Genomic DNA, 72,089 nt, shown 5'->3' on the forward strand with positions numbered 1-72,089 from the left:
AATAGAAAGTGAAAACTAATTGCTTTAAAATTGGAATATGCAAATAATCAAGTACGAAAAACAAAGTTCCCAACAACGGCGCCAAAAACTTGTTAACTCGTTGGTAAGTGTATCAAATTTTTCACAAGTAGTAAAGTACTCAGAAGTTCGAGTGTCGAATCCACAGGGACTTTGTTTGTACTTAGATTAATGCAAATCCAGATTAAAAGTAATAGATAAAGAATTTAAAATAAAGATAAAGAAATATAGCAGATAAGATAAATATTTAAAGATAAAAATAGAAGATAAAAAATAAGATAAGAAAAGTAAAAGATTAAGATAAAGAGATAAATTCAAGATGTGATAATGTTGGGACCTAACCTGCCTTGTTACCTAGGATGTATGATTTTATAATTTTTCTTTATCAATTCAGGTGAATTTATCCTACCCACACCTGTTAGAATACTTACCCCTGATGTCTCACGATGACAAGTCTATTTTACCTATCTATCTCTCAAATGTCTTTGCAAAGAATCAATAGATAAAATGCATGAAGTTCTAATTCTAGATGTTTGCTTTGATACATGAACATAATGCAATCACTCTATGTCTAGCAATGATTTTATTAAGATACCCTTTCCTTTTAGTTCTATTAGAAATTACCCTCTCTCGAGCGACTAATTCCCAAAATAAATGCATGCAAAACCTTCCTTGTTTTTCTATTATGGATTACCCTCTCTCTCGAGCACCTAATCCCTAAAGATGATGCAATGATGAATAATGCATGAAATTAAAAGTAAGAAAGGATAATAGGAAAGAAAACACCTATTAGCATTGATAAATATGAAATGTACAATACATCTTTTAACTTTTTAGGTCTGTCAGACCCTAATTAAGGATTTAGCCTCTCATAGTCATAAGAGACTTTTACACTTTAGGGGGTTGAGGTGGATAGAAAAAAGTGATAATAAGAAAAGAGGGTTTCCCCTAAGGGATAAACCTAGTGTGTGGGTTGTGAAACTCCTTCTTTCTGTTTGATTTGACTCTGTTCTTATAGCTGTTAGAGTGAACTTAGGCCTGATACTGAAAATCTTTCTTATTCATATTTTTGATATTTTCTTGATCTTTTTCTCTTTTAATCCATCATTTTCATATCTGCAAGTCATAAATAATAAAAATATCAATTCTTATCATTTAAGTAAAAAATAACTACTAAATAAATATTTTTAAAGATATTTTCGATATATTCTTATTATAAAAAATATCTCATATTTAGCAGTTATCAACTATATTGACAAGGCCCTATCAATTCCTTCATGTAAGGTCTAATTCTCTGGACCAAAACCTTGGATATGACTTTTAGCAAAACATTGCACAAGCTAATAGGGCAAAAATCCTTCAAAGTAGTGGGATTATCCACTTTAGGGATGGAAACAACTTGGGTCTATGCAAGACCTGGATTGATGTCCCTAGTAGCAAACACTTAAGCCACCAAATCTGAGACTTCATTCCCTTTCGTATCTCAATAAATTAGGTAAAAGATAGGCTGAAACTCATTTGGGCCTGGTGCTTTATAAGCTCCCATGGAAATATAGCCTTCTTCACCTCAATAATATTGGTTGAAGAAGAACTTCAAATAAATTTTGTCCAATGTTAAGGATATTCAAAAGAATTAAACTGGGTGGATCACAATGGCTTTTATTTTGGAAGAGGTCTTTAAAAAAAGTCTAGGCCTCCCTTTTCAAAGTCTCCTCATCAAAACACCATATGCCATCAATCATAAGAAAAGTCACTTTGTTCCTCCATCGGTGAATAATAGTCTGAGTGTGGAAAATTTTGGTATTTTTGTTGCCAAATTTTACCCATTTTTTCTCTTGACTGTTGGAACCACATCATTTCCTCCAGAGCCAACATCGTATCATATTGCTCTTGAAGCCTCTTCTCTAGTTGGACCATACAAGTGTTCAAGCTGTTGGTGAACCCCTTAGATATGTGCTTCTAGTTGCCTCTTGCGCTTGAATATATTCCCAAAAGCATCATTATTGAATTTAATGGATTCATCTTTCACAGCTCCCAGTTTATGGAAAATAAAACCTGGACAAGTTGACCATGTATTAGCAACAAGGTCTTTGTAGAGGGGGTGAGAAGTCTATGTCGCTTGGAAGTGGAAAGCCTTGTCGTGAGATTTGTAACAACTAATTAACTAAGATTACTTTATTGGAATTAAGAAAGTTGGCTGATGCTGTAAAAAAATGGTTGATTAAATTAATAATAATATTAAATTTGTGAATAATTTATGTTTTTTTGAAATTATTCTTAAAATTAGACTTATTATCTCTTTTTTTTAACTTGTTACATAATTAGTGTATTAGTCCTCTTCGATTTTTACAAGAGTGAAACTGAATTTGTGTTATTAATTTATAAAAATTATTTACTGACTACAAAAATTATAAAGTAGTAATCAAGAATATTTTTGTTAAAAATAATGAATAGGAAATAATTTGATAAAAGTATTATAAAAAGGATATGTAAATTACTAAAAAAAAAGTATCAAATACTAGGACCGAAGTGGTATTATAGAGGGCAGAGGACCAAAGAATAAAAGTGTTAAAGTTTCTTCTTCAACGTTGATTTGGTCAAATTACTTTAACAAGTAATAAGAAGTTTTCTTCTTCTTCTAATTTTCCCTTTTATTTTATTTTTTCCCCAAATTTTCACATTTGCTTATCAGAACTTTATCAGACTTTGGTAACCACCAAACAATTAACGAGACCATTGCTGGAAAACAAAGTATAAAACTCGATGCACAGCTGAACAAAAAGGAAGAGAAAAAAGGCGATTCCTTTTTCGTGCTAAATATGAGAAATAAAAATGAAATTCTCCTATTAGAAGAATAGGTGAAAGATAACCGGTGTAAGGAAGGAATAAAGTGCCCTTTCCACTAACATCTAACAAATATTCCCGTTTTGATGCTCATGTTTAGAGCTTTAAAGGAGGTTGATTAATGGATGCTATCCTTGTTTAAGGTCGTAGCATCTAAGGGTCTATCATTGAGACCAAGTCACATGGATACCCATGATCCACTATTTTCTCAAAAGGATGACATAAAACGGGTGATGTGGTGTGTGGTCTTGAGTTAACTTTGTAACAACAAATAAGTGCCCGCAAATTGAGGATCAAATGCGTGGCGGTGGATACCTAGAATTGTGTCACCAAACTTGAGATCTTATCTTATCATCACATGAATTTGGTTCATTATTTCAATTTTTCTTGCATTTTAGGATAGGAAGGAGACGATCATTTTAAGCTAAATATTTTCTATAAGGTTATGATTGAATTGATAGCAATGACAGTGTGAAAAAAATAGAAAATAATGTTGGTACATTGTGAGTGTAAAAAGATTTTAGACAGACAATCAATCATAGTGGTTTAATTAAATACATTAAAAAATAATTTTAAAAAAGTAAACAAATCAATATTCTGTTACATTAAAAAAAGTAACCCTCTCTACTCTACTCGACTCACGCAGCTTTTGCCTTTGGAGTTGTCACCTCCTTGGCTCCTTGGAGTTTCGCTTCATGAACTAGTAGTGGAGATCAAGTCAACAACGAGCTAAAGAAGATCCAAAAGATTACTCCTCTCATTATTCCTTCTCCCGGCAACGACAACATCTAGAGGCAACATGAGAGATTGAAAAGTAGAAAAAATTGTGTGCAAGTAAAAAAAAAAAATGAAAAAAAAGAGGAAGAAAGAAAACACTGGGAGGGAAATTTTTTTCATGACACTTGTGTACTAACTCAAGAATAAAATAATTAAAGTTTAAATTTTAAATCCACCAACAAAAATAAAATTTGTATTTTAGTTTTTATAAAGTAAAAACTGCCACAGTTATTATTAGAAAAAAAATATAAACTGTATTAAAAAGAAAGACCTAATATATATTTTTCTTATCTAAAGTAAAAATATGTTTATTAAAATTTGTTTTAAGTCCCACTTATCCTCTGTCTCCTTACTTATTGTTTGGAGGGATTTGATTTTGGACTGACTTATTATTATTAGGAGGGGTTTGATTTTCTAAGGAAATATATTGATATACCTTCATTCTCCTTCCTCTTGGTCTCTAGTCTAAATTCTCTTTTATATGTTATTTTTCTTCCGGCTACCTTTCTTTTATTTAACCTTTCTCATTCCTCTATTCATTGTAAATTACTCCACGAAAGAAAAAATTTAGACTATAATGACAGAGTTGAAGACAGTGAGAATTATATGACAATCTAATATTGTAAAATGAAATATATCAATGTAGGCTGTCTTGATTGTTAATCTTATGTCGTAAGAGCTTATGGGGAGGGTCATTCAGTTAGACAAACGAAATCTGATCAAATTTACGTGTGTATATGTTCATAGGGATGAATCAATTGATTCACATCATATGCCGCCAAGAACAATTTTCCTTTAGGAAATATTCGGCCTATATCTTTCCATAATATACTATCAATCATTATCATTTATCACACGTTTAGTATATTATTTTTACACCATTATAACATCTATTTTAATAATAAAAATAAATAATTTTTAATAATTATTAGGACAATTGGGTGAGAAATTTTTAAAACTAATTATTTTATCTTTTGTTTTAAACTATTGGACCTATAAATGGATCAAGTGTAGGATCCTATTAACAAGTAGAAATATTCATTTGAAATGGGCTTAAAGCCTAAGTTTTTTCCTTTTTGGTTAGGGAACTACTATTCCCACTATCAACCCTTCCTATTGACACCACAACCTTAAGGTACCTTCTAGGCGTGCTTGCATTATATTGGGGTGAATATAGTGATGTGCTTGCTCTTGGGACCATTATTTATCCACGTTATAAGATGTCATTTTGAAGTTTTGTTATACAAATTTGGTCTTAGTGAAATATCTTGCCAAACAAAATTGAAAGTGTCAAAACACAATTCTCTCTTTCATGAGTATGTCAAGAATTCTAAGAAAGAGGGCAACAAGAATCTCAAGCTCATCCTTCCTTGGCTAAAGGAAAGTTAACATCACTAGTTGCATTTGTTGATGTAAGTCTATTTTTTTTTCCAAACCTAATTACTCATTTATTTCATTACTTGTGTTATTTCTTTAATATTTAATTTTGCATTTTGTGTAACTAATGTAGGAGTTCATCCAATTTGAGAAAGATAACATATCACAAGATGGTACCTCTCAATTGGATATTTATTTGGAAGAACAAAAATTATATTTGGTATATCATCCGAATCTTGATATTTTGAATTATTGGAAGGAGAAACAAGTTAGATTTCCAAAACTTTCATTATTGGCACGTGACATTTTAAGTATTCAAATAACAATTGATGCATTCAAACAAACTTTTAGAATGAATTCTTGTATCCTCAATAAATACTAAAGTTACCTCTTTCAAATAATGTGTAATTTTTGATATGTACTAAAAACTGGTTACTAGGATTTGAGGTGCAAGACAAATACTACATTTTTAATGTATATTTATTCTTATTTTATTTTTTATGATGATTTGTAGATAAAGTGGACAAACCTTCAAAATGGAGGAACTAACTACACCAAGGATGGGGCAAACATTGTCAACAAAGAGGATTGACTATCTGATGTTGTGTTATTTGAAAATTCAATAAACTATCTATTTGTATTTTATTACTTGTATTTAGACTTGTTTGGATTTAGACTTTACACTTCACATAATTTAGATTTGAGTACTTACCTATTTGTATTATATTTATGTATATTTAAAATTTACACTAGAGACTTGTTTGGATTAAAACTTGACACTATCTATTAATATTGTATTTATTTGCACTTAAAATGATTTTTGTAGATAATTCACAATTGTTTGTAAGATGAAGATAATTTTTAAGATTTTTAATTTTTCTGTGAGGATGCCAACTTACCCACAAAGTCCATCGCCTATGTAGGACGGATACCAGCAAACAAAAAAAATCCATTTAAAATGCGAGTTTTGCGATAGGGACTTACCCGCATGTGGCTTTACCAATAGCAATACTCTTTTGGTTTATTGATTTCGACTTGGAGCCCCATTTTCAGAACCCGCCCAAATTTTCTTTCTGTTTTCGTTTTCCCTGCAAGAATATATCGATCCGCATCGCGTTATGTAATTCAATCGCAGCCATCAATTATAACTAAATCAACGGCCACGACGATATTCCCTATAAGGCCATAATTTTTCAGCCACGTCACTGATCCGCGCACTACCACACCTTCAAACGAATCCCACACGTCCATTCCCCAAAAAAATTAACGCTCAACATTCCTCATTCACCTCTCACCCTTCGCGCACAAACCCCAATTTAAAAAGCTCACACTATATAAGACGCCTTCCAACAATTCTCGAAAACAAATAGAGAAAACACAAAAAGTTCTGTTCTTTTTCCCACCCAATTCAGTTTTCTCAAATGGCTCGTACGAAGCAAACGGCTCGCAAGTCCACCGGCGGCAAGGCGCCACGTAAGCAGCTGGCCACCAAGGCGGCTCGTAAGTCTGCTCCGGCTACCGGCGGCGTGAAGAAGCCGCACAGATTCCGTCCGGGAACCGTAGCGCTCCGCGAGATCCGGAAGTACCAGAAGAGCACGGAACTTCTGATCCGGAAGCTCCCGTTCCAGCGATTGGTCCGCGAGATCGCGCAGGACTTCAAGACCGACCTTCGATTTCAGAGCTCCGCCGTCTCCGCCCTCCAGGAAGCCGCCGAGGCCTACTTGGTTGGTCTCTTCGAAGACACCAATCTCTGCGCTATTCACGCCAAGCGTGTCACTATCATGCCCAAGGATATTCAACTCGCTAGGCGTATTAGGGGCGAGCGCGCTTAAATCTAATTATTGATTCTCTGTATAGACGATTTCAATTTCAAGCGTTCTTAGTTAGAACTTTTGATTTGGTTTTCTTGTTGTTGATGATTCTGTAATGCTGCTGTGATGTTAACGCTTTATTAATGAAATTATCACTTTTTGTCTTCAATTGTTTTTCTCTTCAATTTTAAAATAATGTGGAGTTGTAAATGCACAATCTGCCTTCTCGATTTGCTTCTTATTCATTATGATCTTGATCATGTTTGTAGTTAATGTCTGGTTTTTACTCTTATGCTTGATTTTCTAGGTGATTTTGAGTTAAATAATGAGATGTCTCTATTAGTTTACTATAACCATGTTTTTCTGAATACAAGTGATGATGTGTAAGAATGGTTCTTATTAGGTGACTAAGTTTTTGTAAATTAAATTATAGTGCCTGTGTGTTATACAGTCACCTGGAAACATTCCCTATCAAGGCATTTGAATGTGATTCCGTTTTGCTTCTACATCACTTTGAAGATTGGATATTTGAAATGAAATTTTTTTAGAACTCGGAATGTTTTAATGTTAAGCTTGATAAGCATAGTAATAAGCTTACCTACAAGGTTACATTTTCGGAATTGTTTTTTCATATTAATAATGGTGAATGTGCCAATGTGGATCGCCAACACAATGTGACCTTGCAGGCTGTAGCTTCTCTGTCAAGGGAAGTTAATAAAAACTTGGATTTCACTCAACTGTTTTTTATTACATTAAGAAACCCTATAGTCTATAAACTAATAATCCTTTCTTTGGATGAACGATCCTAAATTTCTTTTAAGTGCAATTTTCACTCAAGTCGGTTTCCTCTACTTCCCTTGCAGCCACACCCAACATCTTTCCTTTGAATGGTTTATTGTTGTTTGAAGCGGGTAATGCTGCAAAATCTTTCATGGGTTGCTTTCCTGTTAAGTCAATGTCATAAATTGGGGTTCCATCAGGGTGTAGCAAGCCCCAGTGTCTCTCTGTTCCAGGACCAGGCTTTTGGTTTTCATCAAACAGTGAGAAGATGAATGTTGGAATTGCAACCCCGGGTCTAGCCGGGGTTCCAATTGGTGGTTTTGTTGTCATTCTTTGAATGAGGTTGCGGTTGTATGTGGCTGCATTGATTGTGTTTGCTCCAAGTTCTTCCCTGTCACCGGAATTAGGCCAACCGGTTTCAGATATCACGAGGTTGATGTCAGGGTACCCGAGTTTTGCCATGGCGAAGATGAGTGAGTCAAGCATTTGGTCCAACAAGTTGGTATAAACCAAGCCACTGCCAGGGTCTCTTGTTCTGCTGGAATTTCCCCTGAATAGAGCAAATTCAAGGCTGATATTGTAGGAGTTCATTGACCAAGGGAAATAGGGATATACATCAATGAAGAAAAAGGACTTGGTTTGGTCCAAGAACTTCAGCATTGGCACCATCACGCTGTCTCTTATGTCTGATCTGAACGCGCTGCTGGATGGTGGGAATGTTGATTGTAACACATCCATGGCTAATGGGGTACCAATTTTGATGTCTCTGATGTTCTGAGCTCTGAGGGATCTCTCGATGCTACGCATCGCCGGGACAAGATCGCGCCACATTTGGTGGCCTTGCTCTGAATTGTAGCTCAGCACTTCGTTTCCCATGAGTAGGTAGCGGATCATGGTGTTGGGGTAGTAGGGTAGGACATTGTTCCTCACCCATTCATCAGCTATGCTTTGGTTTGCAGCAATGCCTGAGATCTCATTGTTTGGGATCATGATGGAAACTTTGAGCTTGGTATTTGATAAAAGCCTCAAAATCTCTGGGTTGGCATCATATATTTTCACACGACCAGCTTTCATTGTTGTTAGCAACTCAATGGACCGATGTGGAGAGGGTAGATTGTTCCCAAGTTGGCCATAGTTCACACCAATGTTGCTTGATGCTTTTGATCCTGTAGAATTGCATGAAAATTGTTGTCATGTCATGTTTGTAAAATAAGATTCAATTCTGTAGCAGAAAAGGAGTGTGTTATTTCGAACTTACTTGATAGCAAAAGTAAAAAGATCAGAAATATAGCCACAGTACTCATTTCTGATTTCTCCAACTTTTATGCAATTGGACCGGTTGCCTCACAATGTTGCAATGGTTAAGGAATAGAATGAGGTAAAGAGAACATTAGCAGCATCAATTTATACAAGTGAAATGAAGGCTAATAGCAAGAAATCAAATACCTGTGCAGAAGGATCTTTTTGAGTGCACATATTTTATTGTTCACAGGAAGCAGCTAAATATGAAAAGAATTATCAAAGGTGTTCAACACACATGAACAATTAAATTAGTGGTAAAAGGAAAAGGATGTGTTTTGTTTGCTTCGTGCTTTGGCCTTTTTTCTAACCAATTTTTTATCATAAGAAACTTAGTTACATTGGTCACAAACTTTATAACAACAACTATAATGCACAATTGATTAGATGAGTTATTTAATTTCGTGGGTTTTACAATTTCACTTAACTGTAAGTACTTTATACAAAAATTTATTCAAATGTTAATATTATTAAAATGAGTGTTTAACTTAATTTTGTGAATTTTATAATGTTTAAAAAATATTTTGTTTATGATATACCCTTGTTAAACACCTGTACTTGTATTAGTAATGTTATATCATGTGTTATAGTGAAAACAAGTTAAATAACTAATAAGTATCTCATTCTCATCAAAGATGTTCTAATAGAAAAGAAATCACTAGCTTTATGAAAATCATGGTTATGTCACGTATCTCTTGTGATATGGGACAAATCATAGCAACTATTTTATTGTTCTATTGTTCCCTTCTCATGACTTTTCTCGTTTGATGTCTATTGTTATACCCAATTGAGTGGAACGAATTAAGCAGTAAATTGTTTGACTTGAGAAAAACACATTTCAAGTTGGTCGCATCTGTCTTGGATAAATTATTTGGGGTGTAACAGGCAACATCAATATGATTCTATTCGTAGGTATATGGGTAGTGTACGGTATCCGAAATGAAATACGGTGATTTAAAGAAAAATTATGGTTAAATAATTGATATAAACTAATCGGTGTATTTTTAACCGATTCTTTTCTACCCAAAACAATCTCATTATCAGTTTTCTTTTAGCATATAATGCTGATTTTTCTTCTTCTTTCATTTGAACGGCCAAGATTAATTTTATCAAGTATTCTTTTTTGTTTTAATTTTTCTGTCAAACTTTTATATTCTTTTAGCATACAATGTTTTAATTGATCAAAATTCTATTTTTAAATTATTATTTTTAAATGTAATATTTCTTTTCTTAGACACCCGTATAACACATTATATTGGGAGATACGACTAGTATTATGAATACGAGTTTAGTGCAAATCTCTAAACTCATACGCAAAAAGTATAGACGTGGACTTGATCGCGATTTTGTTACCTTGTTTAAGAAGAATTTTTTAAAACTACTGTAATAATTAGGCAATCTCTAGATATATACACTATCTTCCCTAATACATAAAAAAGAAGAGAGATATACACTATCCGATTTCGGAAAGTCGTAGGTGGCCATTCATGCAAGGTGTACTACAAGAGAAGGACAACGACAATCAACATATGCTACCATGGTTACACCCCAAAGTCAATATATATATATATATATATATATATATAGAGAGAGAGAGAGAGAGAGAGAGAGAGAGAGAGAGAGAGAGAGAGAGAGAGAGAGAGAGAGAGAGAGAGAGAGAGAGAGAGAGAGAGAGAGAGAGAGAGAGAGAGAGAGAGAGAGAGAGAGAGAGAGAGAGAGAGCAGCTTTTAGATAAAAATAAAAGGTCTAGATTTAATTATTAATTAAATGAGGTGAAGAAAAATATCATTTATGAGAGAGCCAAAATTAAATATACGTATAATTTTTCTCACACATAATTTAATCAACAATTAAATTTTGATCTTTTATTTTGATTTAAAGACGTTATTTAATCCTCTCATTTCTTATAATAAAATACTCCTCTTTCCCTATATATATATATATCCCTTTGTGTAAATTTCTAATTAAAAGAGAACCACACATTTAGTGGACAAATTATTTTTGAATGATGTGTATTACATTTGTGGAATCTTTATCATCTTTTATAGTGTGGACCTACAATAAGATAAAAAGAAAGATGCATGTGTTGGTGTATCAATTATTTTCCTTAATTATTATCGCCTTTATAATCTTAATTTAACTACATGAGAATCACAAAGGGATAAGCTTCAAGCGTAACAAAGAATTCAATCAATCAATCAATATAAGACACTCCCCTCCTTGAGATACACTTCAATACTAAAACCTTCTTGACACTAATAATGCCAACATGAGTATTGGTTATTATGTTGATTTAACAATTATATGTTTAATAATTTTAATATTTGAGTCAATAGTTCTATTCAACTAAACACTTTAAAGATAAATGACTCGATATTGTTTTGTGAATACCTTACTAAGAAAAAATAAAATTAAATAAGTTGTATATTATATATTGTATAACAAAAAAGGACATTTGCAAGTGAAAATTATAAATTTGAGTCATTAGTCATCACAATACCTCACTTTGATAAAAAAAAATGAAAAAAAGTTGCATTACATCATAGTATCAAATCAAATAAAGACAAATTGGGCAAGCCAATGCACGTGTTGGTCTATCAATTACACCTTATTAAAATAACTATTATCACCAAAAACAAGCCCTTGGTTGCTTGGTCAGTAATTTGTTCTCCGAAAAAAGAAGGAGATTTAAGCCTTTTTAATCTGAAGGACTGGAACCTTGCGCTTCTTTCCCGTATCCTGTGGGACTTTCATTGTAAGAAAGATTCTCTATGGGTTCGGTGGGTTCACCATTATTATTTCAGAGGGAGCGGTGTATGGAATTACAATATTTTTTCATCAGATTCAATTTTGATAAAGAAAATCATTCAAATAAGGAACTTTATTATCTCCAAAGAGCTAAATACGGAAGAGGCCAAAAAGAGGATTCAATCTTGGAGCACCAATGAACAATTGTTTGTTGGCAAAGTCTATGAAAACATTAGAGGTGTCAAGCCTACTATTAGTTGGTGTTCTATTATATGGAACCTAGCAATCCCCCCTAAGATGTCTTTCATTCTATGGCTTGCTAAAAGGAACCGGCTGCTTACTCTTGACAAAACTGCTTTTTTGAACAAGGGTTCCCTGTGCCCTTTATGTTCAAATGAGACTGAATCAAATGCTCATTTGTTCTTTTTTTGCAGAAAATCTCTCCAAGTTTGGGTTCACATTCGTGATTTGACTCATTTTCGCAGGTGTTTCACTTCTTTGCAGCGCATTACTGACTCTTTAATTAGGGGCAGATCCACATCAGGTGTTCAAGGAAAATTTCGTTGTCTGACTACAACAATTACAGTCTACTGCATCTGACTGTCTAGGAACAAGCTGATTTTTTAAGATTATCAATTTTCTGTAATAGAGGTTATTAACAAGATTAAGTTTCTTATATATAGACAAGCGCACCTGTTACATTTGTTTTAACATCTTGATATAAGTCTTCTTGTATTAGAGAAGTTTTTTATTTTTCCCATTTATTGTATCATTTTGGGTTTAATATAATTTACATTTTTTCCAAAAAAAATAACTATTATCACAACATAAAACAATTGGCATGCTAATAGGCAGATATATATTGTAGTTTAGGAGGAATGAAATTTATCTGTAAAGTCTGTTCTTACAAGTGACACACATACGAGATTATATTCCATTGGAATTGTGAGGCCTGGTCTCTCCTCCATGCCAACTTTTGCCTCATTTCCCTTCAATATTTGTCCTTGTGAACCCACCACTTGCAAATCAAAGCACTGAATAAGAGATGGGAATAGGAGATGCAAGAAGTGTTGTCATTCCTGAAGTAGCCAAATTGACTCCAGGGCACATATTCTCCTCCCAGACCCAAATGGGAGAAGTTGAAAATGTTGTCCCCTAATAAGATCAAGAGACCCTGCTTCCCCTTCAGCCCTTGTTGCTAATTTTAAAAATTTAAAATTGATTTTGGAACTATATTTGATTATGAGTTGAAGTAACTTTGAGTAATTTTTATATTAGATCAAAAAATTTGAATTGAATTTTATTTCTAATTTGATTTTATAAAACATTCAAACATAAATTACTTATTTTCAAAATCAAATTTAACTAAAACATACAGTACCACAAGATTTACATTATTATATCACTTAGACACCCTTGATATCATCATACTTCTTTAATTACACAGCTCATAGAAATTGATCTAACATTATTCATTTTCTTTTTATTCTCTCTCTTTCTCTTCCTTTTTTTTTTTCATTTTGGAACCCCTTCACTTTCACAAAGTGTTTGATAGCAATGAAATAAAGGATAAAAAAAAAGGGAAAAGGAGGAGGAAATACAAAAGAGATAAAAATATGGGTGGTCTGAAAGAGTAAGATAGGAGAGGAGAAAAAAAGATGTGTGAGTAGAATAATAGATTTATAAACGTGATACTAGTCCTCAGAAAGATCTTACCTCTTTTGAACATTTCTTTATTTTAAATATTTTCTAACTAATTTTTTTTATCTCTTTCAAAGAGTCAAAAAGTATTTAGATGTCTAAATTTTTTCCCTATTCCAAATTTTGGAAAATATTTTGACTGACCAACACCAAAATTTCTTGCCTACCAGATATTTTCCTTTGAATAGAAAATCCACCCCAACTCACTCAGTTGCCACCGAATTTCTCATTGGAAATTTTATCACACATTGTTGTTGTAGTCAATTAAACACGAATTATTGGCCTATATATTGCCTAAGAATAAGATAACGCAAACATTTAGGAATAATATCTATTTTTTTATTGGGGTACATACAGTCCATACTTCATCAACACGGAGTTGGACAAGAGGAAGAATATCTTTCTATTATTTTTGAGATTTTTTAATTGACTATTTAGATAAAATATTTTAATTTGATGGAGATTATCAATAAGAATGCAAAATAATATATTAATTTTTATGATAATTATTTTAAAAATCATATTAATAATTAATTATAATCAAACAATAAAATACATGATTATTAAACTCTTAGAATAAAATACAAAAATACGAATTCATCTTATTTTACTATTTATTTGAACAAACATGATTAAATGCATTAGTGAAACTGTTTTATGAGCGTTGGGATAGGTAGCACTTGGGATGGGTGTGACACTACTGTGACTCGGTGGAATGCATATGGTGAGTGTTGAATATTTTATCATGAGTCAATATTTAATTTTTACATCTCTAATTTTATATTTTTAATGATTTCCTCGCATACAAGAAAATATGTATATTTCTTTCTAGTGGTGACTGATGGGAATTTGACTTGACTAATTCCATTAAAATATTTTGATTTAGAATTACATACTCTTTTAAATAATTTTTATTATTGATTAAAATTTCTTGGGAATGTTTTATTTATATAATGAGTTTTTTAATTTTATATTTTAAAAAAATTCTAATTAATAATAGTGTATGTTAATTAAAATTTAAATTCATTCATAATAGACATGATTATTTCAAATAATTAAAATTCTAATTAAAAAAATACAAATGAATTAAAATTTAAATTCATTCATAATTATTTCAAATATCTTTTATGATTATTTATAATTTTGTCATCATATTTTTTTAGTCATAAAAATTAAACACAGTACCACAAGATTTACTAATAGGCATGCTTCTTGAGTCGTGAGTCTAAAGTCAACAACACATAATTGGTTGACCAAGTCTAAAGTTATGAAGTTAGACCAAAGCAGCTTGAAATTACTCACAAAATCTAATTCGGTTGATTTGATTGAGAAAAAAATATATGAATTATTATATTTTTATAATAATTTTATTCTTAGGAATAAAAAAAAATCTTAAAACTTGGAAGCTACATATCATATCACACTGGACACTGCCCAGAATTTATCATATTTGAAAATTTATCACACATTGCTGTTGCAGTCAATTAAACAAGAATTATTGGCCTATTTCCCATTGGGTAAGAATAATATTTATATTATTTATTTATTAGGATACAGTCCAAACATCTACCAGAGGAGGGTGGACTGGACTGGTTTTCATGTCGGTTGGTACACCACAGCCATTTGGCTTTCCAAGGTCCATGGACGCTGGAAAACCTACACAACGTGAATGACAATGTCTTGAATGGATACACACCTAACATGCATGAACAAAAAGTAAGAAAAAGAAAATTAAATCAACTCATCCAGTTATAAGCTTTTTAATATTTCCATGAAAAGCAAATATCCACGTCTTACTATATGACTTGTAAATCAAATAGAATATAAAATGTGACCTTTTTGAAAAAATAGCTATATTAAAAAAAATATTTTTCAATATTAACATATTCCCAAATTTAATGTTCAAGAAATAACTACCCAATAGTCAAAATGAACAAGCCCCACATCACTTTTTATTTTTTATTTTTTGGATATTGTGAATAGTCTTTGTGAACCGGCTAAGCGGCAGTTTGCTTATATTAACTGTCTCTTAATAAAAATTGTGCCGGTAGGATGTGTTAATTTATTTATATGTATTTTGTGGTAATTAATGCAACGATAACAAAGCAAAAGAAGCAAACAAAATGCTAAAAACCTACGTAGGGAAGTAAGCGGCATACTATATGTGTTTTTTAAACTTTAAATAAAAGTGGCCTGCAAAAGTAACATTTTTTATTTTTATTATCGTATGTGTGTCTCACTTGCAAATGTCCGTGGTACTAATCATTATTAGGGACCAGCCACAGGCTGTCGTTTTCCTATCATATTGGCATATCATTTTTAAACAAAGAGTGGTTAAAATTCGTAAAAATATATTCTAACATATTCAAATAAACAAGGTATAAATATGTTGCAAGTATTTTAATGTAAAATAATATTTTTAGTATTTTTTTTCACTTAATTAGTCGCTACTTTTCTTTTTACAACGAACATATATGTAATGCGTGATTGCCTAGGGGATTTTATACGGCGGACGTTGTTCTAAACATTTTTTTTTAACTGATACGTTGTTCTAAACACTTTTTTTTTACTGATACGTTGTTCTAAACACTTTTTTTTTACTGATACGTTGTTCTAAACACTTTTTTTTTACTGATACGTTGTTCTAAACTTTCCACGTCTAAATCTAAATTTACGTAAAGCTATATGGAGTGGCTTCCATATGAGGAATGGAGTATCGCATCACAGAATTCAATCCAAGCATACTAGTAAATTAAAAGTTTTGAAAAAAAATCAATAAATTTTCATTACGTATAGTTTAAATATAACGTAGTAGAGTTCATACTGAAATGTTGTCAATTGTGAGAGGATCACATCACACTCGGTAAACTATTTTCATTTCTGTAATTCCTTAAAACATTGTTTTGAAACCTTGGAATTAAAATTGAACTTTCCGAGCAATTAGGATAACTGCATAAGCTTATTTTTCATTCCTTTGGGTTTTGAGAGGGAAACCGAATATTTTCCCCACTTGGTAACAATATAAGCTTGGGAATTAAATTCAATCTTAATACTCTTTTTATATCATTTTATTTTTCATTTTGGTTTTATTTTTCCTGTCATTTTACAAGATCAATAAATTAAAGTATTAAATATTTTTCTATTATACTCTTAATTATTTATTGTTAAGTGGGAAAAAAGGTATGAGTTTGAGATAATTGAATCAATATAAAAGACAAAAGAAATATTGAAAATATCATATAATATTTTTTAATATAAAGTCTAATTATTTTTATTTATATTGTATCGAAGCTTTAAACATAAAAGAACAGATTAGGAAAATGCTTTAACAAGATGAAACCGTAGTACACAACGATTACAACAGCTTCTAATAATAAATTAAGGATAAACTTCAATGAGAGATTTGAATCCACATATGGGAATAATTTTGTAGTTGCTGAATCCTGCCTCGTAAATTAGTTTCTCCCACTCTTTCTTTTCTCTTTCTTTTCCATTAAACATAGTCAACATCACTAAATCATAGTCTAGCTTCAATTCAGTCATTTCGCGATCATCACCTACTTCATCAATTGCTATGTCTATAATTATAACCTTTCCTTCTTTCCCTTTCCCTGAAATAGCTTCTTTGCAGTTCTTCAATATCTTCACAGAGAGTTCATCGTTCCAATCATGCAGAACCCACTGCAACACAATTGAGAATTCCAACTCTAAGTAATATATTCACACAAAAATTAAATTAATATCCATCTTAATTTATTTTTACTTTTATACAAGGCTAATTTTCTTTTCGTTCAAATGGGTATGAATTGTAATCACAGTATAGGTTTTGCACCATCCTTAACACCGTAATTAAAGTTTTTTTGGTTCTTCAGTCGGATTTCCAATTATCTTCACAAGAATATATTCTTTAAAAATCAAATATAGATCCTCTCCTTACAAACTTAGAGTGTAACTACACACATTGTTGACAACAAACTTTTTTTAAAACCATGTTTATATCCTAATTCCTAGACTAGAAAAAATGGAAAAATTAATTAAATCAAATTATACCTTGAGTAAAACTGCATCGGCAGAGGGGATGGACTTGAACATATCTCCACCAACAAAGTTCAAATTTTCGTTTCCAGTTAAATTAGCCACAACCTGTGGTTGGTCAAACACAGTGCATTTCAAGTGAGGGAAGGTTTCACTGATGAGTCTTGTGACAACACCAGTTCCACCACCCACATCGACGAGGGAACCCAATCCCTCGAACACATGCTTGCATTCCTCGAGTGCAAGTTTGAACACCTTAGAATCTGCAGCCATGGCATCTTGAAACATACCCAGCGTGTCAGATTCAGTGGTTTTGTTGAGAAAGTCCCAGAAACTCTCCCCAGTTGCACTCTCATACAGTGTCAGTTCCTTATCCTCACTGAACCATTTCTTGGAGGAATGCCACATGTCAAGGGAGCTCGAATGAAGAGCTCCCTTCACAATAGGCGCCAAACATATTGACTTGTTTCTTATTAGAAGCTTCGAAGGAGGAGTAAGAGCATACGCTATTTCTTCTCCTCCTTCTACACCGTTCTTTGACGGCAATATTGTTTTTGCAAAGAACCCATTGTGCGTTAAAAGGCGGAGAAAGCGTTGGAGGACACTCACTTTTGAAGGGTGCAATTTGAGAGCTGAGGATAACTCGGAAATAGTCATGGGTTTTCCGTGGCTATGGATTACGTCTGCTATGCCTAATTCCATAGCAGACTTAAGAGCCATGGAACTCACAAAGTTGTATACGTGTTTGTACAAATGAATTTGAGCATGATGCAGTTCACTCTCTTCAGTGCTGTTGCCACAGAAAACCATTTTTTTTTTCTCTTGTTTTTTCTTTTGAACTAAATAGTTGAGTGAGTGGTTTTCGAAGGATATATGGATGTGTGTAAAGTGTGAAGTGGTGTTGGGGTTTTATAGGTTTCAATTCATGTGCAGTACAGAAGCTATAAGGAAAATAAATAAATAAATAAACTAAAAGTTTCTAAGAGCATGCATGGCCTTAGTACTTGGGCAGGGTAGGTGAGACAATTGGGGTAGGTCTGGCTGGGTGAGCGTGCTTGCACTCTTTCACCATCTGTCAACATTTGATTTTTACACCACTGATTGATTTTGTAAAACTATACATCTTTGAACTTTCTAGTAATGAAAGGTGGGGAGAGTGGTGTGTCTCATTGGAATTGACCATCAAAATATTCCGTTTTTGGTTGTGTGGAATTAGTCAATTAGTGAACCTTTTTTTGTTATTGGATGCAAATCAAACTAACAAGATTAATCAAGTTTAGGTTAGGTCAGTCAAGTTTGAAAAGCTTAAATGTTTTTTTTAGAATTGCAAATAGTAAATAAATGTAAAAAATATATAAATAAAAATATTACATTATTAAGTTGAGTTATTAGGTTTGTGAGTTTAAAAATTAAGAAATCTTACTTAAACCAAAATCATTTTTGTTTGAACGAGTCAAATCACGTTTAATGCAAATAACTCAACTTAAAATTCAAAATAATATATTTGAATTCTATCAGATTTGATTGGATTCACAAGCAATCGAAACCTCTAAAGACCCGTACATCTTGAAGAGGGTAAAATGAATGAGAAAATAATATGAAAACAAAGAAAAATACTACTTTCCATCATAACTTTTCAATGTATATATAATTTTGTCGTCATTCTTCTCCTCATACAAATTTATATAACGTTATTTGTTTTCTCTTTCTTTTTTCATAAACTTAATCACTTCCAGAATCTGTTTGGTAGTAATAAAATAAAAAATAAATGGGAAATCTGGGTTAATTATTTGGTAGAAGGGAAATAGGGAAAAGAAAAAAACAAAAAAAAAAGTGAGAGCTACATATTTTTATTTCTTCACAAAAAAACTATGCAGAAATAAACAGTGCATGCACTGTGTATTTGGCCTCTAATAGTGATTTTTAGCATTTTCTGATTGTAAAAAAAAAAGAAAATAAAAGTTATATTAAATTTTTTACAAAATCATTTAATCACAACCTACATTTGTATTAAGTTTATTTACTTTTTTAAATAATTATCTTAAAACAATTCAAACGATGATTTGTGATCAAGTAAGAGTGTAAAATTTAGTACATAGACATTAAACTATTAAAAATATTAGAAACAAATATTAAAAAAAAGTTCCTTTTAAAAAAAGAATATTATCTATAAAAGAATATATTTTTTTCTCTTTCTGAATTTGTAATTTTAATAAATTTTAACCAATTAAAGAAAATGTGTTCCTAACAAATATTAGGTCCCTGAATTTCTATTGTTTTTTTAATTTGATGTCGATGATTATATTAAAAGTTTTACAGAATCATTCAATCATAATCTACATCTATATTAAGTTTATTTACTTTTTCTAAATAATTATCTCAAAACAATTGAAACAATAATTTTTAATTAAATAACAGTGTAAAATTTAATACATAGACATTAAATTATTAAAAATATTAGAAACAAATATTAAAAAAAGTTCCTTTTAAAAAAAGAATATTATCTATAAAAAGAATATATTTTTTTCTTTCCTATTTCTTTTGTACTTCTCGAAAAAAAAAACACCGTAGAAAACATTCTATTTCTGACTATTTCCATATACTTTTTTCTTTCTTCCCAATTTTTATTAATTTTATTTCTTTCTCTCCTACTAAAAATCGTAATGGTAAATTTAAAGTGCAAGTTAGTGTACCACATGCTTCTTGCACCTTCTAAATATACATTTAGATTAAATTAATTAATTTGTAGGTCACACATTATATTTAATTTTTTCTCTCTCTGAATTTGTAATTTTAATAAATTTTAACCAATTAAAGAAAATATATTCCTAACAAATACTCTTCTCTTTTTAATTAGGTCCCTGAATTTCTATTGTTTTTTTAATTTGATGCCGATGGTTAAATCCATTAACAATACAGAGCCCGTTAAAAAATAAAAAAATAATATTCAAGGATGCAATTGAAAAAATAATTGATGGACCTAATTGAATTTTTTTTTAAAAAAACTTGAAGGACATACTAAATGATTGAGATTCATGGTTCTCTTCTCAAAGCCTATGTAGATTACTTCTAACAACCACTGGTAGATATGATGTGCTCCTAAGTCTTGAGTCAATGAGTCAACTCCAGAGCATCTCGGCCGCCGCATGCTTTTCTTTGAATAGAATTTCCAGTTTCCACCACAACTCACTCTTTTGAAATTTTATCACGCATTGCTGTTGTAGTCAATCAAACATGAATTTGTGGCCTAGCTAATAGGTTCCAAAGATTGGTTTCATAATATTTGACTATAAGAATATCTTGTTTTTAGGATCAAACCAAAGTAATGGAATACTTGAAATACTATTCTTGTATTTTTTATAATTAAATATAAAGAATTGTAATTAAAATATAAAAATAAAAAAGTATATAATATTTTTTAAAAGCAAAGAGTATAGAATATTAAAATAAACTTAGTATATAATATATTTTTTCTTTGATTACAGTGTCGTATTTTAAAAGTTGTAAAATTATTTTTTTTACTAACAGATATTAATTATTAATTATTTATTAACAGAAAAATGGAAATTACATTTTTTTTCTCTTCCTTTTCTGTCTACCACGTACATCTCACTCAACTGGCACAGAGTTTTATGAATAACATTTATTTATTTGTTTTACGTAGATTCGCCGATGCTTATAATTGTCATCATATAGAGGAAGTTGGATTGGCAGTGGCGCATGGCACACCACGTTCACATATCTTTCGCTTTCAAGTTTCAGCGGTCCATGGATCCCCGAAAACGTACATAACGTGAATAGAGGCAAAATCGAAACTTCATTCTTTCTAGAGGTGTGAAAACGGGTTAGCCTAACACACATGGGCTGACCTACAAAAGGTTGAATTAAAAATGGGTTAGACCAGTTCGGCTTACTTTTGTTATAAGAATGCTTATCATCTCACATGCCAATCTACAAAGATTTGAATAGCGTTCTTGACCGTCCTTCCAATAACTCAAAATATCCAACTTAGGAAAAAACTTTGACTCGAACGGTGTCTCAGTCAAATAAAAATCTAATTCAGACTTGTCATTGACATTAACATTTTTGGCTCACATAATTGATATATTCCGATGACAATATAAAAGAAAAATTAAATTAAATAAATTGAATCATAAAATAATTAAATAATTAAACAAAAGAAAAAACTAGCATTATATGCATCATCCATCTCTTGATTTTCTTTTATACTGAAATACCACGTTCACATATCTTTCGCTTTCAAGTTTCAGCAGTCCATGGATCCCCGAAAACGTACATAACGTGAATAGAGGCAAATCCGAAACTCCATTCTTCTTTTTCCTTTTAATTTTTAATAATTAAAAATAAAAACAAAAATCAATCATGGGTGAATAATAAAGGCATAAAGAGAACATTTAAATTATGAGAAAATATTAGAAAGTAGAATAGTTTTATATTTTTAATAAATATTATAAAAATGTAATTATTTAACATTTAATTTTTTCAAGTGTGTTGTTGGACTGTATAATTAATTTGAAGGCACGCACGCACCATCATATTTCCTGGGAAAAAATCTGACGCCCTTCGCATCCAATTGTAATTTGAAGCGAGAAGATTAGATGGAGACAAGGAAGAAAAGGCAAACTTCTAATGGATACCATTAAAAAACTCAAGTTTGTTATCTCTATCTTCTCTAGACAAATTTTAAAGCCAACATAGAAAAAAGGTTTACAAAAATTAGAAGAAAAATATTCTGATATGGAGAAAGAGACAATGAAAATAGAGCGAGCAACGGTAACTATCTTAGTTTGCTTTTGGTGAATGATGTGTGATTATTTTTTCTTATTTTTTAATCTTTTTTATCACTATTTTAATTATTAATTAGTCTTAATTGTCAAATTAATTATGCAGTTTTATCATTTGTGTGTACTTGACTAATTTTGTGTTTTTAGTTTGATTTCATGAAAATTATAAGCAATTGGGCTTGGATCAAGAATTGGACTGAACCGGCTTAGACATGAAGATAACAGACAATTTTATTTTATCAAATCTTATTTTATCCAGATTTTATTTCATCTAGGACTTGAGAGACCTAAAATAAATTTAAGGATGAGACATTTTATTTACTCATAAAATAGTTTAGTAAAATTATCATTATTTTATTTAAAATTAATTTTTTTTCGGACTTTTCAGAATTAGAATGGAATCAGAAGAGAATAAAGAGAATAGAAATAAAAGAAAAACTTTTGGATTTCTTTAACTATTAACTATTAAATCTCTTTTTTCTAAATAAAGTTATGATATTGATGAAGAGTTATTGTTCATTAATTGTTACTTATGGTACTAATAAAAAGATTAACAGTTACTTATAATATTTTAATTAAAATATATTTTCAAATATAATTTTACAATAAATTTTTTGAGGTATATTAGTACTAAAAAAAAAGTTAGGACCTCTTTTTTGGGAGGTCTAAAACCCTTGCTTGAGCCTTAAACCGACCCTGGAGCAACATATGATTGTCTGTCTCACTATCATTCAAGGTTATGTAAGCAAAATCTATTAAAAAACAAAGAAAGTGGAAGAGAAATTAACAACACGCATTTGAGATAGGTTTGAAGACCCACTTTAGTAAATAGAACTTAAAGAAAAAAAAAATCCACAATTGCAATATTTAAGAGACCAATCAAATAATATATTTGTTTAGACATACGTAATTAATTGTTCTTGATTGAATTATTTCTTTGGTTTGATTAATATTTTGCATATAACAAAAAGTTGAAATAAAGACAAAAGTAATTGTTTTTTAAAATTAAATCAAATTAAAGATTTTTGTAAATGTATGAATACATGATTTTGATGATGCCAAAGAAGAATCAAGCAAGGTTGCTTCAAAGGACAAACATTGTTTCAAGATTAATACAAGGTTGTTTCAACAAACAAAGCATTGCTTCAGGAAGATCAAGCCCTGCCTGGTAATCGATTACCAGACGACAATTATGAAAAACAACTTTTAAAAAGGGTTTTGAATTTAAATTTTTAATCATGTAATCGATTACCAGATGTTTGTAATCAATTACCAGCAACGACACTTCAGAAAACACATTAAAAAGTCATGACCTTTCAAAATATAACTGTGTAATTGATCACCAGAAACCTGTGATCGATTACCAGTGAATAATTTAAGAAAAAAGTTTTTTGAAAAGACAGATCTCTTCAAACCATTTTGAAAAGGCACGAAGGGCCTATATATATGTGTGTCTGATTTAAAAAAGCAAGAGAGATATTCCAAGAGAACTTCATTGTCAAATGCTTCTAAACAACTTTTGGGCAAACACTTGCAAACCTATTGAGAGTTCATCTAGAAACTTCATATTGTATTATCCACCCTAAAGGAGAGAAATCTTTATGTTCTTCTCAGAAAGTCAATTGTAATCAAGAGACTGGTTGTCTCTTGAATTGTGAGTTTCCTGAACAGAAGGGAAAGGGATTCCTTGGGTGTTCAGAAGTTGTAAAAAGAATTTTTAAAAGATAGTGGAAAATTTCAAGTGGGTTGCTTGTGAACTGGACTGGACGTAGGCACGGGAAGTGGCCGAGGAACCAGTATAAATAAAGTTTGCAATTCTCTCTTCCCTTATGTCATTTATGTTATTGCAATCAATTTTGTCTTGCATGTTTAAAGAACATTATTAAATTGATTGCTTTCTTCTGCATTTTGAATCTATCATTTAGGAGGGGGTTAAAAGTTTGTTAGTGGGAATTGTAAGACTTAATTCACCCTCGTGTCTTAAGTTATTGAGGCCACTTGTCCAACAAGTGGTATCAGAGCAGGTTTCTTATCTAAAGTTTAAAAACTTCAAGAATAAATATGGTTTCATCTAACTTTCCATTTCGAGAGAAATTCTATTAATAGGCCTTTTGTTTTCAATGGCGAGGGTTATCACTATTGAAAAACTCGAATGCAGATTTTTATAGAAGCAATAGATTTAAATATATGGGAAGTCATTGAAATTGGTCCCTTCATTCCTAAAATGGTAGTGGGAAATGCAACTATAGAAAAAAGTAGAGGAGAATAAGATGATGATTTCAGATTTTGTGAAGAGATTCGATAAGTTTCTGAGAAACAAAAGAAATCAAAGGAAATCCAATGAAGAAATCAAAGGAAATTCAATAGTTATGTTCTTCCCTGAAGCCACGCGTACGATTTCTTTTCATATTATTTATTTACAAAAATAAATTAAGACAAACAAAGCAATGGGACCATGGTGATATTTACATATCATAGAGCTGTGATGGAGCCCGTGATCTGCCAAACAATATGGTTTTGGGACTGATTTAGTAGCTTGGTAAATTACAAAGTTGTTTTTGTTGTTTTTAAATTAGTGCAGCTTGCTTGTATTTTTGTATAGGCTTCATTTGGGCACCAATCTTTGTACTGCAATAGCAATTTTCAATAACTTATTTTGGAGGATAGAAAGTTTTACAAAATTAAAATTATTTGAATCTTATCTAGAATCCAACCACGATACAGGACAGATGGAATGAATTACTCATCTTATAAATTGAAAATGAAATATTGAAATTGGGATAAATGATGTGGCAACTCAAAATTAATATAAGGATTGATAGTTTATAGTAGATGATGTGATTCAAAAAAAAAAAAGATTGCCTTAGGTAGCAAACGAAGACAAATGGGAGATGATACAATGTGCATGGAAGGGCTTATATACTTCATAAAAAGTAGATGAATGAGACCTTATTGAAATGATGATTATCAACACACAAAAAGTAAATATTACATATGATGATGATGACGATGATCTTAATTAAGAAAGGAGTTTAGATGCAACGCCGATCCTTGCAAGTGGAACACAGACAAGACTATGTGCCCTTGGAACAGTGAGGCCGGCTCTCTCTTCCATGCTAACTTTGGCGTCACCACCCTTCAATATCTGTCCTTGTGGACCCAGCACTTGCAAGTCGAAGCACTGAATAAGAGATGCAAGAAGTGTTGCCATTCCCGAAGTAGCCAGATTGACTCCAGGGCACATTCTCCTCCCAGACCCAAATGGGAGAAGTTGAAAATGTTGTCCCCTAAGATCAAGAGGCCCTGCTTCCCCTTCAGCCCCTGTCTCTAGGAACCTCTCAGGACGGAACTCCGATGGTCTGTCCCAGTATTTGGGGTCTCTTCCTACTTGCCATACATTGAAGAGAATCAATGCTCCCTCTGGGATCACATATCCATTAATCTCACACTCTTCTGTGCACTTTCTTTTGACCACTGGGAGTGGCGGGTGCATGCGGAATGTCTCCTTCACGATTGCTCTAATGTAAGGAAGGTTTTGAGTGTCAACTTCGTCCACAAGTCTGTCCTTTCCCACAACACTGTAGACCTCCTCACGAGCCTTTTCCAACACCTTAGGATTGTTGATGAGTTCTGCCAATGCCCACTCTGTTGCCACCGCTGTGGAGTCTGTTCCTGCCGAGAAAAAGTCCTGCACATACACAATATCGATTAAGAATGCGTACCGTTAATTAATTGCCACCACATGAATATATAAATGTCAATTCTCGATCTCTTGTTAACAAAATACTGCATATTTCGATCAATGAATGAAGCAGGAAACTCACGACAACAAGACCCTTGATGTGGTCCTTGGTGATTTTGATCTCCATGGTCTCATCCTCAGCGAATTCAAGCAAAGTGTCAAGGAAAACCCCGCTGACCTCACCCTCAACAACCTCTCCGTTCTTTCTCCTCCTCACGATCTCACGGCGCTTCTTGATGACCCTTTCAACGACAGGGTCGAACTTGTTCAAGATGTCGTCGATCCTCTTCTCATACTTTCCAACCTTGAGATGCTTCAATGGCCAGATGAAGTCAGTGAGGCTGTATTCGCCAAAGATCTTAAGAACCTCGCGAGCGATGTCTCTGATCTCCTCAGCCTCGCCGAGCATCATCATGGAGATGGTGCTGTTGGTCCATTTCAGAAGCTCCTCGGTCAAGTCAAGGGGCTTCTGTGCCTCTGCGCCTTGGGCCATAACCCTAAGGAACTTGCGGATCTGTTGGGTCCTCAAAGGCCTCAACTTGTTTACAGTGGTGGCGTTGAGAAGGTCGTTCATGATGAGCTTCCTCACGAACTTCCAGTAAGGTCCGAAGGGAACCATGGCCACTGAGCTATCATAGGTGAGGCGTCTTATGGCTGAGGTTTGGAACCTTGTGTTGAAGGAAGTTGCCTCGTGCGTTTGGAGGAAGAGCTTGAACAATTCTGGTGTGGAGGCAACAACGGTTGGCATGGAGCCAAAGTAGAGAGAGAATAAGGGACCATGTTTTTTGGAGAGGTCGATGAGTGCGTAGTGGAGAAGTTTGTCTTTTAAGAGATGAAGGTGTCCTATGAAGGGAAGACGAGGCTTTGGGCTTGGTGGGTTTGGGAGATGGCGAAGTGCTTTTGATTTTGCAGTGGGTGTGGGACGCAAGTGCAGAAACAGAGCCAAAACCAATAAACCAAGTGCAAGTTCAAGCAACATCGTGTTCTCGTCCTTGGTTTGTTTGATCTTTGCTTTTGTGAGGCTAATTTTCCAAGCTCTTGGCCTGAGGAAACAACCTTCTAAGATTCCAATTTATAAGCATCTACTCCACCATACTCTACTTATGGGGAATTTTGTTGTTGTATTCAATTCAATTCTTGTGGGCCTACCACCCTTTTTATCATGTTAAAATTGTTATTCTTCCTATTAAAGAGGACATTAAGGAACAAGAAAATATATTAAGAGTGACAAATGAATCAATAATTAAATGCAGATGTTTCCATATTTTACTTAACAAAATGGTCCAAAACTCAAAAAGTACTGTAGTTGTTTGTTTTTTCAGTCAAAAAAATAAATAAAAGATTTTAAGATGGCGATTGTTTTCAACTTGTCTTCTTCACCTACTAGGTACACTTCTTTGGTACATGTACTATACTCTGGTCTAAGATCGGCTGCGCCTTTTCTTTTTTTCGATTTTCAATTTGGAATGCTACTCGTTCGTGACCCAGCCTCGGTCAAATAAATGAAATGTTGTCGCGTCTTGATCGCTGCCATCATATTTTTTTATTATTATGATTTAGTATCATCATAATTAGAATTTTCATCAAATATTTTTATAAGTTTTAATTCTTTAGATTCATTATGAGATTGGTTTTTCATCAGAATTTAATCCTACTTAAAATTATGGTTTTAGAATTTTCATCAAATATTTTTATTCTTTAAATTTACTATGAGATTATTCGGCCAACTATATTCGAAAATATAATGAATAACGGAAAATCTATGTATCATCTATTACGTTTCTTTTATTTGCAATTGAGCTCAATAGGCGGGCGCCTCAGTCAAAGAAATGTGTTGACAACTAGCATGTCATAATATGATTGACACCTAATTTTATCTCTTACCAGGTAGTTAAGAATTTAATTTTATCTTGTAAAAAATGATTTAGGTTTTCAATATATTTTAGGTCTAAATTTAATTAAATTTAGACTTGCATCAGCAAAAAAATTAGAGTCAAATATATTTTAGGTTTTCAATAAAAAAAATTGTAATTGGTGACTGATATATTACAAATTTTGTTTTGGTTCTCTTTGCCTGTTAAAATAATGACGTTAATGTCAGTATAAAAGTTTAAAACGCGCTTTGTAGCGGGTAAAAAATTATTAGTATTAATTAAAAAAATAAATTATAATTTCCGACGGTTTTTAAAAATTAATTAAAAAACATATATTTGGGTTTTGTCTTTTCCTTCGATTGTCACTGCATCTGGGCAACTTCTTACTAGTACCACCTTTAACAAACGCTGCTATTGGCATTTTTTGAAAATAAAGGCATTGATATCCACCTACTCTCAACTCAAGCATTACTTGGCCAGTTATTACACTTTTTTTATTATTCGGTCATTATACATTTAAATTTGACAACTTTCACATTCAAAAGTTAAAATTATTTTAGTGGGGTTGGTTCGAAATTCAAACACCTGACAATAATTGGTGTGAATTGGGGAATTTTATTTTGAGAATTGCAAATGTTCCCCTTTGTACAAAAATAATGTGTAAGTGGTTTAATTCATGTAAAATATTTTTATATAGATGTATTTAATGAAATTAATTTAACTTATTACCGCATTATATTAATATAATTCGATAAAAAAAATTAAATCTTATTTAACATCTATGTAAAATTATTTAATTGATTATATATGTATATATATGGATAAACTTTTTTGATTATAAGATGAATTTCTTTAAAAAAAATATCTCTTTTATCTAAATGATGATACCTCATTTAATAAATTCTTTTAACATCTTTTTATTTATTAATGTAAATAATAATACAATATAATGCTATTTCAATTTTTTATATAATATAAACTTTTAAGTGATTGTGAGGATTATAAACAAGGATGAATTTATCGTTAATCAATAAAGACTTTCATACAGTGATGGAATTATTACAAATATTAATAATTTTTTATATATATTTTTAGTTTATTTCATTGAATAATTTCTTAAAAAAATAGTAGGAGAATTTAGAATATCCAAATGATAACCCAAAATAAGAAAGTAGACAGCACCAAGCGAAGTAGATGGGAGAAAGCCCCCGACCTACCCTCCATCTTATATTAATAATTTCCTAACATTGTCAAGATATGAGTTCCGGAACCGGCTGCTCTGCGAAATGATAATGACAAATTCTTTTTCTATACTTTTCTATATAGAATGTTAAAAACCTCGGTTGACTAAACTGCTGTGTTCAACTTTGAACGTCCACGTGCTCCTTCTAAGAGTAGTGGCATTACTACTACTTATTAAAAATAGAATAATAATCCTGTAAAGAATCTTTATTTCAAAATAATATTTACCCGATGAAATTATTAAATATTTAGGGGTGTATTGGATTAAGATTTCAAAGGATTTTAAAAGACTTTTTTTATGATTAAAAAGTCTTGTGATATTCAATCAAGACTTTTATAAAATATAAACAAATCTTGTGGTATTCAATTAAGACAATAAAGATTTTTTTTTCAGGGCAACAAAATCTGTTGGTATTCAATTGAGATTTCTTACCACTTTTAAAATGTCTTTTGGTATTCAAAAGTAAATAGATTTTGATGGATTCTTTTGTGGAATGGATTTTGAGAGACTTTTTAGTTAGAAATACACATAAAATACTCCTCCAACAATCTCACCCAAACCCTTGAGACTTTTCATAATCTTCCAAAGATTTTTTCTTCTCCTGCCGAACAAGACACAAACCACTACCAGGTTCATTCTCTTACAACTTTTCAATCAATTTTACCTATTTTTTTAATGGCAATCGATAGTCAATATTGTTCATACTATATGTATATTACGCAAATCAAAAGAAAAGGGTGCTGTATATGCTTCAAGATTTCGTATTCATATTGTTTTCAACGTCCAGGCAATAAATATGCATCAAAAGAATGGCAATTGATATGCATCAAGATTTCATATTGCTTTTTTTTTAGTACTGTATATGCAAATCAAAATAAAAAACTTTTTTTTTCTGTTTCTTCAACTTGTTTTTTTACAACGTCCATTATTATTATTATTATTTTCTTGTGTTATTATTAAAATGTTAATTATTAATGTGTTATTATTATTTTTTTGACAGCGTGTTATTATTATTATTATTGTGTTAATAATTTTTTAATTGTTATTGTGTTATTATTATTGTTATTTTGTTAATAGTTTTTTTTTAAATGATTTTATGATATATGAGTATTATTTTTATGGAAAATGCTAACATGTGCCCTTAAGACACTTGTTAGTGTATTATGTATAGAAATTTTGTATTGAAAGTTGTGCAATTTACTTTTTTAAAAGTCAAAAATTGTTGTTTTTAAGACATAGTTACTATTGGAAGTATCCTTAACATGTGCCCTAAGTGCGCATGTTAGCATGACCCTTATTTTATTATTAGGTAGTTTTTTTATTGGTTTTTCTATTGAATTGTATATTATTCGGGATATAGTCACTATACTTTTGACAATTAGGAAACAATAACTATTTTTGTCAAATAACTAGTTTCTTATATATATGGAAAGATTACTTAAAGGTGAGCTAAGTTCATAATCTTTTAAATATATTAATAGTTATAAATTTAGTAAATTATGATATTTGTAGTATATTAACAATGATTTTTTTTTTTTAGTCCCACCCAAGTCACAGCAAACTTCGAGGAAAAAGTATGGTTGATTATGAGTATTTGAAGATCGTTGTTGGGGGTGGAGTTTCTAGCGGGAATAATTCTATATCAGTCGATCCAGATGATACTGATGCAACAACTTTTGAGCCAGAAAATAGAACTGTTGGGATAGAAGAATTTTCATATGATCCTAATAGTGATACATTCATAACACCAAATAACTATGAACAAGCATATCAGCCTCCATCACCAAACCAACCAAGTCCACCATCCCACCCCCCTTTAGATTCAGAGGTTCCCATAGAAAAACAAAACTGTCACAAGCGAAGGAGATCCGAGTATGGAGGGAGTTCAAGCGCTGTTGGGATCAACAATCAAGGCAACGTTTTGGAAAATCTTTCTGTTGGCATTGGGACTATTGCTGTGAATTTTGAAAAAATATCCAACATGATGGAGAAAAGAGAAAAAGATAGAGATAGAGATAGAGAGCTCGAGGGTATTATTTGGGATGTTATAAAAGAAATTCCAAATTTGGATGACATAACGTGTTTCAAGACAGCTGAATTGTTAAATACTAAAGCAAAAAAGGATTTTTTCTTGAAGATGTCACCGGAAGAACGCTCATCTTGGATAAACTTTAAGTTAGGGAATAATTAATATTTTGATCATCTATTATTAACATATTATTTTAAACATCGTGAGTTTGTTGAACTATATCTTTTGGGTCTCTATTTTGGTTGAAGTATTTGGTTTGTTTTTTGGTCGAACTATTATGGTTGTATTTTGGTTGAAATATTTGGTTTGTTTTTTGGTCGAACATATGTGATGGCAATTTATGCTTTAATAGATATATTAAATCAGTTTTTGAATATGATGCGTGGTGAACATATTGAACGTCCATTAACTCGACGACAAATTACTAGTCGGGGATATGACTATATACACAAAGCATTAAACGATGATCCTGCAATCTTTCGACAAGTATATAGGATGTATCCTGATGTATTTCGAAAGTTGTGCACGATTATAAGAGAAAAAACACCTTTGGAGGATACAAGATTTATTTGTGTTGAAGAAATGCTTGCATCATTCCTACAGATTGTCGGCCAGAACACTCGATATTGTGTAATCCGCAATACATTTGGCCGATCACAATTTGCTACAAGTGAAAATTTTCACAAGATTTTGAAAGCTCTGAACTCATTAGCACCTGATTTAATGGTTAGACCAGGCTCAACTGTGCCTGCAAAAATAAGGGAAAGCACAAGGTTTTATCCTTATTTTAAGGTATGTGATCATTATCTAATTATAACAAAATTATAATTATAATTGTGATTATTATAATAATATTTATGATTATTGATACACACACTTTAGGATTGCATTGGAGCTATTGATGGTACACATATTCCCGCATCAATAAAAGGACGAGATGTAAGCAGTTATCGTGATCGTCATGGAAATATATCACAAAATGTATTAGCTGCTTGTAACTTTGATTTGGAATTCATGTACGTTCTTAGCGGGTGGGAGGGTTCAGCACATGATTCCAAGGTGTTAAGTGATGCTTTGGCAAGGAAGAATGGACTTAAAGTGCCCCAAGGTAAGTATTATCTGGTGGATTGTGGATTTCCTAATCGACGCAAATTTTTAGCCCCATATCGAGGTGTACGATATCATCTACAAGATTTTGCAGGTCACGGTAATGACCCTGAAAATGAAAAGGAATTATTTAATCTTCGGCATGCATCCTTAAGGAATGTGATTGAGAGGATATTTGGTATTTTTAAACCGCGGTTCACAATTTTTAAGTCAGCACCTCCATTTCTATTTAAAACACAAGCAGAGCTTGTGTTGGCATGTGCAGCACTTCATAATTTTCTTCGCAAAGAATGTCGTTCTGATGAATTTCCAGTGGAACCTACTGACGAGTCTTCATCTTCATCTTCAGTGTTACCAAATTACGAAGACAATGATCATGAACCCATTGTTCAAACACAAGAGCAGGAACGAGAAGATGCTAATATATGGAGGACTAATATAGGTTCAGATATGTGGAGAAATGCTAATAATTTAGGCGAACATGAAGTGAGAATCACTTTGTTATTATTTTTTTAGACAATAATGACTTTGTTATTAAAAGGTTTAAAATTTCTATCGTTTTTATTTTCTTTATTCAAACATTATAATTTATTTATCATCTTTTTCATTCACTTTTGTAACTTCCGTTATTTTTTTGTTTAAAATGTATTAATCTTTCAAAATCTTAAAAATCCATAAAGTACTTTGAAATCTTAAAAATCTGTGTTAGAAATCCATTAAAATATTGGGTTAAGAATCTTGATTGTAAAAAGTCTTTTAAAAAAAATCTTTTAAAATCCCACAAAATCAATACAATCCCACATAATCTTTTAAAATCTTCAAGATTGTTTTTGTCAAAATATTCTCTCAAAATCCCAATCCAATACAGTATGTTTTTAGATTATGTGTTTTATTTTTTATCATCTATGTAACCAAAAAACATTTGTTGTTATCTAAAATAATACTGCAATATAATATAATACTTATACATGGATGTCATTACTCAAAAAAAAAAAAAATCTTAAAAGATCTGCACATCCAACAAATGACCGTAAACACACGCCGTTTGAAGTTTGATTCAAACATTATATATATATTTTATAACCGTGACAGTGAGGTTTGAGTTTAGGGCTTTATATAAAATATTCATACTTCAATTTTGTGAGTTGATTAAAAACATAATATCATTCAAAAATTAAACGTATAACTTTTTAAATATTCATATGTACTCGAGATTAAGTGTGTTCGGATGAATGTTTATAAATTATTTTTAAATTAAGTTGATTCCGTAAAATTTAAAATTGATTGTAGTTACAAATAATTTTGTAATAAAGTGATATGTGTTTAGATTGTAATAAAATTTAGTATAAGATTTTTTATTCAATGCAACAATGAACTTCAACTCTAAATTAATTTTAAACTCACGATCACTTTCGTACCGTGGGTCTAAGTATTAAAACATTTATTTTAAATCTCATTAACTAATATTTTAAGATATCCAAGTACAAAAAAAATGATTGTGAGTTTAAAAAACAAGTATGATTCCCCACCATTGACCAAAGATTCAATGACATCAGCATTCAAGCTAATATTGAGTAAAATATATGCCTTTGAAATGAAAAATATATAACTTTAATTTTTTCATAAAATGAAAATTTTATCAATTTAATCAATAAATCAAAAGTTCTCATAAAATCAATATATTTATAAAAAAATATTTTTTTTAATCTTATTCTTTAAGTATTTTTAAATTAAATAAATCTATATTTTATAATTAAGTAAATTTAAGTCTTAAATATGTTTTAAGGCATATATGATAGATGAACAAATTTTTTACAAGATCTCATAATTTTTTTTATTAAATCTTTAATATATTAAAACTTTTATTTTGGATTCTTACTGTCATTAAAATGCATTATATTTTTTTCAGTCTAAAAACCGTCAGAAACGTTACATATTTTTCTTTTAAAATTATTTTTTCATAACCAAACCTTTTTTGGTTTTTTGCTCAACCCTAAATACATAAAAGAAACGCTAAATCTGGCCTTGTTAGAGGATCGCGCAAAGGTGCGTTTGGAACAAGAGCCATGTGAGTGAAGGAGATTCTGATTCAGGTATAACCCGCAGTGTTGCCGACGAAGAAGGTGGTGAGTAGAGAGGAGATAGTTGTTGATGCTTAAATTGATTCTTGTAAATTGACACTTTAATTGATTTTGCATTGAAATTGAAATTCAAACTCCAGTGACAATAGGAAGAGGAAAAACCCAAATCTTTTTTTTTAATTACTTTTTTTAAATTGTCAGAAATTATAGTTTATTTTTTAATTAATATATACTAGTAATTTTTTGACCCACTAAAAAGCACATTTTAAAATTTTATATTGACAAGAATGTCATTATTTAACAGATAAAAAGAACCAAAGCAAAATTTGTAATATATCAATCATCAATTACAATTTTTTTTTTATCGAAAATCTAAAATATATTTAAGTCTAATTTTTTTTCTGATGTAAGTCTAAATTTAATCATAGTATAAATTATCATTTTATACTTAAAATGTTCACAAATGAAGTTAAATTACTTTTTAAAACTTTTTTTCCTGCCTAAAAGATATTAACCAGACATCAAAATAATTTCTTCACCCAAAAAGAAAAAGAAAATTTAAAGTTTGCTTTCTACCTCCATTATGTTTTGTAGAGACATCTCGTTCCTTCTAGAAATCCCCCCCTGTTTTCTGGCATTTGTCACATCGACGCACATAATCTTGAGCGTCTTTGAAGATTGAGGGTCAAAAGAACCCTGCTTGTAGCACCTTTGTTGCCATCCTATCTCCGCTGTGGTGACCGCCATATGGGGAACTACGACAGTGCCAAAGGATGCTCTGTGCTTCCTCCATCATAACACACCTCCTCAACAAATTGTTTGCTCCTAGCTTGAACAGATGTGGATCATCCCACACATAGAAGCGGACATCATGTAGAAATTTCTTCCGCTGACTCCTGTTAAGCTCTTCGGGGATGATTCCTGTGGCTTTATAGTTAGCCACATCGACAAACCAAGGTCTTACGGTGGCTTGTAAGAGGAACTCATCAGGAAATTCTCCCCTTACCTCTGGTTCTTCTTTGGTCACTTCTTCATTCTTCAACCGGGAGAGGTGATCAGTTACCACATTCTCGGATCCTTTTTTGTCCTTGATGACTATATCAAATTCTTGTATGAGCAAGACCTATCTAATTAGCCTTGGTTTTGAATCTGATTTGGTGAGAAGGTGCTTGATGGCAGCATGATCAGTGAAAATCACCACCCTTGACCCGACCAAGCATGGTCTAAATTTTTCTAAGGCATAGACAATGGCTAGCATCTCTTTCTCTGTAGTGGCATAATTCATCTGTGCTTCATTGAGAACTTTGCTAGCGTAGTAAATGGAATGAAATGTCTTGTCTTGCCTTTGTCCTAGGACTGCGCCCACTGCATAATCACTAGCATTGCACATTAATTCAAACTCTTTACTCCAGTCAGGTGCGATCATCACTGGGGCGATTGTGAGCTTGCTTTTCAGGGTTTGGAAGGCCGTTGAACACTATTCATCAAATTTAAACACAATGACTTTATTTATACTTAGATTGATGCAAACCCAAATTAAAGGCAATAGATAAGGAATTTAAAATAAATCATGAAGTGGCACTTCTCCCAATTCAGAACTAGGTTTGTTTCCACGCATCTCTGCAACACCATCTCCAAGTTCTTCAAGAAACATTCAAAAGAGGGCCCAAATATCGAGAAGTCATCCATGAATACCTCAATACTTTTCTCCACCATATCTGCAAAAATGGCCAACATGCACCTCTGAAATGTGGCAGGTGCATTACATAACCCAAATGGCATCCGTCTGTAGGCAAAGACACCAAAAGGGCATGTGAAAGCTATCTTCTCCTGATCCTTGGGGTCCACTGCAATCTGATTGTATCCAGAGTATCCATCCAAGAAGCAGTAATAAGCATGTCCTGCAAGCCTCTACAACATTACAAACTTAATATTCTAACATAATTATTCTTAAATTTGAAGTTCTAATCATCAAAATATGAAAGAATGTTGCTAAATGTACACTGATTCCTCAAAGGCTCAAATATTTCCTGTATATTTATTCAAAAAAAAATCAAGTGATCTTTTATTTCAATCAATGTTATAAATTCACTTTTTAAATTATTAGTTCAACCAATAAATGATTATTTGAATTAATTACACTAATTTTCGCTCAAGTTTTTGAAATTTCTTTCTTCATATTTTATAACATATTATAAAAAAACATTAAATATTTTAATTTCCAGTAAATATATTTAATAAAATTTATTTTAATATGTTTACTATGTTATTTATGTAAAATAAATCAACACTATTATTATATGAATATTAATCAATAAAATTATTTTATATTAAATTATTAGAGATAGAGTAAAAAAAGGATTTGTAATAAATATATTAGGTCTCAACATTATCACATTTTGAATTTATCTTTTTTATCTTCATCTTAATCTTTTATTTTTCTTATCTTATCTTTTTTTATCTTCTATTTTTTTGTCTTTATCATCCTTTAATTTAAATCTTTTATCTTTTCTATCTTCTATTTTTATCTTTAAATCTTTTATCTTTTTTTAATCTTTATCTCATCTCATCTCCTATCTTTCTTTACCTTTTATTTTAAATTCCTTATCTATTGCCTTTAATTTGGGTTTGCATCAATCTAAGTATAAATAAAGTCATTGTGTTTAAATTTGATGAATAGTGTTCAACGGCCTTCCAAACCCTGAAAAGCAAGCTCACAATCGCCCCAGTGATGATCGCACCTGACTGGAGTAAAGAGTTTGAATTAATGTGCAATGCTAGTGATTATGCAGTGGGCGCAGTCCTAGGACAAAGGCAAGACAAGACATTTCATTCCATTTACTACGCTAGCAAAGTTCTCAATGAAGCACAGATGAATTATGCCACTACAGAGAAAGAGATGCTAGCCATTGTCTATGCCTTAGAAAAATTTAGACCATGCTTGGTCGGGTCAAGGGTGGTGATTTTCACTGATCATGCTGCCATCAAGCACCTTCTCACCAAATCAGATTCAAAACCAAGGCTAATTAGATAGGTCTTGCTCATACAAGAATTTGATATAGTCATCAAGGACAAAAAAGGATCCGAGAATGTGGTAACTGATCACCTCTCCCGGTTGAAGAATGAAGAAGTGACCAAAGAAGAACCAGAGGTAAGGGGAGAATTTCCTGATGAGTTCCTCTTACAAGCCACCGTAAGACCTTGGTTTGTCGATGTGGCTAACTATAAAGCCACAGGAATCATCCCCGAAGAGCTTAACAGGAGTCAGCGGAAGAAATTTCTACATGATGTCCGCTTCTATGTGTGGGATGATCCACATCTGTTCAAGCTAGGAGCAAACAATTTGTTGAGGAGGTGTGTTATGATGGAGGAAGCACAGAGCATCCTTTGGCACTGTCGTAGTTCCCCATATGGCGGTCACCACAGCGGAGATAGGATGGCAACAAAGGTGCTACAAGCAGGGTTCTTTTGACCCTCAATCTTCAAAGACGCTCAAGATTATGTGCGTCGATGTGACAAATGCCAGAAAACAGGGGGGGATTTCTAGAAGGAACGAGATGTCTCTACAAAACATAATGGAGGTAGAAAGCAAACTTTAAATTTTCTTTTTCTTTTTGGGTGAAGAAATTATTTTGATGTCTGGTTAATATCTTTTAGGCAGGAAAAAAAGTTTTAAAAAGTAATTTAACTTCATTTGTGAACATTTTAAGTATAAAATGATAATTTATACTATGATTAAATTTAGACTTACATCAGAAAAAAAATTAGACTTAAATATATTTTAGATTTTCGATAAAAAAAAAATTGTAATTGATGATTGATATATTACAAATTTTGCTTTGGTTCTTTTTATCTGTTAAATAATGACATTCTTGTCAATATAAAATTTTAAAATGTGCTTTTTAGTGGGTCAAAAAATTACTAGTATATATTAATTAAAAAATAAACTATAATTTCTGACAATTTAAAAAAAGTAATTAAAAAAAAAGATTTGGGTTTTTCCTCTTCCTATTGTCACTGGAGTTTGAATTTCAATTTCAATGCAAAATCAATTAAAGTGTCAATTTACAAGAATCAATTTAAGCATCAACAACTATCTCCTCTCTACTCACCACCTTCTTCGTCGGCAACACTGCGGGTTATACCTGAATCAGAATCTCCTTCACTCACATGGCTCTTGTTCCAAACGCACCTTTGCGCGATCCTCTAACAAGGCCAGATTTAGCGTTTCTTTTATGTATTTAGGGTTGAGCAAAAAACCAAAAAAGGTTTGGTTATGAAAAAATAATTTTAAAAGAAAAATATGTAACGTTTCTGACGGTTTTTAGACTGAAAAAAATATAATGCATTTTAATGACAGTAAGAATCCAAAATAAAAGTTTTAATATATTAAAGATTTAATAAAAAAAATTATGAGATCTTGTAAAAAATTTGTTCATCTATCATATATGCCTTAAAACATATTTAAGACTTAAATTTACTTAATTATAAAATATAGATTTATTTAATTTAAAAATACTTAAAGAATAAGATTAAAAAAAATATTTTTTTTATAAATATATTGATTTTATGAGAACTTTTGATTTATTGATTAAATTGATAAAATTTTCATTTTATGAAAAAATTAAAGTTATATATTTTTCATTTCAAAGGCATATATTTTACTCAATATTAGCTTGAATGCTGATGTCATTGAATCTTTGGTCAATGGTGGGGAATCATACTTGTTTTTTAAACTCACAATCATTTTTTTTGTACTTGGATATCTTAAAATATTAGTTAATGAGATTTAAAATAAATGTTTTAATACTTAGACCCACGGTACGAAAGTGATCGTGAGTTTAAAATTAATTTAGAGTTGAAGTTCATTGTTGCATTGAATAAAAAATCTTATACTAAATTTTATTACAATCTAAACACATATCACTTTATTACAAAATTATTTGTAACTACAATCAATTTTAAATTTTACGGAATCAACTTAATTTAAAAATAATTTATAAACATTCATCCGAACACACTTAATCTCGAGTACATATGAATATTTAAAAAGTTATACGTTTAATTTTTGAATGATATTATGTTTTTAATCAACTCACAAAATTGAAGTATGAATATTTTATATAAAGCCCTAAACTCAAACCTCACTGTCACGGTTATAAAATATATATATAATGTTTGAATCAAACTTCAAACGGCGTGTGTTTACGGTCATTTGTTGGATGTGCAGATCTTTTAAGATTTTTTTTTTTTTTGAGTAATGACATCCATGTATAAGTATTATATTATATTGCAGTATTATTTTAGATAACAACAAATGTTTTTTGGTTACATAGATGATAAAAAATAAAACACATAATCTAAAAACATACTGTATTGGATTGGGATTTTGAGAGAATATTTTGACAAAAACAATCTTGAAGATTTTAAAAGATTATGTGGGATTGTATTGATTTTGTGGGATTTTAAAAGATTTTTTTTAAAAGACTTTTTACAATCAAGATTCTTAACCCAATATTTTAATGGATTTCTAACACAGATTTTTAAGATTTCAAAGTACTTTATGGATTTTTAAGATTTTGAAAGATTAATACATTTTAAACAAAAAAATAACGGAAGTTACAAAAGTGAATGAAAAAGATGATAAATAAATTATAATGTTTGAATAAAGAAAATAAAAACGATAGAAATTTTAAACCTTTTAATAACAAAGTCATTATTGTCTAAAAAAATAATAACAAAGTGATTCTCACTTCATGTTCGCCTAAATTATTAGCATTTCTCCACATATCTGAACCTATATTAGTCCTCCATATATTAGCATCTTCTCGTTCCTGCTCTTGTGTTTGAACAATGGGTTCATGATCATTGTCTTCGTAATTTGGTAACACTGAAGATGAAGATGAAGACTCGTCAGTAGGTTCCACTGGAAATTCATCAGAACGACATTCTTTGCGAAGAAAATTATGAAGTGCTGCACATGCCAACACAAGCTCTGCTTGTGTTTTAAATAGAAATGGAGGTGCTGACTTAAAAATTGTGAACCGCGGTTTAAAAATACCAAATATCCTCTCAATCACATTCCTTAAGGATGCATGCCGAAGATTAAATAATTCCTTTTCATTTTCAGGGTCATTACCGTGACCTGCAAAATCTTGTAGATGATATCGTACACCTCGATATGGGGCTAAAAATTTGCGTCGATTAGGAAATCCACAATCCACCAGATAATACTTACCTTGGGGCACTTTAAGTCCATTCTTCCTTGCCAAAGCATCACTTAACACCTTGGAATCATGTGCTGAACCCTCCCACCCGCTAAGAACGTACATGAATTCCAAATCAAAGTTACAAGCAGCTAATACATTTTGTGATATATTTCCATGACGATCACGATAACTGCTTACATCTCGTCCTTTTATTGATGCGGGAATATGTGTACCATCAATAGCTCCAATGCAATCCTAAAGTGTGTGTATCAATAATCATAAATATTATTATAATAATCACAATTATAATTATAATTTTGTTATAATTAGATAATGATCACATACCTTAAAATAAGGATAAAACCTTGTGCTTTCCCTTATTTTTGCAGGCACAGTTGAGCCTGGTCTAACCATTAAATCAGGTGCTAATGAGTTCAGAGCTTTCAAAATCTTGTGAAAATTTTCACTTGTAGCAAATTGTGATCGGCCAAATGTATTGCGGATTACACAATATCGAGTGTTCTGGCCGACAATCTGTAGGAATGATGCAAGCATTTCTTCAACACAAATAAATCTTGTATCCTCCAAAGGTGTTTTTTCTCTTATAATCGTGCACAACTTTCGAAATACATCAGGATACATCCTATATACTTGTCGAAAGATTGCAGGATCATCGTTTAATGCTTTGTGTATATAGTCATATCCCCGACTAGTAATTTGTCGTCGAGTTAATGAACGTTCAATATGTTCACCACGCATCATATTCAAAAACTGATTTAATATATCTATTAAAGCATAAATTGCCATCACATATGTTCGACCAAAAAACAAACCAAATATTTCAACCAAAATACAACCATAATAGTTCGACCAAAAAACAAACCAAATACTTCAACCAAAATAGAGACCCAAAAGATATAGTTCAACAAACTCACGATGTTTAAAATAATATGTTAATAATAGATGATCAAAATATTAATTATTCCCTAACTTAAAGTTTATCCAAGATGAGCGTTCTTCCGGTGACATCTTCAAGAAAAAATCCTTTTTTGCTTTAGTATTTAACAATTCAGCTGTCTTGAAACACGTTATGTCATCCAAATTTGGAATTTCTTTTATAACATCCCAAATAATACCCTCGAGCTCTCTATCTCTATCTCTATCTTTTTCTCTTTTCTCCATCATGTTGGATATTTTTTCAAAATTCACAGCAATAGTCCCAATGCCAACAGAAAGATTTTCCAAAACGTTGCCTTGATTGTTGATCCCAACAGCGCTTGAACTCCCTCCATACTCGGATCTCCTTCGCTTGTGACAGTTTTGTTTTTCTATGGGAACCTCTGAATCTAAAGGGGGGTGGGATGGTGGACTTGGTTGGTTTGGTGATGGAGGCTGATATGCTTGTTCATAGTTATTTGGTGTTATGAATGTATCACTATTAGGATCATATGAAAATTCTTCTATCCCAACAGTTCTATTTTCTGGCTCAAAAGTTGTTGCATCAGTATCATCTGGATCGACTGATATAGAATTATTCCCGCTAGAAACTCCACCCCCAACAACGATCTTCAAATACTCATAATCAACCATACTTTTTCCTCGAAGTTTGCTGTGACTTGGGTGGGACTAAAAAAAAAAAATCATTGTTAATATACTACAAATATCATAATTTACTAAATTTATAACTATTAATATATTTAAAAGATTATGAACTTAGCTCACCTTTAAGTAATCTTTCCATATATATAAGAAACTAGTTATTTGACAAAAATAGTTATTGTTTCCTAATTGTCAAAAGTATAGTGACTATATCCCGAATAATATACAATTCAATAGAAAAACCAATAAAAAAACTACCTAATAATAAAATAAGGGTCATGCTAACATGCGCACTTAGGGCACATGTTAAGGATACTTCCAATAGTAACTATGTCTTAAAAACAACAATTTTTGACTTTTAAAAAAGTAAATTGCACAACTTTCAATACAAAATTTCTATACATAATACACTAACAAGTGTCTTAAGGGCACATGTTAGCATTTTCCATAAAAATAATACTCATATATCATAAAATCATTTAAAAAAAAACTATTAACAAAATAACAATAATAATAACACAATAACAATTAAAAAATTATTAACACAATAATAATAATAATAACACGCTGTCAAAAAAATAATAATAACACATTAATAATTAACATTTTAATAATAACACAAGAAAATAATAATAATAATAATGGACGTTGTAAAAAAACAAGTTGAAGAAACAGAAAAAAAAAGTTTTTTATTTTGATTTGCATATACAGTACTAAAAAAAAAGCAATATGAAATCTTGATGCATATCAATTGCCATTCTTTTGATGCATATTTATTGCCTGGACGTTGAAAACAATATGAATACGAAATCTTGAAGCATATACAGCACCCTTTTCTTTTGATTTGCGTAATATACATATAGTATGAACAATATTGACTATCGATTGCCATTAAAAAAATAGGTAAAATTGATTGAAAAGTTGTAAGAGAATGAACCTGGTAGTGGTTTGTGTCTTGTTCGGCAGGAGAAGAAAAAATCTTTGGAAGATTATGAAAAGTCTCAAGGGTTTGGGTGAGATTGTTGGAGGAGTATTTTATGTGTATTTCTAACTAAAAAGTCTCTCAAAATCCATTCCACAAAAGAATCCATCAAAATCTATTTACTTTTGAATACCAAAAGACATTTTAAAAGTGGTAAGAAATCTCAATTGAATACCAACAGATTTTGTTGCCCTGAAAAAAAAATCTTTATTGTCTTAATTGAATACCACAAGATTTGTTTATATTTTATAAAAGTCTTGATTGAATATCACAAGACTTTTTAATCATAAAAAAAGTCTTTTAAAATCCTTTGAAATCTTAATCCAATACACCCCTAAATATTTAATAATTTCATCGGGTAAATATTATTTTGAAATAAAGATTCTTTACAGGATTATTATTCTATTTTTAATAAGTAGTAGTAATGCCACTACTCTTAGAAGGAGCACGTGGACGTTCAAAGTTGAACACAGCAGTTTAGTCAACCGAGGTTTTTAACATTCTATATAGAAAAGTATAGAAAAAGAATTTGTCATTATCATTTCGCAGAGCAGCCGGTTCCGGAACTCATATCTTGACAATGTTAGGAAATTATTAATATAAGATGGAGGGTAGGTCGGGGGCTTTCTCCCATCTACTTCGCTTGGTGCTGTCTACTTTCTTATTTTGGGTTATCATTTGGATATTCTAAATTCTCCTACTATTTTTTTAAGAAATTATTCAATGAAATAAACTAAAAATATATATAAAAAATTATTAATATTTGTAATAATTCCATCACTGTATGAAAGTCTTTATTGATTAACGATAAATTCATCCTTGTTTATAATCCTCACAATCACTTAAAAGTTTATATTATATAAAAAATTGAAATAGCATTATATTGTATTATTATTTACATTAATAAATAAAAAGATGTTAAAAGAATTTATTAAATGAGGTATCATCATTTAGATAAAAGAGATATTTTTTTTAAAGAAATTCATCTTATAATCAAAAAAGTTTATCCATATATATACATATATAATCAATTAAATAATTTTACATAGATGTTAAATAAGATTTAATTTTTTTTATCGAATTATATTAATATAATGCGGTAATAAGTTAAATTAATTTCATTAAATACATCTATATAAAAATATTTTACATGAATTAAACCACTTACACATTATTTTTGTACAAAGGGGAACATTTGCAATTCTCAAAATAAAATTCCCCAATTCACACCAATTATTGTCAGGTGTTTGAATTTCGAACCAACCCCACTAAAATAATTTTAACTTTTGAATGTGAAAGTTGTCAAATTTAAATGTATAATGACCGAATAATAAAAAAAGTGTAATAACTGGCCAAGTAATGCTTGAGTTGAGAGTAGGTGGATATCAATGCCTTTATTTTCAAAAAATGCCAATAGCAGCGTTTGTTAAAGGTGGTACTAGTAAGAAGTTGCCCAGATGCAGTGACAATCGAAGGAAAAGACAAAACCCAAATATATGTTTTTTAATTAATTTTTAAAAACCGTCGGAAATTATAATTTATTTTTTTAATTAATACTAATAATTTTTTACCCGCTACAAAGCGCGTTTTAAACTTTTATACTGACATTAACGTCATTATTTTAACAGGCAAAGAGAACCAAAACAAAATTTGTAATATATCAGTCACCAATTACAATTTTTTTTATTGAAAACCTAAAATATATTTGACTCTAATTTTTTTGCTGATGCAAGTCTAAATTTAATTAAATTTAGACCTAAAATATATTGAAAACCTAAATCATTTTTTACAAGATAAAATTAAATTCTTAACTACCTGGTAAGAGATAAAATTAGGTGTCAATCATATTATGACATGCTAGTTGTCAACACATTTCTTTGACTGAGGCGCCCGCCTATTGAGCTCAATTGCAAATAAAAGAAACGTAATAGATGATACATAGATTTTCCGTTATTCATTATATTTTCGAATATAGTTGGCCGAATAATCTCATAGTAAATTTAAAGAATAAAAATATTTGATGAAAATTCTAAAACCATAATTTTAAGTAGGATTAAATTCTGATGAAAAACCAATCTCATAATGAATCTAAAGAATTAAAACTTATAAAAATATTTGATGAAAATTCTAATTATGATGATACTAAATCATAATAATAAAAAAATATGATGGCAGCGATCAAGACGCGACAACATTTCATTTATTTGACCGAGGCTGGGTCACGAACGAGTAGCATTCCAAATTGAAAATCGAAAAAAAGAAAAGGCGCAGCCGATCTTAGACCAGAGTATAGTACATGTACCAAAGAAGTGTACCTAGTAGGTGAAGAAGACAAGTTGAAAACAATCGCCATCTTAAAATCTTTTATTTATTTTTTTGACTGAAAAAACAAACAACTACAGTACTTTTTGAGTTTTGGACCATTTTGTTAAGTAAAATATGGAAACATCTGCATTTAATTATTGATTCATTTGTCACTCTTAATATATTTTCTTGTTCCTTAATGTCCTCTTTAATAGGAAGAATAACAATTTTAACATGATAAAAAGGGTGGTAGGCCCACAAGAATTGAATTGAATACAACAACAAAATTCCCCATAAGTAGAGTATGGTGGAGTAGATGCTTATAAATTGGAATCTTAGAAGGTTGTTTCCTCAGGCCAAGAGCTTGGAAAATTAGCCTCACAAAAGCAAAGATCAAACAAACCAAGGACGAGAACACGATGTTGCTTGAACTTGCACTTGGTTTATTGGTTTTGGCTCTGTTTCTGCACTTGCGTCCCACACCCACTGCAAAATCAAAAGCACTTCGCCATCTCCCAAACCCACCAAGCCCAAAGCCTCGTCTTCCCTTCATAGGACACCTTCATCTCTTAAAAGACAAACTTCTCCACTACGCACTCATCGACCTCTCCAAAAAACATGGTCCCTTATTCTCTCTCTACTTTGGCTCCATGCCAACCGTTGTTGCCTCCACACCAGAATTGTTCAAGCTCTTCCTCCAAACGCACGAGGCAACTTCCTTCAACACAAGGTTCCAAACCTCAGCCATAAGACGCCTCACCTATGATAGCTCAGTGGCCATGGTTCCCTTCGGACCTTACTGGAAGTTCGTGAGGAAGCTCATCATGAACGACCTTCTCAACGCCACCACTGTAAACAAGTTGAGGCCTTTGAGGACCCAACAGATCCGCAAGTTCCTTAGGGTTATGGCCCAAGGCGCAGAGGCACAGAAGCCCCTTGACTTGACCGAGGAGCTTCTGAAATGGACCAACAGCACCATCTCCATGATGATGCTCGGCGAGGCTGAGGAGATCAGAGACATCGCTCGCGAGGTTCTTAAGATCTTTGGCGAATACAGCCTCACTGACTTCATCTGGCCATTGAAGCATCTCAAGGTTGGAAAGTATGAGAAGAGGATCGACGACATCTTGAACAAGTTCGACCCTGTCGTTGAAAGGGTCATCAAGAAGCGCCGTGAGATCGTGAGGAGGAGAAAGAACGGAGAGGTTGTTGAGGGTGAGGTCAGCGGGGTTTTCCTTGACACTTTGCTTGAATTCGCTGAGGATGAGACCATGGAGATCAAAATCACCAAGGACCACATCAAGGGTCTTGTTGTCGTGAGTTTCCTGCTTCATTCATTGATCGAAATATGCAGTATTTTGTTAACAAGAGATCGAGAATTGACATTTATATATTCATGTGGTGGCAATTAATTAACGGTACGCATTCTTAATCGATATTGTGTATGTGCAGGACTTTTTCTCGGCAGGAACAGACTCCACAGCGGTGGCAACAGAGTGGGCATTGGCAGAACTCATCAACAATCCTAAGGTGTTGGAAAAGGCTCGTGAGGAGGTCTACAGTGTTGTGGGAAAGGACAGACTTGTGGACGAAGTTGACACTCAAAACCTTCCTTACATTAGAGCAATCGTGAAGGAGACATTCCGCATGCACCCGCCACTCCCAGTGGTCAAAAGAAAGTGCACAGAAGAGTGTGAGATTAATGGATATGTGATCCCAGAGGGAGCATTGATTCTCTTCAATGTATGGCAAGTAGGAAGAGACCCCAAATACTGGGACAGACCATCGGAGTTCCGTCCTGAGAGGTTCCTAGAGACAGGGGCTGAAGGGGAAGCAGGGCCTCTTGATCTTAGGGGACAACATTTTCAACTTCTCCCATTTGGGTCTGGGAGGAGAATGTGCCCTGGAGTCAATCTGGCTACTTCGGGAATGGCAACACTTCTTGCATCTCTTATTCAGTGCTTCGACTTGCAAGTGCTGGGTCCACAAGGACAGATATTGAAGGGTGGTGACGCCAAAGTTAGCATGGAAGAGAGAGCCGGCCTCACTGTTCCAAGGGCACATAGTCTTGTCTGTGTTCCACTTGCAAGGATCGGCGTTGCATCTAAACTCCTTTCTTAATTAAGATCATCGTCATCATCATCATATGTAATATTTACTTTTTGTGTGTTGATAATCATCATTTCAATAAGGTCTCATTCATCTACTTTTTATGAAGTATATAAGCCCTTCCATGCACATTGTATCATCTCCCATTTGTCTTCGTTTGCTACCTAAGGCAATCTTTTTTTTTTTTGAATCACATCATCTACTATAAACTATCAATCCTTATATTAATTTTGAGTTGCCACATCATTTATCCCAATTTCAATATTTCATTTTCAATTTATAAGATGAGTAATTCATTCCATCTGTCCTGTATCGTGGTTGGATTCTAGATAAGATTCAAATAATTTTAATTTTGTAAAACTTTCTATCCTCCAAAATAAGTTATTGAAAATTGCTATTGCAGTACAAAGATTGGTGCCCAAATGAAGCCTATACAAAAATACAAGCAAGCTGCACTAATTTAAAAACAACAAAAACAACTTTGTAATTTACCAAGCTACTAAATCAGTCCCAAAACCATATTGTTTGGCAGATCACGGGCTCCATCACAGCTCTATGATATGTAAATATCACCATGGTCCCATTGCTTTGTTTGTCTTAATTTATTTTTGTAAATAAATAATATGAAAAGAAATCGTACGCGTGGCTTCAGGGAAGAACATAACTATTGAATTTCCTTTGATTTCTTCATTGGATTTCCTTTGATTTCTTTTGTTTCTCAGAAACTTATCGAATCTCTTCACAAAATCTGAAATCATCATCTTATTCTCCTCTACTTTTTTCTATAGTTGCATTTCCCACTACCATTTTAGGAATGAAGGGACCAATTTCAATGACTTCCCATATATTTAAATCTATTGCTTCTATAAAAATCTGCATTCGAGTTTTTCAATAGTGATAACCCTCGCCATTGAAAACAAAAGGCCTATTAATAGAATTTCTCTCGAAATGGAAAGTTAGATGAAACCATATTTATTCTTGAAGTTTTTAAACTTTAGATAAGAAACCTGCTCTGATACCACTTGTTGGACAAGTGGCCTCAATAACTTAAGACACGAGGGTGAATTAAGTCTTACAATTCCCACTAACAAACTTTTAACCCCCTCCTAAATGATAGATTCAAAATGCAGAAGAAAGCAATCAATTTAATAATGTTCTTTAAACATGCAAGACAAAATTGATTGCAATAACATAAATGACATAAGGGAAGAGAGAATTGCAAACTTTATTTATACTGGTTCCTCGGCCACTTCCCGTGCCTACGTCCAGTCCAGTTCACAAGCAACCCACTTGAAATTTCCCACTATCTTTTAAAAATTCTTTTTACAACTTCTGAACACCCAAGGAATCCCTTTCCCTTCTGTTCAGGAAACTCACAATTCAAGAGACAACCAGTCTCTTGATTACAATTGACTTTCTGAGAAGAACATAAAGATTTCTCTCCTTTAGGGTGGATAATACAATATGAAGTTTCTAGATGAACTCTCAATAGGTTTGCAAGTGTTTGCCCAAAAGTTGTTTAGAAGCATTTGACAATGAAGTTCTCTTGGAATATCTCTCTTGCTTTTTGAAATCAGACACACATATATATAGGCCCTTCGTGCCTTTTCAAAATGGTTTGAAGAGATTTGTCTTTTCAAAAAACTTTTTTCTTAAATTATTCACTGGTAATCGATCACAGGTTTCTGGTGATTAATTACACAGTTATATTTTGAAAGGTCATGACTTTTTAATGTGTTTTCTGAAGTGTCGTTGCTGGTAATTGATTACAAACATCTGGTAATCAATTACATGATTAAAAATTTAAATTCAAAACCCTTTTTAAAAGTTGTTTTTCATAATTGTCGTCTGATAATCGATTACCAGGCAGGGCTTGATCTTCCTGAAGCAATGCTTTGTTTGTTGAAACAACCTTGTATTAATCTTGAAACAATGTTTGTCCTTTGAAGCAACCTTGCTTGATTCTTCTTTGGCATCATCAAAATCATGTATTCATACATTTACAAAAATCTTTAATTTGATTTAATTTTAAAAAACAATTACTTTTGTCTTTATTTCAACTTTTTGTTATATGCAAAATATTAATCAAACCAAAGAAATAATTCAATCAAGAACAATTAATTACGTATGTCTAAACAAATATATTATTTGATTGGTCTCTTAAATATTGCAATTGTGGATTTTTTTTTCTTTAAGTTCTATTTACTAAAGTGGGTCTTCAAACCTATCTCAAATGCGTGTTGTTAATTTCTCTTCCACTTTCTTTGTTTTTTAATAGATTTTGCTTACATAACCTTGAATGATAGCGAGACAGACAATCATATGTTGTTCCAGGGTCGGTTTAAGGCTCAAGCAGCTCAAGCAAGGGCTTAGGCCTCCCAAAAAAAAGGCCCCAACTTTTTTTTTAGTACTAATATACCTCAAAAAATTTATTGTAAAATTATATTTGAAAATAAATTTTAATTAAAATATTATAAGTACCTGTTAATCTTTTTATTAGTACCATAAGTAACAATTAATGAACAATAACTCTTCATCAATATCATAACTTTATTTAGAAAAAATAGATTTAATAGTTAATAGTTAAAGAAATCCAAAAGTTTTTCTTTTATTTCTATTCTCTTTATTCTCTTCCGATTCCATTCTAATTCTGAAAAGTCCGAAAAAAAATTAATTTTAAATAAAATAATGATAATTTTACTAAACTATTTTATGAGTAAATAAAATGTCTCATCCTTAAATTTATTTTAGGTCTCTCAAGTCTTAGATGAAATAAAATCTGGATAAAATAAGATTTGATAAAATAAAATTGTCTGTTCTCTTCATGTCTAAGCTGGTTCAGTCCAATTCTTGATCCAAGCCCAATTGCTTATAATTCTCCTGAAATCAAACTAAAAACACAAAATTAGTCAAGTACACACAAATGATAAAACTGCATAATTAATTTGACAATTAAGACTAATTAATAATTAAAATAGTGATAAAAAAGATTAAAAAATAAGAAAAAATAATCAGACATCATTCACCAAAAGCAAACTAAGATAGTTACCGTTGCTCGCTCTATTTTCATTGTCTCTTTCTCCATATCAAAATATTTTTCTTCTAATTTTTGTAAACCTTTTTTCTATGTTGGCTTTAAAATTTGTCTAGAGAAGATAGAGATAACAAACTTGAGTTTTTTAATGGTATCCATTAGAAGTTTGCCTTTTCTTCCTTGTCTCCATCTAATCTTCTCGCTTCAAATTACAATTGGATGCGAAGGGCGTCAGATTTTTCCCCAGGAAATATGATGGTGCGTGCGTGCCAAATTAATTATACAGTCCAACAACACACTTGAAAAAATTAAATGTTAAATAATTACATTTTTATAATATTTATTAAAAATATAAAACTATTCTACTTTCTAATATTTTCTCATAATTTAAATGTTCTCTTTATGCCTTTATTATTCACCCATGATTGATTTTTGTTTTTATTTTTAATTATTAAAAATTATAAGGAAAAAGAAGAATGAAGTTTCGGATTTGCCTCTATTCACGTTATGTACGTTTTCGGGGATCCATGGACTGCTGAAACTTGAAAGCGAAAGATATGTGAACGTGGTATTTCAGTATAAAAGAAAATCAAGAGATGGATGATGCATATAATGCTAGTTTTTTCTTTTGTTTAATTATTTAATTATTTTATGATTCAATTTATTTAATTTAATTTTTCTTTTATATTGTCATCGGAATATATCAATTATGTGAGCCAAAAATATTAATGTCAATGATGAGTCTGAATTAGATTTTTATTTGGCTGAGACACCGTTCGAGTCAAAGTTTTTTCTTAAGTTGGATATTTTGAGTTATTGGAAGGACTGTCAAGAACGCTATTCAAATCTTTGTAGATTGGCATGTGAGATGTTAAGCATTCTTATAACAATTGTTGCTAGTGAATCGGCAGTTAACATTAGTATTAGTACTTGTGTGTTAAACACGTATTGCGCTAGTCTTCTCCCTTCCAATGTTCAAACACTAATTTTAACCCAAAATTGGATAAATGGTTTTGAAGATATTGGTAATTTACATTTCTTTTTTTCATAATTTTTAGTTTGTTATTGGTGTGCTGTTTTATTTATTTGACTTATTAATGATATTTTTTTTTGGTCTTTGTAGATGAAATTAATGGTGATGCTGAGAAAGAAGAAGAAGTTATTATAGTTTTCACGGTCCATGACTCTAATATTTAATTTCAATAGTTTAAAAGTTTATTTTTTATGACATTTAAATGTTAATTATCTTAATGTTAAATATTTATTTTGAAGACTTTAATCACTTTAATATTAAATGTTTGAAATTAATTTAATTTGATTTTTATATTGAATTTTATTTTAAGTTGTTTAAAATAATTTTTTTTTATAACGCTAACATTTTATTAGTCCAAACAAAAGTGAGCCGAATTGGTCTAACCCATTTTTAATTCAACCTTTTGTAGGTCAGCCCATGTGTGTTAGGCTAACCCGTTTTCACACCTCTAGAAAGAATGAAGTTTCGATTTTGCCTCTATTCACGTTATGTACGTTTTCGGGGATCCATGGACCGCTGAAACTTGAAAGCGAAAGATATGTGAACGTGGTGTGCCATGCGCCACTGCCAATCCAACTTCCTCTATATGATGACAATTATAAGCATCGGCGAATCTACGTAAAACAAATAAATAAATGTTATTCATAAAACTCTGTGCCAGTTGAGTGAGATGTACGTGGTAGACAGAAAAGGAAGAGAAAAAAAATGTAATTTCCATTTTTCTGTTAATAAATAATTAATAATTAATATCTGTTAGTAAAAAAAATAATTTTACAACTTTTAAAATACGACACTGTAATCAAAGAAAAAATATATTATATACTAAGTTTATTTTAATATTCTATACTCTTTGCTTTTAAAAAATATTATATACTTTTTTATTTTTATATTTTAATTACAATTCTTTATATTTAATTATAAAAAATACAAGAATAGTATTTCAAGTATTCCATTACTTTGGTTTGATCCTAAAAACAAGATATTCTTATAGTCAAATATTATGAAACCAATCTTTGGAACCTATTAGCTAGGCCACAAATTCATGTTTGATTGACTACAACAGCAATGCGTGATAAAATTTCAAAAGAGTGAGTTGTGGTGGAAACTGGAAATTCTATTCAAAGAAAAGCATGCGGCGGCCGAGATGCTCTGGAGTTGACTCATTGACTCAAGACTTAGGAGCACATCATATCTACCAGTGGTTGTTAGAAGTAATCTACATAGGCTTTGAGAAGAGAACCATGAATCTCAATCATTTAGTATGTCCTTCAAGTTTTTTTAAAAAAAAATTCAATTAGGTCCATCAATTATTTTTTCAATTGCATCCTTGAATATTATTTTTTTATTTTTTAACGGGCTCTGTATTGTTAATGGATTTAACCATCGGCATCAAATTAAAAAAACAATAGAAATTCAGGGACCTAATTAAAAAGAGAAGAGTATTTGTTAGGAATATATTTTCTTTAATTGGTTAAAATTTATTAAAATTACAAATTCAGAGAGAGAAAAAATTAAATATAATGTGTGACCTACAAATTAATTAATTTAATCTAAATGTATATTTAGAAGGTGCAAGAAGCATGTGGTACACTAACTTGCACTTTAAATTTACCATTACGATTTTTAGTAGGAGAGAAAGAAATAAAATTAATAAAAATTGGGAAGAAAGAAAAAAGTATATGGAAATAGTCAGAAATAGAATGTTTTCTACGGTGTTTTTTTTTTCGAGAAGTACAAAAGAAATAGGAAAGAAAAAAATATATTCTTTTTATAGATAATATTCTTTTTTTAAAAGGAACTTTTTTTAATATTTGTTTCTAATATTTTTAATAATTTAATGTCTATGTATTAAATTTTACACTGTTATTTAATTAAAAATTATTGTTTCAATTGTTTTGAGATAATTATTTAGAAAAAGTAAATAAACTTAATATAGATGTAGATTATGATTGAATGATTCTGTAAAACTTTTAATATAATCATCGACATCAAATTAAAAAAACAATAGAAATTCAGGGACCTAATATTTGTTAGGAACACATTTTCTTTAATTGGTTAAAATTTATTAAAATTACAAATTCAGAAAGAGAAAAAAATATATTCTTTTATAGATAATATTCTTTTTTTAAAAGGAACTTTTTTTTAATATTTGTTTCTAATATTTTTAATAGTTTAATGTCTATGTACTAAATTTTACACTCTTACTTGATCACAAATCATCGTTTGAATTGTTTTAAGATAATTATTTAAAAAAGTAAATAAACTTAATACAAATGTAGGTTGTGATTAAATGATTTTGTAAAAAATTTAATATAACTTTTATTTTCTTTTTTTTTTACAATCAGAAAATGCTAAAAATCACTATTAGAGGCCAAATACACAGTGCATGCACTGTTTATTTCTGCATAGTTTTTTTGTGAAGAAATAAAAATATGTAGCTCTCACTTTTTTTTTTGTTTTTTTCTTTTCCCTATTTCCCTTCTACCAAATAATTAACCCAGATTTCCCATTTATTTTTTATTTTATTACTACCAAACAGATTCTGGAAGTGATTAAGTTTATGAAAAAAGAAAGAGAAAACAAATAACGTTATATAAATTTGTATGAGGAGAAGAATGACGACAAAATTATATATACATTGAAAAGTTATGATGGAAAGTAGTATTTTTCTTTGTTTTCATATTATTTTCTCATTCATTTTACCCTCTTCAAGATGTACGGGTCTTTAGAGGTTTCGATTGCTTGTGAATCCAATCAAATCTGATAGAATTCAAATATATTATTTTGAATTTTAAGTTGAGTTATTTGCATTAAACGTGATTTGACTCGTTCAAACAAAAATGATTTTGGTTTAAGTAAGATTTCTTAATTTTTAAACTCACAAACCTAATAACTCAACTTAATAATGTAATATTTTTATTTATATATTTTTTACATTTATTTACTATTTGCAATTCTAAAAAAAACATTTAAGCTTTTCAAACTTGACTGACCTAACCTAAACTTGATTAATCTTGTTAGTTTGATTTGCATCCAATAACAAAAAAAGGTTCACTAATTGACTAATTCCACACAACCAAAAACGGAATATTTTGATGGTCAATTCCAATGAGACACACCACTCTCCCCACCTTTCATTACTAGAAAGTTCAAAGATGTATAGTTTTACAAAATCAATCAGTGGTGTAAAAATCAAATGTTGACAGATGGTGAAAGAGTGCAAGCACGCTCACCCAGCCAGACCTACCCCAATTGTCTCACCTACCCTGCCCAAGTACTAAGGCCATGCATGCTCTTAGAAACTTTTAGTTTATTTATTTATTTATTTTCCTTATAGCTTCTGTACTGCACATGAATTGAAACCTATAAAACCCCAACACCACTTCACACTTTACACACATCCATATATCCTTCGAAAACCACTCACTCAACTATTTAGTTCAAAAGAAAAAACAAGAGAAAAAAAAAATGGTTTTCTGTGGCAACAGCACTGAAGAGAGTGAACTGCATCATGCTCAAATTCATTTGTACAAACACGTATACAACTTTGTGAGTTCCATGGCTCTTAAGTCTGCTATGGAATTAGGCATAGCAGACGTAATCCATAGCCACGGAAAACCCATGACTATTTCCGAGTTATCCTCAGCTCTCAAATTGCACCCTTCAAAAGTGAGTGTCCTCCAACGCTTTCTCCGCCTTTTAACGCACAATGGGTTCTTTGCAAAAACAATATTGCCGTCAAAGAACGGTGTAGAAGGAGGAGAAGAAATAGCGTATGCTCTTACTCCTCCTTCGAAGCTTCTAATAAGAAACAAGTCAATATGTTTGGCGCCTATTGTGAAGGGAGCTCTTCATTCGAGCTCCCTTGACATGTGGCATTCCTCCAAGAAATGGTTCAGTGAGGATAAGGAACTGACACTGTATGAGAGTGCAACTGGGGAGAGTTTCTGGGACTTTCTCAACAAAACCACTGAATCTGACACGCTGGGTATGTTTCAAGATGCCATGGCTGCAGATTCTAAGGTGTTCAAACTTGCACTCGAGGAATGCAAGCATGTGTTCGAGGGATTGGGTTCCCTCGTCGATGTGGGTGGTGGAACTGGTGTTGTCACAAGACTCATCAGTGAAACCTTCCCTCACTTGAAATGCACTGTGTTTGACCAACCACAGGTTGTGGCTAATTTAACTGGAAACGAAAATTTGAACTTTGTTGGTGGAGATATGTTCAAGTCCATCCCCTCTGCCGATGCAGTTTTACTCAAGGTATAATTTGATTTAATTAATTTTTCCATTTTTTCTAGTCTAGGAATTAGGATATAAACATGGTTTTAAAAAAAGTTTGTTGTCAACAATGTGTGTAGTTACACTCTAAGTTTGTAAGGAGAGGATCTATATTTGATTTTTAAAGAATATATTCTTGTGAAGATAATTGGAAATCCGACTGAAGAACCAAAAAAACTTTAATTACGGTGTTAAGGATGGTGCAAAACCTATACTGTGATTACAATTCATACCCATTTGAACGAAAAGAAAATTAGCCTTGTATAAAAGTAAAAATAAATTAAGATGGATATTAATTTAATTTTTGTGTGAATATATTACTTAGAGTTGGAATTCTCAATTGTGTTGCAGTGGGTTCTGCATGATTGGAACGATGAACTCTCTGTGAAGATATTGAAGAACTGCAAAGAAGCTATTTCAGGGAAAGGGAAAGAAGGAAAGGTTATAATTATAGACATAGCAATTGATGAAGTAGGTGATGATCGCGAAATGACTGAATTGAAGCTAGACTATGATTTAGTGATGTTGACTATGTTTAATGGAAAAGAAAGAGAAAAGAAAGAGTGGGAGAAACTAATTTACGAGGCAGGATTCAGCAACTACAAAATTATTCCCATATGTGGATTCAAATCTCTCATTGAAGTTTATCCTTAATTTATTATTAGAAGCTGTTGTAATCGTTGTGTACTACGGTTTCATCTTGTTAAAGCATTTTCCTAATCTGTTCTTTTATGTTTAAAGCTTCGATACAATATAAATAAAAATAATTAGACTTTATATTAAAAAATATTATATGATATTTTCAATATTTCTTTTGTCTTTTATATTGATTCAATTATCTCAAACTCATACCTTTTTTCCCACTTAACAATAAATAATTAAGAGTATAATAGAAAAATATTTAATACTTTAATTTATTGATCTTGTAAAATGACAGGAAAAATAAAACCAAAATGACAAATAAAATTATATAAAAAGAGTATTAAGATTGAATTTAATTCCCAAGCTTATATTGTTACCAAGTGGGGAAAATATTCGGTTTCCCTCTCAAAACCCAAAGGAATGAAAAATAAGCTTATGCAGTTATCCTAATTGCTCGGAAAGTTCAATTTTAATTCCAAGGTTTCAAAACAATGTTTTAAGGAATTACAGAAATGAAAATAGTTTACCGAGTGTGATGTGATCCTCTCACAATTGACAACATTTCAGTATGAACTCTACTACGTTATATTTAAACTATACGTAATGAAAATCTATTGATTTTTTTTCAAAACTTTTAATTTACTAGTATGCTTGGATTGAATTCTGTGATGCGATACTCCATTCCTCATATGGAAGCCACTCCATATAGCTTTACGTAAATTTAGATTTTGACGTGGAAAGTTTAGAACAACGTATCAGTAAAAAAAATGTTTAGAACAACGTATCAGTTAAAAAAAATGTTTAGAACAACGTCCGCCGTATAAAATCCCCTAGGCAATCACGCATTACATATATGTTCGTTGTAAAAAGAAAAGTAGCGACTAATTAAGTGAAAAAAAATACTAAAAATATTATTTTACATTAAAATACTTGCAACATATTTATACCTTGTTTATTTGAATATGTTAGAATATATTTTTACGAATTTTAACCACTCTTTGTTTAAAAATGATATGCCAATATGATAGGAAAACGACAGCCTGTGGCTGGTCCCTAATAATGATTAGTACCACGGACATTTGCAAGTGAGACACACATACGATAATAAAAATAAAAAATGTTACTTTTGCAGGCCACTTTTATTTAAAGTTTAAAAAACACATATAGTATGCCGCTTACTTCCCTACGTAGGTTTTTAGCATTTTGTTTGCTTCTTTTGCTTTGTTATCGTTGCATTAATTACCACAAAATACATATAAATAAATTAACACATCCTACCGGCACAATTTTTATTAAGAGACAGTTAATATAAGCAAACTGCCGCTTAGCCGGTTCACAAAGACTATTCACAATATCCAAAAAATAAAAAATAAAAAGTGATGTGGGGCTTGTTCATTTTGACTATTGGGTAGTTATTTCTTGAACATTAAATTTGGGAATATGTTAATATTGAAAAATATTTTTTTTAATATAGCTATTTTTTCAAAAAGGTCACATTTTATATTCTATTTGATTTACAAGTCATATAGTAAGACGTGGATATTTGCTTTTCATGGAAATATTAAAAAGCTTATAACTGGATGAGTTGATTTAATTTTCTTTTTCTTACTTTTTGTTCATGCATGTTAGGTGTGTATCCATTCAAGACATTGTCATTCACGTTGTGTAGGTTTTCCAGCGTCCATGGACCTTGGAAAGCCAAATGGCTGTGGTGTACCAACCGACATGAAAACCAGTCCAGTCCACCCTCCTCTGGTAGATGTTTGGACTGTATCCTAATAAATAAATAATATAAATATTATTCTTACCCAATGGGAAATAGGCCAATAATTCTTGTTTAATTGACTGCAACAGCAATGTGTGATAAATTTTCAAATATGATAAATTCTGGGCAGTGTCCAGTGTGATATGATATGTAGCTTCCAAGTTTTAAGATTTTTTTTTATTCCTAAGAATAAAATTATTATAAAAATATAATAATTCATATATTTTTTTCTCAATCAAATCAACCGAATTAGATTTTGTGAGTAATTTCAAGCTGCTTTGGTCTAACTTCATAACTTTAGACTTGGTCAACCAATTATGTGTTGTTGACTTTAGACTCACGACTCAAGAAGCATGCCTATTAGTAAATCTTGTGGTACTGTTTAATTTTTATGACAAAAAATATGATGACAAAATTATAAATAACCATAAAAGATATTTGAAATAATTATGAATGAATTTAAATTTTAATTCATTTGTATTTTATTTTTTATAATCATTTTATATTATATTTTTTTGTTTCTTATCTTAATTTTTTTCTCTTTTATTTTCATCCTCATCTTTCATCAACATGTAGGAAGTGTTTATAGATTTAGATAACTTATGAATTTGAAATGAATCTAATTCAAACAAATTAACTCATATTTTAACATGTTTTGGATTGAATCTAACTTGACTGGTTTAAATTATATATATTTTTATTCAAGTAATATTTTTTTTACACTCTTTCTAACGTACACTATTATTAATTAGAATTTTAAAAAAAATATAAAATTAAAAAACTCATTATATAAATAAAACATTCCCAAGAAATTTTAATCAATAATAAAAATTATTTAAAAGAGTATGTAATTCTAAATCAAAATATTTTAATGGAATTAGTCAAGTCAAATTCCCATCAGTCACCACTAGAAAGAAATATACATATTTTCTTGTATGCGAGGAAATCATTAAAAATATAAAATTAGAGATGTAAAAATTAAATATTGACTCATGATAAAATATTCAACACTCACCATATGCATTCCACCGAGTCACAGTAGTGTCACACCCATCCCAAGTGCTACCTATCCCAACGCTCATAAAACAGTTTCACTAATGCATTTAATCATGTTTGTTCAAATAAATAGTAAAATAAGATGAATTTGTATTTTTATATTCTAGTCTAAGCGTTTAATAATAATGTATTATATTGTTTTATTATAATTAATTTTTAATATGATTTTTAAAATAATTATCATAAAAATTAATATATTATTTTGCATTGATAATTTCCATCAAATTAAAATATTTTATCTAAATAGTCAATTAAAAAATCTCAAAAATAATAGAAAGATGTTCTTCCTTTTTGATATTTTTGATATCTTTTAGATTTATTTTGCTTTTAATCATATCTTTTTGAGACTTCATAATATTTTGGATATTTTTTTGATTTTTTTTCTATTTTAATCTCTCCTTTTCATATCTGCAAGTCATACATAAGAAAAATATCAATTCTTATCATTTAATACAAAAATAACTGCTAAATAAATATTTTCAAAGATATTTTCAATATATTTTTATTATCAAAATAACTCATATTTAGCAGTTATCAAAAAACTTTTCGATTTTCTTTAGCCTGTGATTGTGCTTGAGTTGATTGTTGAACCTGATTAGTAGTAGGTGGTGATGGTTGAACAGTGATGTAACCACCACCAGCATTGTCACTACCACTACCAATGGTGATTAGTAGTAGTAAATTATGTCTTTGATTTTTTTTTACTTGATACCGTGACAACCTATTTTGTTTGGTGAATGATGAAGATTTGGGAATTAAAGAGATTCATCAATGATTGTTAGGGTGTAAATTTTTTTACAACAATATCCGCCAATATTTTTAAAGGACCACCCTAAAAAAATATTGTATATATGTAGAGCTAGCATCTAATACAAACACGTGAATCTATTAAAAAAATTTAGGATGTAAGTTGAAGAGATAGAATTATCTTCAAGTATGTTACCTAATAGGTTTTTAATTTCTACCCCTTCATTTTACTTGTACAGACATCATTGCTATAAATATTATATTAGTTGCATGGAATAAGCTCCTAGATGAACATGGTGTGCATAGTCAGTTAGTAGATTTAGTTGGTTTGAAAAAATCTACTTAATGTCATGTTTATATTGTAAATGGTGTTTAAAAACGATGAATGAAGATCAACAGAACTAGAAGAAAATGACTAAGACAATGATGAAGATTAATAAAAAATAGAGGAAATGTTCAATACAGTTCATATTATGGATCAAGTTAGAAATTTTAAGATTATTCTCAAATAAACATGACATGATATACCACATCTACTTATATTAGTTTGCTTGTTAAATGTAGTCTTATGGTGAAGTCAACATGTCATTTTTTGTATGATGGAAGGATGAACTAAAGCTTACTTGGCATCTGCTAGACAATAATGACAACATGCACTCTATTATGCACTCTATTACATACAACTAAGATCTGGTGAGCCCAACTTTACTGGTTAGATGGACATAACTCAGAGATTTATACGAGACTCACTGAAAATCATCAAGTGACCATGACCCATTTTAGACAGATTATTTTCTTTCTCACCATCTTCAAAAACATCTTTAAAGCAAAAACTTATCCTAAATGACACTCCTTGTATCACTAATTCCTAACTCACTCACTTTTAAAGTCCTACTGAGTGAGTACAAAGTGACTTACAATATTTTGGTGAGTAATTAAGCACTCATTTGTCTGTTAAATTTTAAAATTATATACATATCTAATATGAATTTAATGTTAATTGCAAGATATGCCGAGTACTATATACTCATTTATGAAAGCTACAGGATTCAACCATCTGAATTTGGAAGGGATTATGGAGTGTAGGTTGTTTTTATGATCATTGGAGGAAGATTGCAAAAATTGAAAATAGACGAAGTATTTTTGCACAATCACAAAATTTGCAAGCTTGAGTTCTTAGATGCAACTTCTAACTTTGTTTTAGTTTGAATTTGTTTGTAATTAAAGTACGTTATACTATATTATTATTGATATTTAAATTTTTGTTTATAAGTCTTGATGATATATTTTGTGGGAATTGGAACATCTTGAACACATTTATGGGAAATTTTTGTTTATAAATACTCTTGGTGCATGGTATATTTTGTTTAGAACTCTTAGTGATATATTAATTTGTGTAAATTTTTGTTTATATGTCTTGGTAGTATATTTTGTTTATAAATTTAACTTATTTTATGAGTTTGATACACCTTTGAATGATAAGTTGTCATATAAATAATTATAGGTTGATAATAAAAAAAATAGATATGATATTTAAAAAAATTCAAAAAAACATTGGTAGTTAAAAAACCGATATTGTTAGTGAAAAATAATATCGATTTTTATAAAAATCAATGTTTTTTTCGTAAAACGATATCAATTTTTAAACCATCGATGTTAACATTAATATTTTAACGTCGATAATTTTAACATCGGTTAATAATCAATATTAAAAGTCCTTAATAATCAATGTAAAAAGACATATTTTCTAATAGTGAATATTTGTTTTTCTCCTAATAAAACTCATAAAAAAACTCGAAAGTATAACTTTACATTTAGATAAAACTATAATTGCTGTAGAACTTACCGAGATACCCGTCTACAACTACCTTACCGTCAAGCTCAAATATGATATTTTGTAGACAAGTTCTTGAGCCCAAATTAAAGCATGCAAGAGACCTATTGCTTTTGCCTCTCCTGGTTCAGGTATGCCATCGAGGAGAAGTGTTTTAACAGAAACAAAGGTACCTTGATCTCCTCTAATAAAGATGCCAACCCCAAATTTGTTGAATTCTTTGAAGAGCATAGCATCGATGCTGAGCTTTAGCGATCCAGTGGGAGGCTTCAACCAAGAGGTAGTTTGTTGTTGTTGCAGTTGTGCGCGTTCTGGACTAGCAATCATTCTGAAGAATGGGCCATCCCATTCCCTCCACCACTTATTTATTATCCCATAAAAGTATTCTCTCGTATGAAACACGAGCTCAAAACATGAAATTTTTTATTGGGTTGTACATAATTTGAGAGAGAAAGAAAGAGAGGCGAAATAATTGATTAATTTGATTGATAATGTAGTGTGATAGAAAGAGATAGATAGAAAAAAAAATAAAGTTATTAATTAGATGTTTAAAATTTTGTACAAACTTTTTTAATAACATCTAATATTTGTCAGTTCAAGTAACATTTTTTTTAAAAACGTTAGTTTCTAATTTTTAAATTTTTATTTTTATTCTTAATATGTTTATTTTTTTTATTTCTTTAAAATAAAACAATTTATTTTATTTTTATCATTTTGTATTTTTTAATTACTTCAAAAAATTAATTTAATTAAACAATTATAAGTTAATAAGTTAATTTTTTAATTTTTAACTATTAATTAACTTTTGAGTTTCAAACTAACTCTGCACCTAATTTTTCGGAAAATAACTTTTCTATGGTTAAAACTCCGGGGAAAAAAAACAAGACAAATTGGTTTACACTTTTTACACTATAAGTAGGTATCCATAGTCCATAGAAACACATTTAAATCAACAAACTCCAAAATAATCCATTTGTACAAACATGCATACAACTTGTTGAGCTCAATGACTCTCAACTTCGTGAAATTGCAGCCCTTTAACACACAACAACTTCTTCACCAAAACAACCACACAGAAGAACCAGAACTGTGAAGAAGCGTATGGTCTCACACCTCCTAAGAGCGTTACCGGAGAGAGCTTCTAGGACTTCACGAACAGGGATTCTCATGTTCTAAGTTTGTTTCAAGATGCCATGGCTGCAGATTCTAAAATGTTCAAACTTGCACTTAAAGAATGCAAGCATGTGTTAGAGGGATTAGGTTCTCTTGTTGATGGGTGAGGTGGGGCAGGTGGTGTCACCAGGATCATCCATGAAGTCTTCCCTCACTTGAAATGCACTGTTTTTTACCAACCGTAGGTTGTGGCTAACATGAAAGGAACCCCAAATTTGAACTTTGTTGGTGGTGATAGGTTCAACTCCATCCCTTCTGCTGATGCAGTTTTACTCAAGGTATGTCTATATAAATTAATGTTCATCCAACATTAAGTTTATTTTAATTTTCTCTCATTTAAAGTCTGAAGCTTAATAGTACATCCCAATTCCTCTGGCACTACAAGAAAAAAAAAACTAATCACCTACTGCCAAAATCGGTCGGTAAATATGAATTTTCCATATTTTTCTTGTAGTATAGTACTTATCATAAGGTCCAATTAAGTAAGTTATCAATATTAAGAAATTTTATTAATTTAAGTTGAAACATGAAATTTGCATTAATTTACTACTTTAATGAATAGCACTTTTATGAAGAAATCATAGCTTAAATATGTTTGCTTAAATATGTTTTTAATTTTTTAAATATGGTCATTTTCTGTTAAATTTTTCAAATCTAAACTTATTTTTTTGTCCTTCAAATTCGTAAAATATTTTTTTAGTCCTCATGTAAAGTGTGAATTAAATAAAAAAAATAAAATATTCACAATTTTTAGTATTTTTATCGCATAATTTGATATTCTACTTATATTTTAAAGTATATTTTTTGATAGTTTGAAATTGTCATAATTCAGTAAATAAAAAAATGAAAGTAATTTTTAAAGCAGTTAAATGATTTTTAATTTTTTCTTACTTGATTATGACAATTTTTTTAACTAACAAGAGTACTTTAATATATATATATATATATATATATATATATATATATATATATATATATATATATATATATATATATATATACGAAAAATAAATTTTGTTACTCAAATATTGTCACAAATTATGAATTACTTATTCAATGTTTGACTCTCGAACGGTGGAATGACTAAAAAAAGTATTTTTTGAATTTGAAAAACTAAAAATAACTTTAAATTTGAGGATTACAAAGAAAATGTCTCAAAATTAAAGTAGTAAAAACATATTTAACCTAAAAAATTATTAATGCAAATGGTAGAATGGATCTTATAAAAAGATTAAGCCGCATATTTAATTTATACTTATCCTATATTTATAATAAGAACAGGGAAAGAGTAATATTAATTATAGCTTTAATTTATTTTGCAGTGGATTTTGCATGATTGGAATGAGGAACTCTCCCTGAAGATATTGAATAACTACAAAGAAGCCATTTCTAGCAAAGGGAAAAGAGGAAAGGCGATAATCATAGACATAGCAATTGATGAAGCAGGTGATGGTCGCAAAATAACCGAGTTGAAGTTGGACTTTGAGTTGGTGATGCTTACTATGTTCAATGGAAAAGAGAGAGAAAAAGAAAGAATGAGAGAATATTATATACGACGGTGGCTTCAGTATCTACAAGATTACGCCTGTGTTTGACTTCAAATCTCTTGTTAAAGTTTATCCTTAATTTATTAGTTGTTTTAATCATAGTGTGTTACGAATTCAATAAGTTTATAGTTAAGAATCAAATCAATGTAGTATTTATTGCTTCATGATAAAAATGAATTTCCTAATAGTTACATACAGTGTTGATAACATTAAGAGCTGAATCTGCATCATTTTTTCCATCTTAGGATCCTGACATCAACACTTTATATAGACCATTTAAAAGAAAAAGGCATGTATTTTACATGACCAAAATATTGATTAAACCTTAATTTTATATAATTTTTACAACTTTTTAAAAAATGAAATAATTCACAATGTGCATTACGAACCCAAAATGGGTTTTTGCATGGGATATGGTGATATGGCATTAGGCTATTGTTATTTTCACTCCCCTTATTTACTAATGCACTCTCCTTTCATTTTTCTTATCCAAAATTACCCCGAGAATACACTCCTTTTTCCCTTTGTCAATTAGGCGAGTCTCTCTCTGCAGCTGCAGAATGCACAGCAGCACTGAGACAGAGTTGCAAAAGCCTCCATCGACCAAATACAAAGAACTAGGCTGGTTGGGTGCTCAAATATTCAAGAAACATCAACGTGTGTGGCTGGGAACCCTTAACGAGAAAAAGAGATTGAGATGGCTTACGACATTGCCACGAAGCGCTTCTAGGGCAAGGAATATCAATTTCCTTTTGAGAAAAATGGTTTTCAACGATTTTTGAAAGTGTAAATGAAAAATCACAAATCCCTTTTTGTGACTAGAATAATACAATTCCATTCCTCACTATCCATAAGCTATTCCTAAATTGGCATTTTATTGTCTCTTATCCTCCTCCTCCTCCTCTCTCTCTATTTGGTCACTCTCTCTTTTTCGTTCTCATTGTGGTCAATTGTCATATTTGGCATTATGAACAAGAGTATTGTCAAAATACCTCGAGTGAGGAGCTTCAGAACATGGTTCCTGTGAAACAAAATACTACACGTCCAAGAATCCACTTATTCCAGGTAAATAGAAGTGCAAAGCTTAGGGAAAATAAAGAAAAGGAGTGTAATTTTATCCATAAATTGGGAAAACAAAATTGAAAAGGAAGTGCATTAATGTATCGAAGAGTGGAAATAGTAATTGTCTCGCATTATGGGTCTAGTAACCAAGGGAATTTTAATATTGGGCTGTTTTGGTGTTGAACAAAAATTGTCAGTTGAAATATTTAGGATATTACTATTGGCTGCTACCATAATTACTTTTGGTCCCTATAAAACTTAATTTTTAAAAAAAAGACTATTTTACCCCTTTATTCAAAACACTTCATTCCTTTTTCTTTCTTCCTTCCTATTACCCGTGCTATCCTTATCCTCGCCCTTGTTAAATACACAATGAAAATACAATTATGTTATGATCCTCATTGAGACACACAATAGAATTGTATTTTCATTGTATATTTTTTTAAAAAATAAAACACAACAGAGTCATTTTTTTATTTAAAAAAAAACACAATAGGATCATATTTTTGTTGTATTTTTTTCTTATGGTTTTTTTTATTAATGTAATCAAATTAATTGATATAATTTACCATTTTTAATTAAAATTAAATTGATTGTACACAAGTTATCATTTATAAAGATAATCAAATTAATTATTATAAGAATTATTTTTATTAATCGTAATCAGATCAATTCATGATATTATTTTGATTACAATTAAAAAGTATAATTTATGTCATCATTAATCTAAATTTAAATAAAAAGGTAATTTATGTAACAATTACTTTATAAAGACACAAGGCAATGTTTTGATTGCTAGTTTTGCAATGGTTGGAGCATTTTGCATTTCACTTTCACACTTTAACTCAAAACCTTAAGGTTTAGGTTTATGGGTTTTCTCCTCACTTATATGATGTTCAATTTTTTCACTTCTACTCGATATACGACTTTACCTCACACTTGTACTTCAACAATACTCCTGATCTCTCTTTGCTTTTTTTGAATTTTTGTCTCAAAGAATTACACGAAGTGAAACCTTTCTCCTCTACTTATCTACCTCATAGAATAACACCTATGCTAATATATACAAAACAAATACCATCATACAAGAGATAACACCCTAACAACACCTCTATCATATGTTAGTTAAGCCTACATATCTTTTTTTAAAAAAAATTTACCTGAACCATTGGATTTGTTGATGCAATGTCTTTTATTGGTATCCTTTTGATCCATTATTGACAAGTTACCCTTCTCAAATGCTTGTGGATTCTGATTACTATCAAAGGTAAGACAATCAGTAGTGTGACTAGATTTTTGTATAAAGGAAAACCATGTTTAAGGTAACATTGGTCTTCAGTATGATAAAGCTTATGATAGTAAGTGCATTATTTGATATTCTGTGATCCTTATCCTTCATTAAAATTTCCCGTTCCGTTATCATTACGCACACATGATACCTCCAAATATGTATCTAAGAAGTATTTGATTTTTAAAAAAATATATTGTAAAACACAACGACTCAAGATGGATGGATAGGGATCAGATATGACTCAATTGTTTCACATACGAATATGATACGGCTTGAGCCACTTTTTGAATTTTTTAGTATTTTATAATTTTATTGTTTTTAGTTTAAGATTCTTAAAATAAAAGAAATGTCTAAACCTAAACAAAATGCAACTTCTCTCCTTTTCTCAACATAAATAAAGCACAACACACCATTTCCATCTTCTCCGAGCATGAAAACTCCTATCTTGTAGTTCTTCCAACGAGGGGATTTATTTTGTTGGCAATTGGGTCTCTCTCCGTACAATGCTCAAACCATAATTTTATTGAATAAATTTGTTTTGCCACTCAACAATTGTATTTGCAATGTTTGCTAAAACAAAATTTGCATATGTGCATTGTTTTAATAGCACTCAAGATAGATCTTCTACGTAATTGCATTTTAACACCAACATTATTACACTTTATTTTGCATTTACATATAAATTTTTGATAACTTTTTATTAACATATCTCGAACGTATTGCATCCTTAATTTCAAAAAATTATATTCCCGTATCTATGTCTTATCATACATGTGTCACATCACATATCTAGGCTTCATATATAGCTTAAAATCCTTGAATCTACTAATAGCTTTTGCCAAATCTCAACTGCTCTCTATTGCACATGTACAATGTGGAGTAGGTCTTAAGTGAATCCAACTTCTCCCAAAGAGTCTTCAAAATAGTGAAAAAATCCAGACATTTATTTCTCCTTGTTTCATGGAATGGACCTCTAGTAGAAGATCTGAGGCCCCAAAATGGTCACCTTTTGAGAATCTCTCTTCCAAGTCTTCCCAAAGATCCTTTGCATTATGAACGTGAGGTGCCAAAGTTCTTGTGATCCAAGAAATTACCATATCGTTGCACCTTTCCCATTACCAAGAAATTGTTATCATCTTCAGCAGGAATAGAAATTGAACCATTAACAAACTTCTACTTGTTTTTGGTTAAAAGCTAAGTGCTCGTTTCATAGCCTGACTCCACGAGTGGTAATTGTTACCATTCGTCTGAGGAGTAACAAGCTGCATTCAGGATGTAGGTAATAACGGTTTGAAGAATTTTGCAATTGATCCACTAAACTATCTGGATTGGAATCTTCCATGAATAATCGAAGAAGAGAAAGAAGATTCAAAACTTGCAGAAAGAAAATCAACAACATAGAGTCTATGGGGAAGAGGATTCATGAAGGTCGCAGAAGAATAGAGAACTATTATATATATCCTAATACCTTGCTCTTCAGATCCCACTCTCCAACCTTTGTCCCTGTTTCTTAGAATCCCGCTGAATTCTAACGTCATAGCAACAAACACTGACGAGATTTTTCTTTTCAATGTTCCAATTGGTATTTTTAGACGTATACGTGAAAGACAAATCAATGAATCAATTTTCACATTAAAACTACGCTCTAATTGTCAATGATCAAACAAGTAAATAATATTAAACATCTCATAATACAACGGATATATGTTCAACATACTTTTCAACCATAACAGCAAAAGTGAAGATTGGAGATGACTGAGTACTGTTTATAACCTTGTTGTCTTATACGAATGACAGGAAACAAGGGACTCAACAAAAGTAACCAACTGTAATTAAAAAATGGGGTGTTTCAGACAATTGAAATCTCTTTTCATTTGTTTATACTAAGCTTAATCCCATAAGCATACACATTCTCATTAAATGCATGAATAAAATAAGATAATATTTTATATTTATATGACTAAGTAATTAGTTAAATAAGTATTTAATTAGAAGTGAGGTGCTACAAGAACTAAAGAAATTACTTGAAGTAAACAATCACCAACCGCCAAAATCTTATCAAGTCAATAAAGCAAACTAAATAAACAACACAAATAATGATGAAGTAGTCATAAATCATAAATCACGAGTTTGAACGGAAAAGATGTCAAACAACAAAAGTAGGAACTGCATTATCTTTGTCAAAATTAATTGAAAATTTAGTTAGAAGTTAAGAAATTAGTAAATAATTGAAAGCTTTTACGTTAATTTATTAAAAATAAATGTTTGGTAAAACTAATTGTTAAATTAGTTGGAAAATATAAAATCATATAAATAACATATTTAAAAAGGATAATAAGAAAATTAAATAAATATTTTAAGAATAAAAAGAATAAAATATAAAAAATTAGAAGGTAATATTTTAAAAAATACTATTTCAAGAAACATTTTAAAAAATATTATAAATTATTAAAAAAATGTTAAAATTACTTCAAAAATCTCATTTATCAAACAGTTAAACAAACTTTTCGGTCAATAAAAAAAAATTATTAACTAAAATAACTTGTTGAACATAATCTTTTTAGTAAATAAAAGAGATTAGGGATTAAGTAGGTTTGAAATATTTTTCTCTCTTTTTTGTATTATCAATATTATCTTTAGTAGTATTTTTAAATAAAAAAAACTTAGAAACTCAATTAAATTATTTTGCAGACGAAATAGTTGAATATTGAATTTTTGATTAATAGCACATAATTTTTAACATAAAAGATAAAAAAACATAAATCATTTTGGCTAAGATAAAATAAAAACCGTTGTATTAACAATAGAATTCTATTTTCTCCATATATGGGGAGATGGAGGATTCGGTATACCTACTCATGAGTTCCAACAACCATATATAAAATTTAGAAGCCTACAAATTAAACCAAAGTTCTTTAATCAAAGACTACATGCCTAAACTTGTACAAGTTGTATCCCTCCACCCGCACTTGCAGAGAGTGGCACATCAACCAAATGGAGAAGAAAAGCAAAGCCAAAAGAGTCCATTGTTTGGTCCTAGCATATCCAGCTCAAGGTCACACCAACCCCATGCTTCAATTCTCCAAGCTTCTTCAACATGAAGGTGTGAGAGTAACATTTGTCAGCACCGTTTTCCATTGCAAGAACATGAAGAAACTGCCACCTGGCATTTCACTTGAGACCATTTCAGATGGTTTTGACAGTGGCAGGATTGGAGAAGCAAAGAGCTTAAGGGTCTATTTGGATCAATTTTGGCAAGTTGGGCCAAAGACTCTTGTTGAGCTTCTTGAGAAGCTTAATGGATCATCAGGGCACCCTATTGATTGTCTTGTTTATGATTCATTCATGCCTTGGGCTCTGGAAGTTGCAAGGAGTTTTGGGATTGTTGGGGTTGTTTTTCTCACTCAAAATATGGCTGTGAATAGTATATACTATCATGTCCACTTGGGAAAGTTGCAAGCTCCCCTCAAAGAGGAAGAGATTTCTCTTCCTGCTCTGCCCCAACTTCAACTTGGGGACATGCCTTCTTTCTTTTTTAACTATGTTGAGCATCCTGTTTTTCTTGATTTCTTAGTAGGTCAGTTTTCTAACATTGACAAAGCTGATTGGATCCTCTGTAATTCCTTCTACGAGCTGGAGAAAGAGGTAAGTAGCTCAAGTCTTTTGACACTAACACACACACATGTCCTAATTTTATTACTTTTTTTATTTGAATAAATAGTTGGTCTAGTGTGTTATAAAAATTTTTTACCTTATTATCCAATTAGCAAATGTATGGCAAGTTGAATTCTACAATAACTTTTTTAATACTTACCATAATTTCTGATTAATTATTCATGTAAAAAATATCTACTCACAATACATAGAAATTAAATTCTTTTTATTTTTAGTTTATTTTTCTTATAAGATTTATAATTTGACTTTTGAGATTCAGAGGATAAAGTAAGCAACTTGGTTGTTAATAAGAAAATCAATTATATTATGTACATATACATCACTAATCATAAATGTATTAGAATGTGACATTACTTATTTTGCTTGTAGGTGGCTGATTGGACGATGAAGATCTGGCCAAAACTTAGGACAATAGGACCATCCATTCCATCCATGTTTTTAGACAAGCAAACCCAAGATGATGAAGACTATGGTGTTGCACAATTCACAAGTGAAGAATGCATAAAATGGTTAGATGATAAGATAAAAGAGTCTGTTATTTATGTTTCTTTTGGGAGTATGGCAATACTTAGTGAGGAGCAAATAGAAGAACTAGCTTATGGTTTAAGAGATAGTGAAAGTTACTTCTTGTGGGTGGTTAGAGCTTCTGAAGAGACTAAACTCCCTAAAAACTTCGAAAAGAAGTCAGAGAAAGGCTTGGTAGTGTCATGGTGCTCCCAGCTAAAAGTTTTAGCACATGAGGCCGTAGGGTGCTTTGTAACACATTGTGGTTGGAACTCTACATTAGAAGCTTTGAGCTTGGGAGTTCCAATGGTTGCAATACCACAAGAGGCTGACCAAAGCACTAATGCCAAGCATATTGAAGATGTTTGGAAGGTGGGAATCAAAGCTTCAGTTGATGAAAAACATGTTGTGAGACGAGAAGTGTTGAAGCGTTGTACAAGGGAAGTAATGGACAGTGAAAGAGGCGAAGAGATGAAGAGAAACGCCATGCAGTTGAAGACTTTGGCTGCAAATGTTGTTGGTGAGGGTGGAAGTTCTCATAGAAACATTACTGAATTTGTGAATAGCTTGTTCCATTTGTAATTAATGCACTCAACCTCAAATTACTTCTTATTTACTCAGTCACACACCGTGCGTGAATTTTACAGTTGTTTTCAGGAAAGTTATAACTATTCTGAATGAAGTTACAGATTTTTAACCAAAGATACTTAGAGTCTACAGTCAAATAAACTGTAAACTGACTCGAGCACTTCATTTTTTATATGCATAAATCAATAAGGTTGATTCTTTGAGTATCATGAAGTTTTGTTTTTCTTTACTTTTGATCATCTGTTCATATTTTTATTATTTTTGGTAAATAAAAACTATAAATTGTCTTAATAGGATTATTTACCAAATATAGAAGCTCTTCAATTCAGTACAATTGATAGTCACCTAGAAACTAAATGTTATTCATTTGCAATCAACTTTTT

At 30.9% G+C, this 72,089-nt stretch overlaps 9 protein-coding genes across 9 annotated transcripts; 6 read left to right on the forward strand and 3 right to left on the reverse strand.

Moving 5' to 3' along the window:
- The first annotated feature begins 6,359 nt into the window (after positions 1-6,359).
- On the forward strand, positions 6,360-6,996 carry LOC114376839 (histone H3.2). Its single transcript, XM_028335133.1, has one exon. The coding sequence runs from the start codon at positions 6,438-6,440 to the stop codon at positions 6,846-6,848; it is 411 nt and encodes a 136-aa protein (XP_028190934.1). The 5' UTR covers positions 6,360-6,437; the 3' UTR covers positions 6,849-6,996.
- A 523-nt stretch (positions 6,997-7,519) lies between these two features.
- Positions 7,520-8,946, reverse strand: LOC114376840 (probable glucan endo-1,3-beta-glucosidase A6). Its single transcript, XM_028335134.1, has 2 exons — positions 8,866-8,946; positions 7,520-8,773 (listed from the first exon to the last, which is right to left on the reverse strand). The coding sequence occupies exons 1-2, from the start codon at positions 8,909-8,911 to the stop codon at positions 7,644-7,646; spliced, it is 1,176 nt and encodes a 391-aa protein (XP_028190935.1). The 5' UTR covers positions 8,912-8,946; the 3' UTR covers positions 7,520-7,643.
- A 7,635-nt stretch (positions 8,947-16,581) lies between these two features.
- Positions 16,582-18,269, reverse strand: LOC114374126 (isoflavone 4'-O-methyltransferase-like). Its single transcript, XM_028331727.1, has 2 exons — positions 17,406-18,269; positions 16,582-17,036 (listed from the first exon to the last, which is right to left on the reverse strand). The coding sequence occupies exons 1-2, from the start codon at positions 18,198-18,200 to the stop codon at positions 16,734-16,736; spliced, it is 1,098 nt and encodes a 365-aa protein (XP_028187528.1). The 5' UTR covers positions 18,201-18,269; the 3' UTR covers positions 16,582-16,733.
- Positions 18,270-24,970: 6,701 nt separating this feature from the next.
- On the reverse strand, positions 24,971-27,053 carry LOC114374486 (2-hydroxyisoflavanone synthase). Its single transcript, XM_028332131.1, has 2 exons — positions 26,020-27,053; positions 24,971-25,883 (listed from the first exon to the last, which is right to left on the reverse strand). Exons 1-2 carry the CDS (start codon positions 26,914-26,916, stop codon positions 25,215-25,217), a joined length of 1,566 nt encoding a protein of 521 aa, XP_028187932.1. The 5' UTR covers positions 26,917-27,053; the 3' UTR covers positions 24,971-25,214.
- Positions 27,054-32,017: 4,964 nt separating this feature from the next.
- LOC114373249 lies at positions 32,018-32,706 on the forward strand. Its single transcript, XM_028330758.1, has one exon. It carries the CDS (start codon positions 32,098-32,100, stop codon positions 32,704-32,706), a length of 609 nt encoding a protein of 202 aa, XP_028186559.1. The 5' UTR covers positions 32,018-32,097.
- Positions 32,707-45,647: 12,941 nt separating this feature from the next.
- Positions 45,648-47,736, forward strand: LOC114374378 (2-hydroxyisoflavanone synthase). Its single transcript, XM_028332021.1, has 2 exons — positions 45,648-46,681; positions 46,818-47,736. Exons 1-2 carry the CDS (start codon positions 45,785-45,787, stop codon positions 47,484-47,486), a joined length of 1,566 nt encoding a protein of 521 aa, XP_028187822.1. The 5' UTR covers positions 45,648-45,784; the 3' UTR covers positions 47,487-47,736.
- Positions 47,737-54,865: 7,129 nt separating this feature from the next.
- LOC114374101 (isoflavone 4'-O-methyltransferase-like) lies at positions 54,866-56,628 on the forward strand. The gene is made up of 2 exons (XM_028331700.1): positions 54,866-55,804; positions 56,174-56,628. Exons 1-2 carry the CDS (start codon positions 55,010-55,012, stop codon positions 56,474-56,476), a joined length of 1,098 nt encoding a protein of 365 aa, XP_028187501.1. The 5' UTR covers positions 54,866-55,009; the 3' UTR covers positions 56,477-56,628.
- Positions 56,629-62,831: 6,203 nt separating this feature from the next.
- On the forward strand, positions 62,832-64,727 carry LOC114374188 (isoflavone 4'-O-methyltransferase-like). The gene is made up of 2 exons (XM_028331799.1): positions 62,832-63,317; positions 64,362-64,727. Exons 1-2 carry the CDS (start codon positions 63,237-63,239, stop codon positions 64,632-64,634), a joined length of 354 nt encoding a protein of 117 aa, XP_028187600.1. The 5' UTR covers positions 62,832-63,236; the 3' UTR covers positions 64,635-64,727.
- A 5,097-nt stretch (positions 64,728-69,824) lies between these two features.
- On the forward strand, positions 69,825-71,742 carry LOC114375322 (UDP-glycosyltransferase 74G1-like). The gene is made up of 2 exons (XM_028333094.1): positions 69,825-70,584; positions 70,984-71,742. The coding sequence occupies exons 1-2, from the start codon at positions 69,934-69,936 to the stop codon at positions 71,698-71,700; spliced, it is 1,368 nt and encodes a 455-aa protein (XP_028188895.1). The 5' UTR covers positions 69,825-69,933; the 3' UTR covers positions 71,701-71,742.
- Positions 71,743-72,089: the final 347 nt, after the last annotated feature.

This window comes from Glycine soja, chromosome 11 (genome assembly GCF_004193775.1).
Source record: "Glycine soja cultivar W05 chromosome 11, ASM419377v2, whole genome shotgun sequence".
Lineage (NCBI taxonomy): Eukaryota > Viridiplantae > Streptophyta > Magnoliopsida > Fabales > Fabaceae > Glycine > Glycine soja.

Excerpts from the sequence above, each read along its gene's own strand:
- LOC114376839 (XM_028335133.1), top strand. The coding sequence starts at position 6,438 with ATGGCTCGTACGAAGCAAACGGCTCGCAAGTCCACCGGCGGCAAGGCG.
- LOC114376840 (XM_028335134.1), bottom strand. The coding sequence starts at position 8,911 with ATGAGTACTGTGGCTATATTTCTGATCTTTTTACTTTTGCTATCAA. Across the intron at positions 8,774-8,865 it reads CTTTTTACTTTTGCTATCAA|GATCAAAAGCATCAAGCAAC; the intron begins GTAAGTTCGAAA and ends GCAATTCTACAG.
- LOC114374126 (XM_028331727.1), bottom strand. The coding sequence starts at position 18,200 with ATGGTTTTCTGTGGCAACAGCACTGAAGAGAGTGAACTGCATCATGCT. Across the intron at positions 17,037-17,405 it reads CCGATGCAGTTTTACTCAAG|TGGGTTCTGCATGATTGGAA; the intron begins GTATAATTTGAT and ends ATTGTGTTGCAG.
- LOC114374486 (XM_028332131.1), bottom strand. The coding sequence starts at position 26,916 with ATGTTGCTTGAACTTGCACTTGGTTTATTGGTTTTGGCTCTGTTTCTG. Across the intron at positions 25,884-26,019 it reads ACATCAAGGGTCTTGTTGTC|GACTTTTTCTCGGCAGGAAC; the intron begins GTGAGTTTCCTG and ends GTGTATGTGCAG.
- LOC114373249 (XM_028330758.1), top strand. The coding sequence starts at position 32,098 with ATGTACGTTCTTAGCGGGTGGGAGGGTTCAGCACATGATTCCAAGGTG.
- LOC114374378 (XM_028332021.1), top strand. The coding sequence starts at position 45,785 with ATGTTGCTTGAACTTGCACTTGGTTTATTGGTTTTGGCTCTGTTTCTG. Across the intron at positions 46,682-46,817 it reads ACATCAAGGGTCTTGTTGTC|GACTTTTTCTCGGCAGGAAC; the intron begins GTGAGTTTCCTG and ends GTGTATGTGCAG.
- LOC114374101 (XM_028331700.1), top strand. The coding sequence starts at position 55,010 with ATGGTTTTCTGTGGCAACAGCACTGAAGAGAGTGAACTGCATCATGCT. Across the intron at positions 55,805-56,173 it reads CCGATGCAGTTTTACTCAAG|TGGGTTCTGCATGATTGGAA; the intron begins GTATAATTTGAT and ends ATTGTGTTGCAG.
- LOC114374188 (XM_028331799.1), top strand. The coding sequence starts at position 63,237 with ATGAAAGGAACCCCAAATTTGAACTTTGTTGGTGGTGATAGGTTCAAC. Across the intron at positions 63,318-64,361 it reads CTGATGCAGTTTTACTCAAG|TGGATTTTGCATGATTGGAA; the intron begins GTATGTCTATAT and ends TTTATTTTGCAG.
- LOC114375322 (XM_028333094.1), top strand. The coding sequence starts at position 69,934 with ATGGAGAAGAAAAGCAAAGCCAAAAGAGTCCATTGTTTGGTCCTAGCA. Across the intron at positions 70,585-70,983 it reads TCTACGAGCTGGAGAAAGAG|GTGGCTGATTGGACGATGAA; the intron begins GTAAGTAGCTCA and ends TTTTGCTTGTAG.